Source organism: Amborella trichopoda, chromosome 2, assembly GCF_054954075.1.
Source record: "Amborella trichopoda isolate Santa Cruz 75 chromosome 2, AtrichopodaSantaCruz75HAP2 v2.0, whole genome shotgun sequence".
NCBI classification, from domain to species: domain Eukaryota; kingdom Viridiplantae; phylum Streptophyta; class Magnoliopsida; order Amborellales; family Amborellaceae; genus Amborella; species Amborella trichopoda.
Window position 1 is genome coordinate 4,029,518 of NC_142337.1, and position 70,672 is coordinate 4,100,189.

Here is a 70,672-nt window from a genome sequence, read left to right on the forward strand (position 1 = left end):
CCGGCACTAGAATTGCATTTCCAATAGGGTTTTGAGGTTCAACTTTACTAAATATTGTAAAAAATTGCGGCCATCACAAATAACCATGCTCATTATTAATATACTAAGTTCCATTATAGTAAAGGATTGGAGATCTAACTGGTAGGTTCTTGTCTGGATGAATTATGCAACATATGGGGATGATACATGGCATAGAAGCATGCACAAGCATACCAGGCTTGGACGACCCATCATCAAATCCTACAGTTTTACAAGATTCTTGAGGACATGAAAATTGTCAAACATATTTGATCATAAGAACGGAATTTAAAATATATATATATTGAAATTTCAATAGGAAAGGGAAGTTCCTCATGATTGATAAATATTGGAGACTTGCTAGTATACCTGGCCCCTCAAACACCACTCATGATTCTGATTTCAACTCAGTACGAAGAAATTTAATATTTCATTTTGGCCTTACTTTGGATGGGAAATAATGAAGGACCCCAATCCAATGTTCCAAAACTCTACTGTTTTAATACCAAACATCCCTGTTCTTCCTTTTCTAATTGATACACCCTTGGCCTTTTCTATCATCAACCTCTTGATGATTTCTGTCAGTGTCCCTGTTCCATGAGCCTTCTCTGAAATACAATGTTCCTTTCTTTCTAGACTCTTCAAATGATTCATCAAAGAAACATGATTACCATAATGCCGACCTTCACTACAGTCATCCCAAATCGATCCAACTTCTAATATTCTGTATATCCATCTATGAATCAGTGGATTCAAAAACATAGAAAAAATGTTGTGCATTAAGGAAGAATGACGCTTGTTGCTATTTATTTCATATAGGACCATACCGCTGAATTTTTGCATCTAATATAGCGTCCTGCCAACCATTTGCATAAAAAGTAAGATATATGATATAACAATTAATGAAGCACATTTAATGTTGTACATCAAGGGACTCTCACAATCTATCAATCTTGACGAGCAAGCTACAAAGAGATAATTGTAAAGGCACTTCAAATAGGAACAAAGTAGAGGTGATAAATGTACAAACAGAACCACTAGATAACACAAACCAAAGAAGACGATCAGCAGAAGGCTTAGTAGGGGGTACTCGTAGGAAAGAGGAGTTCCCAGGAGCAATATAAGGAACATTTTGTACTCCCTAGACTGCTCCATTATACAAACAGATGACTAGGGTTACATTCTAAATCTGAATAATGTGAAGCTAAAAGCTTAAACCCACTCACAACGCAAACTCATCAACAGATGAACTTAGAAAAAAATGCTTAAATTTCATTTCTCGATGACTACCTCAAGACAAATAATAAACCCATGAAAGCCTTCTAGTTCCATATCTCTCTAATATCACCAAATTCTGATCCCACATAAGATTAAATATCAATCACCCTTATAAAAATTCAACACTGCCTCTTTAATAAATTAAATAGATATGAAACAAATATGACATGGTGCACAAATGTATGCATGTGTATAAGAAACTATGCCACAGAAATGGATGTGTAAAAGGAATAAAGAAGGCGAACTGGCCAAGAAATAATCTTATAACAAGAATATAAAACACATCTAATTCTTGTCTTAATTTCTTCATGAGAACCGAAAAACACAGCAAACTAAGTCAACTCCCAATTTACTTAAGAAAAAGAAAAAATATAAAACAAAAGATCACTTCCAAGTTCCTTCTTACAAACAATTGTGGGCTAAATTTGAGATTTGCCACCAGTTGTGGTACCACCAGAGAACCCTTCCTCGAGATTCCACAGGCCCCAACGTGCAGTCAGTAGATGTAAGGCAGTTTTATTGGGTATCAAAACGAACTTATGCAATGTTACATATGTCAAAGCCTACGATCATGTACATGTTATCTCCATGAATTCCCTTTTTGGGAACTATGGATCTCCCATGTTGTGTAATCCTAAGACCACCTAACACTAAAAATGTGGATGGGTCTATATTCTCTTCATTCCACTTAAACAGAATTTTCATACAGCTTAGCTCCAGCAGTTAAGCTTCTGTCCTCACTTTGGCAAGTGAAGCATCATCTCTCTTCCATATTCAAATATCATAGAATCTTATATCATGTTGCTCGTCTGGTTTTGTGAGTCTGTTCTCTTTATTCCCTTTATTCAGTTAATAGTGCATGCAACCCAGCTATCTGCCATTCTATTCTTACTCCTTTTTCAAACATTATTGTGTCTTCATCTATCAAAACCCATAAAAGATCATTTATGTGTCTACTACATCCTCATGCTATATTTCTTGTTATGCTGATACGGAAACTAACTCATAGCATTAGTGCTTGTGTAACTGCTAACGAGGGGGTATGTGCCAGTGTCAAAGGATAGATGTTGTGGATTCTCATACCTGGTGACCAACACAAAAATGAAGGTTTTGAACTAGACTTAATATCCAGTCAACTTATTGTAGCATCCCAATTTTGTCAGAGTCAATCATTTATTGTATGATAACAAAAAACAATTTAATTCACTTTAAATCCCTTTTGGGCCAATTGGATAACTGGACAATCAGAAAGACATGACACACCTAGCTTTTGAGTTCCTACGTCCCATATGGCAACATGACTTGCTTACATCCATACATGTCACTCCCAGTTTGATCATGTCAGTAAATCTTCTCGCCCAATTCAACCGGCCTAACAGCTCTCAGACCTTAACAAGAATCTTACAAGTTTATAATAGAAAACATCAGAATTTACAAAGAATCAAAAACATCAAACTTCAATTGATGCAGGTCGGGAATGTGAGGTGTTACCGAGAACCACTCAACCAACTAGGTGGAGTGGAATCACTCAGGCCCAACAGATGGAATCACTCAAACAAAGGAGAATTGCTTGCAACAAATAAATTTTTTCATCTAAAATTAATCACTACTATTTCCAGTCACCTTACAAGACTCTTATAAACTCAAAACCTAAGTTTAGATGCTTTTGAAGACCCTATAGCAAGTCCACATGCATTGAAAGAATAAAATCCAACTTGAAACTCTCGATATTGACTACAAGCAAAACTAATCTACCAACCCTACAGCAGATATTCCAATGCAAAGTACATCGACTTGTATACATTCTCTATGCAAGACTCGTATTTCCCACACACACTCTTTCAAAACAAAACATTGTGACTTATTGTCTGACTGAGGTATGGCCCTTAATAGAGAGCATAATGGTAGAACATGATTCATGTAGCTGACCCCAGATAGTTGGGGTAAGGATCGGACGATATGATAACTCTTCCAAAGCAAAATCAAGTCTCATGCACATGCATCATACAACAAGTATTCCAAGGAAACAACAAAGCTCCTTGGCCCTGACTGGGAGTACCAACCACGCTCTGCATCATTCAATTCGTTGTTGCACTTGGAGTTGAATTTTCCTACTAGGAGTTGAGAGATTACTTTATTTGGTGTGAGTTATTTCACCTCACCTTCCTGGTTCATTGATTCCCAGCAACACTTACCAGGACCCCGCCGCATCAAGTTGGTATCAGAGCAAGTTGAACCCAAAAAAATTCCACCCCTTTGAAGCTGCTCCCCTACAATGCCTCCATAAAGACAGACCCACAGACAAATGTTAGGGCTGAACTAGAGGGACCTTCGGTGGTCCAACTAAGGGCTTTAACAAATGTTAAGTAAACTCTTGCAATAAGCACCTCTTCCCGAAGCACCATTAGTATGTTTACTGGTTCAGATGGTGTAAAGTCCAATGACTCCAGCCCTACTGAATGAGCCACAGGAAGCAAGCCATGGGACAGTCATTGGACTTAGGAGCACTTGGGCAGAACTCTAGAAGGTGAGGACAAAAGCATCCTAGTAAATGTTCTGGACTTTGAAGGTGGCCTCAATCCCCGATGAACATTTTGATTGGATAGCAACTGAAAAACCTTCTTCCAATGGAAAGATCTCTCAGACGAACTAAAGTCTTGATTTGTCTCCACAAAATTCAAAAGGTACGCTCTTGTTTGGTGGCAACAATACCTCGAGAGAGAAGAGGTGCCACTATGATTAGTACAAGAGCAAAATAAAACTCAAACTAGATTATAAGTTCCTGCCATTAAGCTATTCTCAGACCCCCAATCGAAAGTTCCATCAATTGCGCCAAGTTGAATAGTTTGTTGCCAATTATAAGACGTAAATTTACGAGTTGCTAACCACTTAAGTCTGCATGAGTGATGATCAGTTAGGCCCCAATAATTAAATGCGCTGGAATAATATCCATGGAGAGCTCATGATGCACTCTCTCCAGACCCTTGAAGAGGCATATCAAACGGCACTTAAGACGGAAGAGAAATCCAAATGAAGCACATTTAAAAAGAGTGATAAGGGCAACCATTCCAAGGGTTTGACAGAAAGGCCATATGACAGGGGTCTTGCACAACCCTTTGATAGTCCAAACCCAAATGACAGGGACGGAATCAAGGAGCATGGAAAACCTGCCATGTGGTTGAACTCATCCTATTATTGGTGAGGTGAAAAAGGCCACAGAGTGTATGAGTGCCCAAAAAAGAACGTTGAACTTCCAATGTACATGGTAAAGGAATTGAGTAGGAAGAAAAAAGAACCCGTATATGATCAATCTGAAAAAGGTAGAAAGTATATTGAGACCCAAACGTGATGACGCAAGCCTCGTCATCTGGATCATGTTCTTCATTCAAGAGGATCACAAATGGCTTCAGCACAACATTTTCCAGAACTATTGCACATCCTATGGGGAAAAGTGAGTAGTCATGACAGATTTTAGGAGATGTGAAAATATGGTTGTCAAAATCCATGGTCCATATGCTGAAACTCAAAAGTGAATGCCACGCTAAAGTTTCATGGTTTAAAAAGGGAGGTGAGATCATGGTCATGGAAAGATGTAGGATCAAGCTTTCCATTTTGGTTTGACATCTTTCGAAAGGATGCTTGCCACCTCTTACTTGGAGACAGTGGCAGTTTGAGAGAAGTGTTCATCGTGACAGTAGAAGGAATCTTCACCCCGTTGTGAAAGATGGAGCGAACGTTTTTCTCAGCCCCTTAAAAGACATGACTACCAACATGCGCACATTTACAGAGGGGTCAATTTGCTCTCCTTTAAGTCCTTTAAGCAGTATTGTAAGGAGGAGAGCACTCTCTATGCCCTCATAGTTGTGGATGGGAATCAAAAGATTCAAAACAGTAAGAAGTAAGTTCAATCTAGCATTTCCAGCTTCGTAGATGAGTTTGAGAACCTAACTCCGGAAGAATTGCTGGATGACTTGCAACCGCTTCAAGATATCCACCACCATATTTATTTCATTCTGGGAGCCACCCTTCCTAATTACAAAATGAGGCATGTGGAGTACACAGAACACCAAAGGCAAGTAGAAGAATTGATGAGGAAGGACTCCTGAGAGAGTCAGATTTTCTGTGGTCCCAACTCTTCTTACACCAAAGAAGGATGACACATGGAAGAAGTGTATCAATAGGCGAGTTGTGAACAAGATAACGGTGAAACACCGTTTTCCAAGTCCCAGCCCTGATGACATGATAGATATGCTTATGTGTGTAAAGGGGTTTATTAAGAATGATTTGCAAAGCAGTTACCACCAAATACAAATATAGCAGGGTGATGAATGGCAGAGTAGCTTGTCATGCCATTTGGACACATCAAGCACGTTCTTGAGATTTATGACCTAAGTCTTGAGGGAGTTCATAGGTAGATTTATCATATCGTAATTTACAACAAAGATGAATCATAACGTCTTGAGCACGTGACCAGTGTATTCAAGGTTCTTCAGAATAACAAACCGGTATTCATCTCAAAAAGAGTGTTGTTTCATGACTGACCGCATTTTGTTTCAAGGTTATGTCACAATTACACATGGTATTCAAATGGATGAAGAAAAAGTCCAAGACATTCTCGATTGGCCTACCTGAGGAGCACCACTGATGTGTGTAGTTTCCATGGGATGGAATCATGTTATCGGTGGTTTATGAATATTTCAGCTGGCCAGTTGCACTCATGACTAATGTATTTAAGAATAAAGACATTTGATGGAACTAAGGCAGTTGAAAAGAGCTTCCCATTGCTGAGCTTCCAATTGTTGAAAACAAAGCTCATGGAGGCACCGTTATTAACAAATAAAAACTCCAAGCAGGTCCAATAAAATTTACAATATGTTGCTCAACACATAAGGAAAATGTTGATATGTATACGCACCATGAAGGAGATCTTGTTATGGTCTATCTTCACGAAAAATTCCCAACCGGCACCTATAAAAAGCTAAAGCAAAGAAAGTTTGGTTCTTGCCGCATTCTAAGAAACTAAAGCCAGTGCCTATTGCCTGGAGTTAGTACCAAACTTATCTATTAGCTCCACCTTCAACATTTGTAATCTCTAGCCATAACATGTTTACCTAGATCCAGCACCTTTGGAATTAGCCAATTTCTCCACCTTATCCAATCCTTCACATCGAGAAACTATTGATGTTTTGGGCATGTGCTCTATCACTACTACTCGTGGGTCATATACACAATACCTTGTTTGATAGAAAGGGAAGCCAAGTTTTGAGGATGCTTGGGTCTCAAAAGAATACTCGACTAGCACCTTGAGGTCGAGTTCTTGTCAAGAAGGAGGGAATTGGAGCGCCTAGTAAGCATTCTGGTTAGCACCCAAGGTGGACATCTAGTTACCTTAGTTGTTGCCTTCGTAATGGTTTTTGCGTGATGCATGTGCATGAGACTTTATTTTGCCTTGGACAAGTGTATGTAGCAAATAAGAGTCCTGCATTGCATAAAGTTAATGCATTTCCCATTGGAATATCTGTTGCACTGGTGAGAGGTTAGTTTTGCATGCAGTCAATGTTATGAGGGCTTCAAGGTGGATTTTGGTCTTCTAATAAAGGTTGGTACACGGTATTTAGGAGCATTTAGACTTAGGTTTCGAGCGTATAAAAGCCTTATAAGATGGCTATTATCGTAGTGACTAGTTTTTTAATAAAAACTTTATTCATTGCAAGTAATTTTCTGCTACATTTGGAGTTGAGTAAGTCCACCTACTCTGACTTTATTGATTCCTCCTACCTGGAGTGAGTGATTATGCCTTGTTGGTTGAGTGACTCCTGGCAACACCTCATAGGCCCTGGCCTGCATTATCAACCTATGTTTTAGATCACCGTATTCTCACAACCATTAATTTTGAAGAGCAAATATTCAAGCTACACAGAAAAATTTGTAAAGGCAATACAAAGAGGATAGACAGAGAAGATAAATATACAAATAGAACCAATCAACAACATAAACAGTTCTAAAAAATAGTAGTAAATAACATAAACCTAAGAAAACTATAATAAAAGCTGGGTACTCTCATGAAAGAGTTCCCAAGTGCAATATATCATATGCATTGGACTCCCGGGACTCATGCAAGAATATACTCTGGCCCTTTTTCCAAATAGATGCAGGCCCCGTTTTCCAAATAGACGCCAGGGTAACACTGTTAATCTGACGTTATGAAATCAAAAGTCTAAAAAAAATTCTCAAAAAACTAAAAAATAAAAGACTAGACCCACACAACACCGACACATCAATAAATGAACTGGGAAATTAATGTTGACTTTATTCACCTTTTAAAAGAATAAATGTTCAATTCCCATTCTTAGTAACTCCCTCAAACTCAACATGAATGATAAGTCCATGCAAGCTTTCTAGGTTCATTTCTCTCTAATATCACCAAATTCTGATGCCAATTAGCATCAAATATTGATTACTCTTATAAATGGATCCATTTCTTCAAGACTGCACCCTCCTCAAGTAAATTAAATAAATAAGTAACAAATATAAGGTAGTGCATGAACATTTATATGTGCATAAGAAACAGTCCCTTGGAAATGGAAGTCTAAAAATACCGATCTAATAACTAAGAAATAATCTCATGAACAACATGATGCAGAAATAATTTTGTTCTCAATTTCTTCAACACAACCAGAAAACAGTAAATAAGTCAGCTTCCAACTTATTTACCAAAAGAGGAAAAACAAACTACGACTTCCAACTTCCATCAACGAAATTTGAGATCTGCCATTGGTTATGTTACCATCAAAGAACCTTCCCTTGAAATATATAGACCCACTTGCAGTTTATAGATATAATACAGCTTTCTTGGTCATCAAAATGAAATCATGTTCGGTTGTTATCCATGTATGAGCATACAATCTTGATTTTTTATAAGTTACTACAATCTTATACATATTGTCCCTTTGAATTTTGCCTTTAGGTGAATGTTGAATCGCATGTGTTGTAATCTTAGACCTCCGAACACCATAATTGAGGTTGGGCTTATTCTCTTCAACCAGCTTACACAGACAATTCATGTAGCATAGCCTCTGTGGTTAACCTCTGCCCACTCCTTGGCAAGTGAAGCATAATCTCTCTTTGCATCTTATATCCTATTGCTTATTTAATTTTGTGAAATTTTCTATTTGCCCAGCTATTTCAGTTAATAATGCTAGCAACTAGGGTATCAGTCATTCTATTGTTAACCTGAGTTCGAACATTATTGTCTTCTATATACATATGCTGTATTTACTCTTTATGCCAGTATAACGACCAACTTACAGCACTAGCATTTTTGTAAAAACTGACGAGGAGTCAGTGTTAAAGGATGATGTGGTAGATTTTCTTAACTATTGAACAGTACAAAATAAAGGTCTGAACTAGAATAGAAATCCAGTAAATTTATAGTTGCATCCTAGTTTTGCTGAAGTCAGAATCATGGATGGTAAAGAAAAAACGAAAAACAACTAAATATCACTCTAAATCCACTTTGGGCCAATTGGGTAACTAGAAAGCCATACATACCTAGCTTGTGAGTCCACAGGCTGGGTCCATGTAGCAAGATAAATTGCTTCTGTCAGCACATGCTACTCCTGGCTTGAGCTAAGCTCTAATTGAGTAAGTAGATTTGCCCACCCAAGTCAAGCTGGCTTAACTTCTCCCAGACCTGAATATGATAAAATTACAGCAGTCACTCAGCTATCCCGAAAGCATCAAATGTCAATCCTCTGTCTCATTTTCTGGTGAACTGTAGAACATTTCTTCACTACTTCGCCATAAGGTTTTAGAGAAGATTTCTAGGAGATATGAAAAACCCTCCAAGGTGCACACTACCTAAAAGAGAAGAACTTGCTGTAAATTTCAAATTCCAGGTATCTTCTCTAGGCAGAAAGTCAACCTCCTTATCTTAAGATCCATAGAAAGGGCAAGCTGCCAAAGGGAAATTGATCCTCTAAAAGAAACAATCAGTTGATAATTTATGAAAACATAATAATGAGATCATCTTATTTGAGAAACCTACTTCGAACCCTGCATTGGGATTAAGTGCATAAAGATATGCTGAGATGCAAAGGTCATATGGACAATTTATTGTGCAATAACAGAGCATTCGCTATAAATTTGTGAACCAAATATAGTATTAAATTCAACATCCACAATATCACCAAATATGAACCAGTTGCAAATGATATGAGGTGGACTCAAAAGGAAGGTTCAGAATATCAGGACTGGATAAACTTGCAGAAAAAGGGAGTCTATGAGCAAGATTTCTAACTCACAGGATCGAATCATAATTTAAATCTCACTAAAAAAGCTACTTAACTGAGAAATATAGTCTGACCTGCACTATGAAGCTTAGATGCTCAACAAAGTTCTGGTCTGGGTACATAGCCTGCTTCTTTCAGTTCTAAAATAAGAACCCTCGAGATTAGATAGATCTGAGCACACTCCGGGTGAGATCCATCAGCTGCCACAAACATATGGGTGGTGCTGTTCAAATCAATCCAGCTACAACCTGGCAATTTCTGAACTCCTCTCTCTTTCATCAAACTCCTCACTCTTAAAACACTTTCCCATCTTCCAGCCTCTGCATGAATATTCGCCAGTATCACATAGTACCCAGAATTACCAGGATCCAACTCAAACAAATGCTTTGAAGCAAGCTCAGCTAGCTCGACATTGCCATGAACCCGACAAGCTCCAAGCAATGCACCCCATATACCAGCATCTGGTTCAAATGGCATATTTTCTATGACTCCCATTGCCTCTTTGAGGTGGCCTGCTCTCCCAAGTAGATCAACCATGCATGAATAATGCTCCATTCGAGCCATAATACCATAGTCTTTGGTCATGCTATTGAAGTATTGGAGACCTTCTTCCACAAGGCCAGCATGGCCACACGAAGATATTACAGCTAGGAAGGTTATTTGATCAGGAAGAATGCCTGAGTCCACCATTTCCTGAAATAAAAGAAGAGCTTCCTTTACATGGCCATGGATGCCATAAGCCGCTATCATGCTATTCCATGATACCTCGTTCTTCACTCTCATTATATCAAAGACAGATCGAGCAAGACTTAAGGCACCACACTTAGCATACATGTCAATAAGGGCACTCTTGGCAAAGATATCAGAACGAAATGAGCCTTTGATCATGAAGCCATGGATCTCCTTTCCATGTAGCATGGCTGGTAAGCCTGCACATGCTGAGAGGCCAGCCGATATGGTGACACAGTCATAGCCAACTCCTTCTAAACTCATCCTTCGGATAAGTTTTAGGGCCTCTTCGGGCTGCCCATTTTGAGCACAACTAGTGATCATAGAATTCCATGCTACAGAGTCCCTTTCAGGCAATCTATCAAAAACCCTAAAACTGAGATCCACTCTCCCACATTTAGCGTACATATCAGTCAATGCACTTCCAATATAACATCTGGCCTCAAAGCCATTTTTTAGTATGTAGTTATGAAGCTGCTTACCTAGTCTTAAGGATGCTAAAGCTGAACATGCAGGTAAAATACTTGAAAGAGTCACCGAATTGGGCTTGAGCCTAAATTTTTCCAAGCCCCGAAATATCTCCAAAGCATCATAACTCATCCCATTAAGTACATAACCTGAAATCATAGCACTGCATATGACCACATCTAGATAACCAGTCCTATCAAAAACCTTACGAGCTAGCAACGCATCCCTACATTTGCAGTATATATCAATCAGTGCACTCTTCACAAATGCATCCAAATGCACACCATTCCTTATGATATAACTATGCACTGCCTTCCCTTCAATCAGACCAGCCAGGTCTGAAAAGGAAGGAAGAATGCTCGCAAAAGTAACCGAATCAGGTTTCAAGCCGACTGATTGCATCTCATAGAATAAACTCAATGCCTCATCGGCATACCCATTTTGAACATACCCAGCAATCATACCATTATATGACACTAAGTCCTTTTGATTCATGGCCTTGAAAACCTGTCGTGATTCTAGTAGACAATGGCATTTGGAATACATGGCCAATAATGTATTTGAAATGGATACTTGATACTCAAACCCACACCGAATCACATGACCATGAAGCTGAATCCCGTGATCCAAATTCGAACTAGTGGCACACATTGACAAAACACAAGAAAATGTAACTGAATTGGGTTTTATATCCGAACCCATCATCCTTTGAAATATCCTAAACGCCCCATTAACATCACCATGCTTAGCATGACCAGTTATGATCACATTCCATAATACACAGTCTCTTTCCCTCATTTCATTAAACACTTGAACTGCGCCTTCTATACAACCGTTTTCAGCATATAACTTCATCAAAGAACTCCCCACAAATAAATCCAATTCAAACCCAATTGCGACCATAGATTCATGAATCAATCTTCCAATACTTATAGCTGATAAACTACAACAGGCCTTGATAACATAAGTAAAAGTGTAACTATCCGGTTGAATTCCAAAACCCAACATTTTTAAGTAGAATAAAAGACCAAATTCAAAATTATTAGTCAATATAAATCCCCTAATAATCCAATTCCATGGCATGGGGTGCCTTCTATCTATGCTATGAAACAATTTCAAGGCATCAAATAGGGTTCTAGTGAGAACATACATACATAAAACTTTGATATTCATGAAACCCATCCCTTGAGTGAGAATTTGAGCATGAATTTGCCTGCCTTGCTTTAGAAAAGAAGGTTCAGAGCATGATTTAAGCAGCACGGAATACCCATGCTCCAAGTCATGTGGTTCCACGTAACTTTGGGCCAAATGGGTATCACTGTGTTCTATGATACTTTGTGCCACATGGGCCATTCTTCTGCATAACTTAAACGTTAGCGTTTTTGAATTAGTGGAAGAGATAGAAAGGATGTGATTGTAGCGAGAGCATAAAAGTTTCACAGTCATTACAAGAAGCGAGGGAAAGCATTGCTTCTGCACCTTGTAGAGAGAGAATAATTGATCAACAAAAACCACAGAGGTTAAAAGGGAAGAGAGAGAAAGGGATGGAGGGAAGACCCCTCGCTAAGATGTCAAATTCAAATGCCAAAAGATTATATACTCCCGCGGGAGCATGAGGGTGTGAATTTGTTTTTTTTTCTTTTTTTTTCTCCGTATAATTGGGTTTAAATTTTTTCTATTAAAATTTGGGAATCACAACATTAACTTATAATATTTATTTTTGTACCCACCTCCAAGTAGAAAAATAATTTTTTAAAACACAAATGCCTCCCTCCATTCACATGTTTTTGCCCCTCCTTCTCCCTCTAGAAAAAACTCTGGTGTGTTCAACATAATGTGTGTTAGACCGATTTTAATAGGGACTGAAGCGGATCCAACACACATTGTGCATGACTAGCTTTAATAAAGGCAAAAAGCCAACCCTTCACTGCTTAAATGAAGCCACTTCGACAAAAATTGCGTTGGATTGGCTTTAATAGAACAATAAGCCGTGTAGAACTTGCTTTATTTAAAATGACTTAAAGTGGAGTAGGTGCAAAAAAAAGTTGGGTTTAAAGGGGCATTTTTGTTCAAAAAAGTTTATTTTTTTTAACTATTGAGTGGATTGGTGAGTACGACTCAAAAAATAGTATATAAAGAGAGTATTTGTTGTTAATATAAGAAGGTCATAGTCATTATCAAATTTTAAATCGGATCGTCATGAGTGTCATTTACTAAACTCAAAACTTAAAAAAAATAACAAATTGAATTTTGTGACACATCCTAAGCCATCAAATTTGACACCTAATAGTTATGAGTGATTTTGACCTTTTTGTAACTTTAGTATACGGTCTTATAGCATACAATCTTATTATTCAAAAAGTATTCGGGGTGCACAATACAATATTTGTGTGTGTGAAAGAGAAAGCAAGTATATTTAAAAAGCTGGATGAAATGGGATGTCTATCACTTTACCTAAAATATTTACTCCCAATAATTTGAATATTTCCCTTTTTTCTCCCTTTATCATTCCGGATTAAACCACTTACCTTTGTCATTGTGAATCAAACCACTTATTTGTGTGTGAGAGAGAGATGTGAGCGCTGGCTTTTGTGAAAGTAGTAGTCAATAAGGATTGTATATAATCAAACCATTTACCTTGGTATAATGAGGTCATAAATTATTATAACCATCCAATGTAAAATCTAATAACTTAGGTGTGCCGCAAAGTTCGAGATAATTTCTTTTGAACTTTGAATATGGCCAATAAAATAAATGTAGCCATTCACCTTCACACCAAATGGACAAAATTAGTTGTGATGACCTTGTACCAAAGGTAAATAGTCTCATTGTATACTTTTCCTAATCCATAACATTGACATAAAAACCAACTTGCTTGGCTCAAAATGGAGGGTGTGAATTGGGTTATAGCTCGACTGGGTGATACTTGGGTCAGGTCAGTGGATGGAGGTTGCGAATCGGATTAGCTCAAACCAGGTAATCCTTGAGCTGGCTCAATGCAGTAACCCCACCATTCCCACCTCTAGACTAGACGTGAGTCTACACCCACCACCTTGCCTCGTTGAGGCAGGACCCTTCACAGTGTTAGTCTAGCTTTAAGTGAACTAGGTCATTTATCTATGGAAAAGTCTAAGGTTGCAACCTTAAAATGTAAAATTAAATATCACTTTAAAAATCCATCATAAAAGGTTGTGTGAACGTTGGAAAACCCTCTAATTGATCATCTTGACACCTAGATGTATGAATATGTAAAGAAAAAAGATTTTGAGTCCTTTATTTAGTACATTTCAACACATTATCTAGACCGTCCATTTTTAAAATTTTCATATGTTTATAGATCTACATGATTTTAACCATTTATAGAGCTTAAATTATATAATTAGATATGACTCTATATCAATTTTTTTATGATAAAATTTAGTGGTGGGGCTTAATTGGATTGTTTAAGGTTACAACATTGTGCAAACCATAACTTTTATCTATTGACCCTACTAGAAATGCGACCAATTATTTTTGTAAGATAGATATTTGAGCTCGGTTCGACCCTGACCTTTTTTTTTTTTTTTTGGGTGATTCAATGGGGAGAAGGCCCCTACCATTGGTAAAATTTGAACTTAGGACGTAGCATTGCAAATTGTCTAGTGCTAACCAATTAAGCTAAAGTTATTTTTCTAAAGTAGCAAGCCAATGGGATTTGGGCCTCTACCTTTTGGTGAGAATGAAATAGTCCGAGCCGATCCCGTCATCCAAGGGGAGTTAGTGAACATTATGCTTTTGCAGGAGTACAAATTCACCAGGCATTTTTCTATGGGTGTCGTTTGCATAAAGTTGCAATCCTAGACAATCCAATTATGGCACATCTCTAAATTTTATTATAAATATAACTTTGATGTAAAAAATTCTCAAGATGACTTGAGAAATTATTTTCATTCATGGTTATAAATATTTGAATTTTAAAAATAATTAAAATTAAATAGATTTATAAACACATGAAAATCTTGAAAATGTACTATCCGCACGATACACTATTTTGCATACTCGAAATCCTTTTTCCTTTTAATATTCATACATGTCCATATCAAGATCTTCATACATGTAGATTTTGAGGTGCACCTTTAATTCTACATTTTTAAGGTTGCATGCTCGTTAGATAAGAAGTGTCTTCCTGAAATTGGAAGGGAACTTGACGATACTGTTCATCTTGTAAAAAAAAGTTCGGACCAAAAGGTCGTAACTTAAAATTGGAACTTCGTTTTAGAACTTCAACCTGAGCCCTAGTTTTTCTTCTTCTCCTCTTCTCTTCTCTTCGTTCCAATCTTCCCGCTGAGCACCCCTCTCTTCGCAGCACGACCCCTCTCTTCTGTTCTTCGTGTTCAGCCGCTGAGCCACCCCTCTCTTCGTAGCACGCCACTATCTCAGGCAGACTCCTCTCTTCACTGCCTTCGCTAGGGTTTACTCAGCTGTTATTGAGCTCTGATCCTTGCTATTGATCTTGAGGTATGCTATTGAATCTTATTCTCTCTGTATTATTTATCTCTGTGTGTGTTCTTGAGCTCTTGAAGCAAAGAGCTCTTATTCTCTCTGTGTTATTGTGTTTGCTCTTGAGCTCTTGAAGCAAAGAAGTCTTATTTTATTGATCTTGAGGCATGCTATTGACTCTGATTTTCTTCATCTTTCTCTCTCTATCTCTTCTTTGAGCTCTGATCCTTCCTATTGAGTTCTGATCTGTGTTCTTCATCTTTCTCGAGGTATTTGCCCCCGACTTCCCTGACCACAGCGAATAGTATTGATGTGTTTTATTTAATAAAATCAGAGTGAATAGCATACCTCTTATTTATGATTTTACAGATTTTTCGCAACAGCCCAATAGATCAGAGCTCAGTTACAAAAAAAAATAGAGCTCAGTTACAAACTGATTATTCAAACGGTTTGTTATAAAATCTGAGTCCTTTCTTTTGTGTTTATTTGGCGATTTTACAGATTTTTGCAACAGCCCAATAGATCAGAGCTCAGTTGCAAAAAAAAATAGAGCTCATTTACAAACTGATTACTCAAACAGTTTGTAATAAAATCTGAGTCCTTTTTTTTTTTGTGTTTATTTGGCGATTTTACAAATTTTCTGCAACTGCCCAATAGATTAGAGCTCAGTTACAAAAAAAATAGAGCTCAGTTACAAACTGATTATTCAAACGGTTTGTAATAAAATCTGAGTCCTTTTTCTTTTGTGTTTATTTGGCGATTTTAGAGATGTTTCGCGACAACCCAATAGATCAGAGCTCAGCTACAAAAAAAAATAGAGCAATATAATCTGAGTCCTTTTTTTTGTGTTTATTGGCATGTTTTTTATTCTTTTGAATTCTACCAAGTAATGCAATCGTGGACAACAAGAAGGATAAATTATATTTAATATATAAATATTAAGATTATGTGGGTGAGAAATTTTAGGGGAAAGATGAACGTAGTGAGAGGTAGTAATACCAAAGATTGAGAATGGAGTTGGGATCGTGGTGGTAGCACCACCTATGCCCCAATTAAGGTCTAGAGTTCAATTTTCACCCTACGCTTTCAAAAACCACTAAAGATTTAAAAAACGGGTAGGGGCACGTCATCCCCACTGAATTACCAAAAAAAAAGAAAAAGAAAAGAAAAAGTAATACCAAAGATTTGGGGCCCTCTTTGTTAAAAGAAAAAACAAGAAAAAAAAAGCATGGTTGAAAGGATGAAAAGAAACAATAAATCAGTTGATATATAGAGAAAAATTGAAGGATAATCCCTAAATAAAATTATATACTTAGATAAATAAGATTTTGAAGCATTAAGAAAAAAAGAGGAAATAACATAAATAAGATTTGGGTGTAGTTTATATAAGGTTGAGGCTCTAAACAATCAAAGTAAGGCACCCCTTCAAATAGTGTCCAACCCTGAAAATTTATCTTTATCTTCAATTATAAAATTTAAGCTTAAAAAATAGTATAGATCAATCAGATCTATGAACACTTAAAAATATTGAAAGTTGACAGTCTAGATAATGTATTACAAGGTACAATATTTTCAAGACTTGAGCTCATTTTTTGACATTCATATATCTCAAGGTTGAGATAATTGGATTTTAGGCTTTTTTGACATGGAAACAACATCTTCTAGAGAATTTTTGAAGTACCTTTTAGTTTGATTGTTCAATGGACACACTCGGGATCTGACGGGTATACCCGAGCTTGGATCCGGGTATAGGTCCAAATTTTGGACTTGAATATTATTTGGGTCTAGGTCCGGGTCCAATTGAACCCGACTCGTAGCCGTAGTCATGGGGTAATATGATGATAATCATGTGTCTTTAAGTGCGCACTAGGTGTTCATATTGTCAGAATATTGACAACATTTACAGTATTATAGGCAAAAAAAAAAATGAAAAGAAAAGAAGAAGAAGCTCATTGTCATGGGAAAGGTTTATATACTTCCCCTATAGGATAGAAGATCTATGCTTCCCTTGCCATCCAGCTGTCCAATTTTCATCAAGTGAACCACTCATCTTTTGATCTTAGATTCGCCTCAGAGTATTTTATTTTTAATTTTTTTATACAAATTGAATGAATATAAAATTTGATATGTGCCATCTTCTCATTGGGGCGCACCTATAAAAAATATTAAAAATAAATTTTTGATAAAATATAATGACCAAAATACCCTTTGAATATATTTTATTGAGAATTTTGTTTTAATATTTTTTACAAGTGTGTGTTTAATAGAGGATTGGACTCCCCAAATTTGGTGTGAAAATAATATATATATATATATATATATATGGAAAAAAGTTCATGTACACCCATGTGCGTACCGCTACAGTAAACACCCAACGGCCCAGATCAAATGTGGGCCGATCTGACGATCACGGTTGTCTGGTAGTATTTGAATTTTAATTTTTTTCCTAGAGCTGCCTTGAGTCAGGTCTAGTCTTAGCCCGAGCAACCCTAGTTTAGGCCTAGCCCTCCTCGGTCTAGGCTTGACCTAGTAAGGTGACGCATGAGCACAATCGAGAGAGATTCCCGCTTCTTGCCCATCGTCCCTTTCTCGTTTTTTTTTTGTTTTCTCTCTCTTTGAATTCTTAAAAGGACAAGGACACGGTTTCTATGCGGCCAGCCCGGGCTTGGCAATAAACATATTTTTTAAATATAATTTGATCTTAATTTTTAAAGAATATATAATCTTTAATATGGAGATCATGAATATGAAAGAAAAAAAAAAAACAAAGAATTTGAAAACTAGAAATAATAATTATATTAAGAAAATATTTGGATTGTTGGTTACACTTTATTTTAGATGGATCACCTACCTATTTGCATCCATCTTTAAGATGGATGCTTTATACCTTTGGACCGCATATTGTACGAATGCGGTCCAGCCTGCATGAAACAATTTTCCTTTTTTCTTAAAATGCAGATGATGTACGAAATTACTTCCACCCTGAACTGCCAGGTTTAAAAATCCCCAACTCTTAATTCATCATGAGATGCATTTAACCCATCAAGAGAGAGAGAGAGAGAGAGAGAGAGAGATGCATTTCATTGACCTAATTGCTGAAACGTACTTGGTTGCAGATCAAAGGATTTCAGTGAAGACTCCTTTGATGAATGGGCAGTTAAAGCTGAGGCACCTGTCTTACCTTATAGCTTAAAGCTGTATAATGAACTCAAGAAACTTGGGTTCTGATTCATCTTGTTAACAGGAAGGGATGAAAGTCAGAGGAACTTGATGCAGAGAATTTGATTGCAGCTGGTTATGATTCATGGGAGAGGCTTATTTTGAGGTATTTGAGCTCAAACTCTATGTATTTTTCATGTTTATTTGCTCCATGTTATGTAGAAAATAGCTGAATTCATTGTTGTATCTTTCATCAGTATCTTTAAGAGAAATCTGGTTAGAATGGTTTATTTTTTAAAAAATAAAAATTCGATATCATGTTTCAGAACTATCTCAAAATTATTGGGGATTAATTTTGGGGAAAGGTTTCTATACTTGCCCTACAACATAGAAGATCTATGCTTCCCCTACTATCCAGCCGGCCAATTTTGATCAAGAGAGCCACTCACCGTTTGATCATATATCAGACGTCTCAAAGTATTTTATTTTTAGTTTTTTTTTTATGCAAATTGTATGAATATGAAATTTGGTACGTGTCATCTTCTCATTGGAGCGCACTTATAAAAATTTTTAAAAATATTTTTTCGATGACCAAAATACCCCTTGAAGGGGTATTTTGGTCATCTTTCAGGGGTATTTTGGTCATTTTTATTTTATTAGAAATATTTGTTTTATATTTTTTTGATAGTGCGAGTTTAATAGAGGATTGGACACAACATAGTTTATAGAAAAAGATTAAAAAATAAAATAATGTACAGACGTGACATTGTGATTGGGACAATCTTAGCGGTTGGATAAGGGGAAGTATATAAGTTTTATGTTGTAGGGGAAGCATTGAAAGCTTGCCCTTAATTTTGGCCATAAGTTTTTGTGATAGCTTTTCTCAAGATGTGCTAGTTAAAAACATAGTTAGAGCTTGTGTATTGTTTTGAACTTTATCATATGAACCTTGTTTAGTTGGTTTCATTGCGAGATTGGATTATGCAAAACATCAGGTCGGTGCACATTGGTTGTTAGGTAATTTGATTTCACTGTATTTATCATAAAATAAGTTCATTGTATTTGGGTCCTCCAGTGTTACTGGACTTGCCCGAGACGGACTTAGGTGAATAACACGGCCTGGTGAGGCGAGTTTCGGGTGAGTTGGGTGTCCAACTCGCCTTACCCAAAAAACCTACCGAAAAAAGTTGGAAAAAAAAAGTTAGAAAACACCAATATCCTCATTAGTAATATGTTTGTATATATTGTTCAAAAAGACGGACCGCCCAGCGCCTAGGCGGTCCAGAAGGCCTGGGCGCATCGCCCCGGCTTAGGCGGCCAAACTGGGCGGTGGTCCCTGCGCGGCCGCCTAGGCGGTACGGAGCCTGCCTAGGCGACCGCTCAGCGCCCAGCCCCGCCCAGAGGCGGAAATGTTTTTTGTTTTGATTTTTTTTAAAGATATAAAAGGTTAGAAGGTGGGGATTTAGGTTCATTTGAAACCTAAACCCACAAGAACCCCTTCTAAAGAGAAAGAAACCTCCAGAAAACTACATTTCATTGGATCGAAGTGTCTCAAAGTTTGGAGTTCGAGCAATCAAAGTAAGTGCAAAAGTTTATTTTTTAGATTGATTGTTTTATTTTGAGATGTCTTCTTTAGGAGTTAGTCGGAGTGGAGATCTGGGTTGCAAATATGGATACAACCCGAATCCAAATGACAAAAATTGCGTTAGATGCAATTTTTGTGAAAAAGATACAAAATGAGGTATAAACCGGTTTAAGAAACATCTTGCCGGTATTAAAGGGGATATTGTCCCCTTGTAAAAATGTTCTTGAAGCTATCAGGGAGGAAATTAAGCAATATATGAGTTTTGGAAAACAAAAACAGGAACAAAATCCTTGTCATAGATCTATTTATGCTACTTCTAGAAGAAGTGATCCGGAAGTATGGGTACAACCCAAAACCAAATGATAAAAATTGTATAAGGTGTACTTTTTGGGAAAAAGATACCAATGGGGGCATTAGCCGATTCAAAAAACACCTTGTTGGTGTTAGAGGTAATGTTGTTTCTTGTACAAAGGTTTTAGAAGCAGTTCGGGATGAGATTAGACATCTTCTGAATTTAAAAGAACCAGAAAAGGTAAAAATAAGCCTTGTTCTATTGAAGTATCTTCTTCAGGTTCTAGTCAGAGTGGTGATCCGGGTTGGAAGTATGGCTATAACCCAAATCCCAGTGATAAAAAATTGTATTAAATGTAATTATTGTGGAAAGGATACTAATGGGGCCATTTATCGGTTTAAAAAACACCTTGTCGGTATTTAGGGGGATGTTGCCCCGTGTAAAAATGTTCCTAAGGCTACTGGGGAGGAAATTATACGATATTTGAGTTCAGAGAAGCACAAAGAAACAAGTAGAGCAGCCAAGACTCCTATGGCCTCATCTGCACAGACTGCACATACTAGTAAGAGGAAAGTAGAGGAAGAAGAGGAGGAAGAGGCAGATTCAGAAGAAACAGAGGAGGACGAGCGTTGTATTGAAGAGGGAGATGACTCTGATGATGATGGCCTCGACTCTGATGCATATGATGAGGCTTGCCCTATTGATATTCTTTTTGATGATGATGATGGTGACGACGACTGAAGACTCTTGCCTCTTGGTTCTGAGTGTTGAGTGTTAATTGTTGTGTTGAGTCATGAGTGTTGACTTTTGTTAGACTATATATTTTCTAAATTTTTGTATATTTATGTTATGTTGAGTGTTGACTTTTATATCCTACACTTGTATGGTTTTACATTACTGTTTTAACAATATGGATTATCAAAATTCTCTTCTCGACATCTATCTTCTTTTTTTTAACTTGGAATATTGTATTTTGGTAATTTAGTATTTTTTTTCAACTGGGCAGCCGCCCAGGTTCTGGGCGCTCGCCTAGGCGGCCTGGGGTCCAGGCTGCCTAGGACCCCCCTAGTGCTTTTTGATACATTGTTTATATATGATTTGATAGGTTTTAAGATGATTTTGAGAACTTTCATATGTTTTTCCTTTTTAAAATGTTTATGAAATAAATCTGGCTTTTCAATAATCAATCATTTATAGTTTTTAATTTTTTATCTAATTTAGCATTTTAATGCACTCAAATACTTTTTTTTAACTTTTCCTTTTTTAATACATCCCTTTTTCAATTTTTTTTTAACTTTTTATTGACCTTTTTTTTTTTTTGTGTACAAGTGGAGTTACTCGCTTTGTAACAATGTTTCAAAACCTGGATCGATAAGGTGGATCGTTCACCCCATTGATCTATGTCTCATTCTTGGATCGGTGATGTGGATCGGTCTTGATCGGTGATCAGAAAAAATATTTAAAATAAATAATTAAAATAAAAATAAAAATAGGGGTTTATGGAATGAGGATTTAGGGGAACCTATAAAAGCATTAGATAAGCTCAAGAAATTTTTTTTTTTTGGAAGAGTAGGTTTTAGAGGGGGGAACTATCGCCCGATCCCGATTAGAGATCCAAATCGAGAACTTTCCTCTTTCAAAAAGCTGCTTGCCGATCCTTGTTTTTGAGAAATATAATTGTAATTTCTAAGCACATTTTTTTTCTTAGACACCAAGGTGTTTTGAATATCACTTTTTCTTTCTGCTTTCAACAAGAACCACTAATGAGAAGCACATTTGATAACCGGAATTTTTAGGTCTCAAAGCTAGAAGTTGGACCTAAAAGTTCCAATTTACTATAGGGCTTTTTTATTTGGTACTAATAGTGGTAAAGTAAATGAGAAAATAGGAAGTTCGAGTTCCTTTAAAATTAAAGGGCTTGCAGCTTATCTTGTTTTTTTGTTTTACAAAGTTTACTTTCGCCTTTTTTTCGCTTTCCCAAGTCGCTTTGTCTTTTATCTCCTTGCCATTGCTCTTTCTTCTCTCTTGTTGAGCTCCCCCTAGTCTTCCCCATGAACTTCGGCCTTCTTCAGGCGTCTCCAACCACAAGCATTACTCTCTCTAATGATGAAACCTTCATTGAATGTTTAAAGAGTCGAAGGTTACACAGGCTTCCATATTTTCTAGAACTTCCAGATTCCAAAACTTCTAGATATCAATGGTTCTAGCTTCCAAGGAACCAGAACTTCCAGATTCTAAAGAATCCTAGCCTTCCCATTCCAAATGTGGCCTTTAGGAACCTCGAAAGAAACTACAGTCTCTGTCCACTTTGTATGGCCCCTCTAGCAATGTCAGTAGAGGTCAGAAGCCAAGGAAGCCTCTCACCGATGAAGTCCTCCTCCTCCAAAACATCCATAACAAACTCAGTTTCGAGCATATAATCACTAGATCTCAAATGCTCATATAATTCTCCAAGGCTCCAATAAGTCTCTTCCCTCTCTTCGTGTCTTTCATCCCCTATAAAAAACCAATCAACCATGTTCTTCACATGAATCCAACTACAACAACCACTCTTTCTCATTGCTCCCAGTTCGTTCATCATTTTTCTCAGCTCTTCAACCATTGTCCACATACCTAAATCCATGTAAATATTCGATAACAAAATTTAAGGTTCCAGGCTTTCAGGTTCAAAACGAAATAACATCTCTGCAACTCTATTACCCAATTGGAGATCAAGGTGAGCTTTACAACCCCAAGCAAAGCCTCCCAGACCTCTAAATCAGGCGCAATGAGCATGTTCCTTATAAACTTTTCAGCCTCAGAGAGCTGCCCAAATTGCCCCAAAAGCCCAACCATGCATGCGTAATGGCCATCATGCGGCATTAGTCTATGGTCTTTGCTCATAGAATCAAAGTAACGGCACCCTTCCTCAATCATACATTCATGGCTACAAGCACATAGCAACCCCATGAATGTGCTTTGGTCAGGGGCCACCCCCTCTGCTATCATTTCCTCATAGGCTCGAACCGCCTCAATGCCGAGTCCGTAACGTGCGCATCCATCCAAGAACATGTTCCATGTGATCAGATCACGACGATGCATCATGTTAAGCAGTCGAAAGGCATTGGCTGTGCTATCACATTTGAAATACGTGGACATCATGGCACTTAAGTCAAACAACATTGTCTAGCCAAAGCCTTATGGCCATGCCATGTATTTGTTTTCCAAGCTCAATTACCACTAAATCTGCACAAATGCATAGAATGCTAGTTACGGTAAATGGGTTTGGTTTGAGGCCTTCATGTGACATGGTGGTAAACAATTCATTGACTTCACATGCATGACCAGCTTGAACGTCTACAGAGATCATGGACGTCCATGAGATGATATCATGATTCCCCATCGTGTCAAAGACGTGGCAGGCTTCTTCAGGAGCCTGGTTCTGAGAGAACTCCGAAACCAAAGAGCTCCATTGAATTTTATCTTTGACCGTAATTGAGCCAAATTGCCATGAAGCATCTTCTATGTGTTTGCACTTTGCATACATGGTGATTAGGCCATTAGAGACAAAGGGATTAAATTGACATCCAGTTTTGATAGAGAGGGAATGTATTTGCTTCCCCAATTCTAATCTTCCACTATTAGCACAAGCATTAATGACAGTGGTATAAGTCCAATACCTGGGCACTATGCGTTCTTTGTGAAGCTCAGAGAACACTATTAAAGCTTGTTCCCATTTCTCATGTTGGGCATAACCAGAAACCATGGCAGTCCAAGTAACACTGTTTTTGTCTGGCATCGTATCAAACAATGCTCTAGCTTCTTCAAGCATACTATTTTGAGCATAACCAGCAAGCATTGCAATCCATGAAACCACATCTGGTTTTGAATACCATTAAAGACTTCTCTAGCTTCAAGAATTCTTCCATTTTGAGCAAATTCAGTGATCATTGCTATATGTGTTGAAAGGGTCTGTTCAGGTGCATTTTCATAAATTTTACAAGCCTCATCTAGCCTTCCATTTTCTGCAAATTTTGAACCAGGTACATGTTGTCCAAACCAAAACTAGCTATTATAGGCATGGCAATCCCAGACTGGCTCACCAAAATCCCAGCTCTTCTCATTTGTAAGAAGACCAACAAAGCCCTTGCAAATTCATCGACCTGTAAATATCCAGAAATCAACACAACCCAAGAAACCCAATTCCTTTTTGGCATCAAATCAAACAATTCCTGGCAAACCCAAGTTACAGTAAGTATTAACTATGGCTTTTCAAGAAACCAAGTTTGTATTAGGCATTCTATCGAACAAACGACGAGCTTCCTCCAACATTTGATTATGAGAATATCTAGTCATCATGGTACTCCATGATACCACGTTTCTTTTGGTCATGGCATCGAAGAGGAGGCCGGCCTGGTCCATAATCCCATTTTGACAGTAGCAGGTGATCATGGAATTCCAAGTTACTGAGTCTCTCTGAGACATTTTGTTGAATAAAAGGCAAGCTTCTTTTGGTTTTCCCGCTCGCCCAAAAGCCGTGATTTTGGAGTTGGCTGAGACAAGTGATAGTAATGAGAGAATGGGTGGCTGGTGAGCTGCGAGAGAAAGGGGAGAGGAAGAGCACAGAGAGAGAGAGTTTGGTGGAGATGTCTAATGCATGGTTTGAAGAGGGGGACGCGAGGGGTCATTGGACATGTCGATGATTGTATATCTAAATACAACCATTAATGGGAGTTGGATCATCACAGTTTAGAGAGAGAGATTTTTGAATAGCGTGTAGAGATTGCTCTTGGTGAAAGATTGAATGCCTCTTGAATCTGGGGTTCTGCTTAACCATCATCAGATTTTGAGTTTTTAAATATAGTAATGATCATGTATTATAGATATTAGTAGATTTGGGTGAGTTGCATATTGATGAGATAGATGTTGTACGATTATCATGGAAAAAGTTGAAGGTTTAGGCTTTCTTTTAAGGGTCGCAACGGGTCGGCTGGACCCGGACCTACACCCATACCCAGACCCGTCGGGTTCTGGGTCTACCCGGTCTCGGGTCTGGTAGGATCCATTGCCACCTATGATTATGAGTTTTTTCTTTTTTCTTTTTTGTCTTTTTTTTTTTTGCCTTTTTTTATCCTCCTATACCCTATGACTATGGAGCAAGCTTTCTATGCTTCCCTTACAACATAGAACTTATATATTTCCCCTTATCCAACCATCTATTTGGAATGGAGGGCTAAGATTGCCCCAATCACAATGTCACGTATCGACACTGTTTTATATAGGGAAAATGTCCTCGTAGCCCCTATTTTTAACTTCCATATCTCATGAGACCCAAGAATTGAAAATATTACTAGTAAGCAAAAGGTCTCCATCTTTTCTATTTTATAACCCCCTGGACCCCTTTGACTATAAAATTTTGACCCAAGGAAACACTAAAATGACACTCTATCCAAACTTTTCTTCTCCCTCTCTCTCTCTCACATCACCGTCTCTCTCTGTCTCAAAACTCCTTCTCTCTATCAAGGTTCAGGATATAAAATCCGTAGGCCTCTGCCTCTCTATTTCCAAAAGGTTTTTCTCTCTCATCCCCATGGTTGAAGATATTTTGATCAAAGTAGACTTTGTAATCACTGATGATGAAGATCCAATAAACCCTAGAACCTGAGGCTTTCTCTCTCATCTCCTCAAACTGGTGATAGGCTCTTTTGGTAAGTCCCTCGAAGCCATTCATAAGCTTGTAATGACCCAAAAGATTAGGGGTTTCAGAAGTCACCCACCATTCTCCAGTTGAGGTTTTGAAGAGCTTCTCAAGCATCAGGACCTTGAAAATCCAACTCCCTAATGGCGAGCTAAGGTTTGGAGATGGGGTTCTCCTCAAATGGAGGGCTGAATTTGGGACCAGTCTGGAGAGCTGCGTAATTTTGGGCCTTCCAGTGTCCTCGAACCATTAGCTGTGAATTTGGGACCAGTTTGGAGAGCTGCGTAAACTTAGGGTGGTTTGGACCATTAGCTCTTTAATTGCTGCTTCAGCTAGGCATTTTGTTATGCGACAAATAATTTCAGAGCACCCAGGCTTAGAGAGACTGACAATAACTTATTGTGATAATCAAGGGGTTCTTTCTATAAATTCAGGGCAATTGAGTGAAATTAGGGTTAAACCCATTTCAGCCTCTGCAAGTGCTAATAGAACCCAAGTCCCAGCTTTGAGCATGAAGCTCCGGTATGCTCCGTATATCGAGCTTCCTAATGGTATGGGTTTTAAAGGAGCAACTCTGGTTTTTATAAGGTTGAGTGATTGACCTTTTGGGGAAAGAGGAGGCTGATCAATTTGTGTCCATGGCTTTTGATGGAGCTTTTCGGGAGGTGGCTAAACTTTTGGTTAAGAGGAAGACTCACATTTTGGAGATGAATTCTTTCTAGAAGTGGCTTTTTAGAGAGAGAAAGATGGGGTCTTAGATACAGAGAACCAAGGTGTTTCTAGAAAGAGAAACAAGGGATTGGATGGTGATTGTACATAGGGTGGTTAGAGTTGGAATGGGGTGTCATTTTTTTTGTTGTGGGCTTGAGTTACGGAGTTCAAAGAGAGAGAGAGAGAGAGAGAGAGAGAGAGAGAGAGGAGAAAGAGAGAGAGAGGAAAAGTAGCGTGGGATTAAATTTTAGGGTGTCATTTTAGAGTTTGTTTAGGTCAAAAATTTATAGTCAAAGAGGTCCAGGGGGTTGTAAAATAGAAAAGATGGAGACCTTTTGCTTACAAGTAATATTTTCAATTCTTGGGTCTCATGAGATATAGAAGTTAAAAATAGGGGATAAGGGGATATTTTCCCTTTTATATATATATATATATATATATATGTGATAATCTAAACTTCACAACCCTTTAAGTTACAAATGTTCAAGATAGAGAGAGTTGTAAAGGGTGAATTTATTAATTTTGTATTCTATTTTTTAAAAAGAGTTACTTTTGTGGGGCAATTTGGTAAATATTACTACAAGACAAATGGTACTTTTGTCGTCTCCATAAGGGGTAAAGTTAAAATTTTAACTAAAGGACAAGGGCACTCTACAAATAAAGTTCCAAGACACTAACTTCTCAAATGCCAATGTACTTTTGTGAAAATTTCAAATTTGCCTTTACTTGATGAAAAAGTTACCTATTTAAATAATTTTTTAATAAAAAAGTAATGATTGTTGCGATAAATACACCCATCATAACCCCTTCTAATTTGAACCTTTTGTATTTTGAGGGGTTGTTAACTCTATCAAACCCTATATATATAGAGCAATGATTTCATGCAACGGTTGCATCATAATATAATGCAACAACCTTCAAAAACCATGTTATGGCCATTTGTTTGATCCAAATTTTGAAATCTACACTTTTTTCATTCTAATGAACAATCACAAAAATAAAAAAAAATTAAAAACACGACCTAGAAAGTATTTTTTAGCCCAATTAACATGAGCCGTTCATTTTGGTGAGATGCTTAGATCTAAGCCTTGAAAGGATTTTTTCATTTCCAATCTTTTTGGATGACTTTATTATCATCAGATGAACAATGTTAAAAACGAAAAAAATGATTTTGAGTTTATAACAGAGTGGTCTAGATTCGTTTTTGGGGGGTACTCATTTTTTGGGATTGATAATTGAGATCAAGAGAGTGCGTGTGCCAAATTTTGGGTCATACAAATAACATAAACATGGTTTTCTAGAAGTGTCATTGCATTATACTATGATGCAACCGTTGCATGAAATCATTGCTCTCTCTCTCTCTCTTTCTATATATATATATATATATATATATATATAGGTCATTGATTTCATGCAACGGTTGCGTAGTAATATGATGCAACAACCTTCAAAAACCATGCTATGGCCATTTCTTTGATCCAAAATTTGAAATATACACTATTTTCATTCTAATGATCAATCACAAAAAAGAAAAAATTGAAAACGCTACCTAAAGTATTTTTTTAGCCCAATTTACATAGGACGTTCATTTTGATGAGATACTTAGATCTAGGTCTTAGAAGGATTTTTTCATTTCCAATTTTTTTGAATGGTTTTATTATCATTTGTTTGATCCAAATTTTGAAATATACACTTTTTTCATTCTAATGAAGAATTACAAAAATAAAAAAACACAACCTAGAAAGTATTTTTTTAGCCCAATTAACATAGGCCGTTCATTTTGGTGAGATGCTTAGATCTAGGCCTTAGAAGGATTTTTTCATTTCCAATTTTTTTGAATGGTTTTATTATCATCAGATGAACAACCGTTGCATGAAATCATTGCTCATATATATATGAGTAATGATCTAATGCAACAGTTCTATCATAGCATAATGCAACGACACTTCTAAAAAACCATGTTTTTAGTATTTGTATGACCCAAAATTTTGCACACACTCTCTTCATCTCAATAATCAATCTCAAAAAAAAAAAAAAATCAATCTCAAAAAAAAAAAATTCAATTTGAGCCCTAGATACGATCAAAATGAGTCCCCTCCAAAAACAAACCTAGTCCATTCATTTATTGAATTTCAAGATCTTAGGTTTTATAAACTCAAAAACTTTTTTTTCGTTTTAACATTGTTCATCTAATGATAATAAAGTCATCCAAAAAGATTGAAAATGAAAAAATCTTTCTAAGACCTAGATCTAAGCATCGTTCCAAAATGAATGGCCTATGTTAATTAGGTTAAAAAAATACTTTCTAGGTTGTGTTTTTAATTTTTTTTTATTTTTGTGATTGTTCATTAGAATGAAAAAAGTGCATATTTCAAAATTTGGATCAAACAAATGGCCATAACATGGTTTTTGAAGGTTGTTGCATTATATTATGATGCAACCGTTGCATGAAATCATTGCTCATATAGGGCATTGATTTCATGTAACGGTTGCGTTGTAATATGATGCAACAACCTTCAAAAACCATGTTATGGCCATTTCTTTGATCCAAATTTTGAAATATACACTATTTTCATTCTAATGAACAATCACAAAAAAGAAAAAAAATTGAAAACACTACCTAAAAAGTATTTTTTTAGCCCAATTTGCACAGGCCGTTCATTTTGATGAGATGCTTAGATCTAGGTCTTAGAAGGATTTTTTCATTTCCAATTTTTTGAATGGTTTTATTATCATTAGATGAACAATGTTAAAAAATAAAAAAATGATTTTGAGTTTATAAAAGCCAAGATCTTGAAATTCACCAAATGAGTGGTCTAGATTTGATTTTGGAGGGGACTCATTATGATCATATCTAGGGCTCAAATTGAACTTTTTCTTTTTTGGGATTGATAATTGAGATGAAGAGAGTGTGTGTGCTAAATTTTGAGCCATAAAAATAACACAAACATGGTTTTCTAGAAGTGTCGTTGCATGATACTATGATGCAACCGTTGCATGAAATCATTGCTCATATATATATGAGTAATGATCTAATGCAACAGTTGTGTCATAGTCTAATGCAACGACACTTCTAAAAAACCATGTTTGTGGTATTTGTATGACCCAAAATTTTGCACACACACTCTCTTCATCTCAATTATCAATCCCAAAAAAGAAAAAGTTCAATTTGAACCCTAGATATGGTCAAAATGAGTTCCCTCCAAAAAAGAATCTAGACCATTCATTTGGTGAATTTCAAGATCTTAGCTTTTATAAACTGAAAATCATTTTTTTCTTTTTTAACATTGTTCATCTAATGATAATAAAGCCATCCAAAAAGATTGGAAATGAAAAATTCCTTCTAAGGCCTAGATCTAAGCATCTCACCAAAATGAAAGGCCTATATTAATTGGGATAAAAAAATACTTTCTAGGTTGTGTTTTCAATTTTTTTTTTTTTTTGTGATTGTTCATTAGAATGAAAAGAGTGTATATTTCAAAATTTGGATCAAACAAATGGCCATAACATGGTTTTTGAAGGTTGTTGCATTATATTATGATGATGCGATCGTTGCATGAAATCATTGCTCTCTCTCTCTCTCTCTCTATATATATATATATATATATATATATATATATATATATATATATATATATATATATATATATATATATATATAACAATGTAGAGATGTGACATTGTGATTGGGGCAATCCTAGCCCTCCATTCAGAATAGATGGTTGGATAAGGGAAAATATTTAAGTTTTATGTTGTAAGGGAAGCATAGAAGGCTTGCTCCATAGTCATAGGGTATGTGAGGTTAAAAAAAGGCAAAAAAAAAAAAGAAAAAAAAAAAAAAAGAAAAAAAAAAGAAAAGAAAAAGCTCATAATCATATGTGGCAATGGGTGCAGGTCCTGGTCTAGCCGACCCGTTGCCACCCCTAAATGAAAGCCTAAACCTTCAACTTTTTCCATGATAATCGTACAACATTGATCTCATCAATATGCAACTCACTCGACTTTGCCAATATCTATAATACATGATCATTACTATATTTAAAAACTCAAAATCTAAGTTTTTTCAATTAATTGTTTGGTGATGGTTAAGCAGGACCCCATATTCGAGAGGCATTCAATCTTTCACCCGGAGGAACAAAGAGGAGAGCATATTGTCGCAGGAGCAATCTCTACTTGCTATTCTGACCCCAACTCCTGTTAATTGACATATCCAATGACCCTTTGCCTCCCCCTCTTCAAACCATGCATCCGACTTCTCCACCAAACCCTCTCTCTCTCTGCTCTTCCTCTCCCCTTTCTCTCTCATCTCACCAAAGACCATCCCACCCATTCTCTCTCTACTATCACTTGGCTTAGCCAAGAACACACCACCCATATTTCCAGCTGCAACTCCAAAATCAAGGCTTTTGGGCGAGCAGGAAAACCAGAAGAAGCTCGCCTTTTATTCGACAAAATGTCTCAAAGAGACTCAGTAACTTGGAATTCCATGATCACCTGCTACTGTCAAAATGGGATTCTGGACCAAGCCCGTCTCCTCTTCGATGCCATGCCCAAAAGAAATGTGGTATCATGGAATACCATGATGACTGGTTATTCTCAGAATCAGATGTTGGAGGAAGCTCGTCGTTTGTTCGATAAAATGCCTAATAAAAACTTGGTTTCTTGGAATGCCATAGTTACTGCTTACTGTAACTTGGGTTTGATAAAAGAGGCAACAGAATTGTTTGATTTGATGCCAGAAAGGAATTGGGTTTCTTGGGTTGTGTTGATTTCTGGATATTTACAGGTCGATGAATTTGCAAGGGCTTTGTTGGTCTTCTTACGAATGAGAAGAGCTGGGATTTTGGTGAGCCAGTCTGGTATTTCCATGGCTATAACGGCTAGTTCTAGTTTGGACAACATGTACCTGGTTCAAAATTTGCATAATTTGGCAATTAAAACTGGATTTGTGAGAGATGTTAAAGTGGGTACCTCAATTTTGAATGCTTATGCGAAGCTTGGAGAGCTAAACTCTGCAAGTTTGTTCTTCGAAAGCATGCCTGTGATAAATGGGTTTTCTAGGACCACCATGATCAAAGCTTATGCAGGAAATGGAAGGCTAGATGAGGCTTGTAAAATTTATGAAAATGCGTCTGAAAAGACCCTTTCAACACATACAGCCATGATCACTGGATTTGCTCAAAATGGAAGAATTCTTGAAGCTAGAGAAGTCTTTAATGGGATTCTAAAACCAGATGTGGTTTCATGGACTGCAATGGTTGCTGGTTATGCTCAAAATAGTATGCTTGAAGAAGCTAGAGCATTGTTTGATAAGATGCTAGACAAAAACAGTGTTACTTGGGCTACCATGGTTTCTGGTTATGCCCAACATGAGAAATGGGAACAAGCTTTAATGGTGTTTTCTGAGCTTCACAGAGAAGGCATATTGCCCAGGCATTGGACTTATACCACTGCCATTAATGCTTGTGCTAATAGTGGAAGATTAGAATTGGGGAAGCAGATACACTCCCTCTCTATCAAAACTGGATGCCAATTTAATCCCTTTGTCTCTAATGGCCTAATCACCATGTATGCAAAGTGCAAACACATAGAAGATGCTTCATGGCAATTTAGCTCGATTACGATCAAAGATAAACTTCAATGGAGCTCTTTGGTTTCGGAGTTTTCTCAGAACCATGCTCTTGAAGAAGCTCGCCACGTCTTCGACAAGATGGGGATTCATGATATCATCTCATGGACATCCATGATCTCTGTATACATTCAAGCTGGTCATTCATGTGAAGCCATTGAATTGTTTACCACCATGTTAGATGAAGGCCTCAAACCAAACCCATATACCATAACTAGCATTTTATGCATTTGTGCAGATTTAGGGGTAATTGAGCTTGGAAAACAAATACATGGCATGGCCATAAGGCTCTGGCTAGACAATGATGTTTATGTCTCAAGTGCCATGATGTCCATGTATTTCAAATGTGATAGCACAGCCAATGCCTTTCGACTGCTTAACTTGATGCATCACCGTGATCTAATCACATGGAACATGTTATTGGATGGATGCGCACGTCATGGACTCGGCATGGAGGCGGTTCAAGCCTATGAGGAAATGATAGCAGAGGGGGTGGCCCCTGACCATAGCACATTCATGGGGTTGCTATGTGCTTGTAGCCATGAATGTATGATTGAGGAAGGGCGCCGTTACTTTGATTCTATGAGCAAAGACCATGGACTAATGCCGCATGATGGCCATTATGCATGCATGGTTGGGCTTTTGGGGCAATTTGGGCTGCTCTCTGAGGCTGAAAAGTTCATAAGGAACATGCCCATTGAGCCTGATTTAGAGGTCTGGGAGGCTTTGCTTTGGGGTTGTAAAGCTCACCTTGATGTCCAATTGGGCAATAGAGTTGCAGAGCTGTTGTTTCGTTTTGAACCCGATAGGCTAGAACCTTACATTTTGTTGTTGAATATTTACATGGATTTAGGCATGTGGACAGAGGTTGAAGAGCTGAGAAAAATGATGAAGGAACAGGGAGCAATGAGAGAGAGTGGTTGTTGTAGTTGGATTCATGTGAAGAATAGGGTTCATTGGTTTTTTACAGGGGATGAGAGACATGAAGAGAGAGAAGAGACTTATTGGAGGCTTGGAGAATTATATGAGCATTTGAGATCTTGTGATTATATGCTCGAAACTGAGTTTGTTATGGATGGCTTGGAGGAGGAGGACTTCATCGGTGAGAGGCTTCCTTGGCTTCTGGCCACTACTATTGACCTTGCTGGAGGGGCCATACAATGTGGACAGAGACTGTAGTTTCTTTCGAGGTTCCTAAAGGTCACATTTGGCAACGGGAAGGCTAGGATTCTTTAGAATCTTTAAGTTCTGGTTCCTTGGAAGTCAGAATCATTGATATCTAGAAGTTCTGGAACACTTGTTTTATAACCTGGAAGTTCTAGAAAATATGGAAGCCTGTGTAACTTTCGACTCTTTAAACATTCAATGAAGGTTTCACCATTAGAGAGGGTAATGCTTGTGGTTGAAGACGCTTGAAGAAGGCCAAAGTTCATGGGGAAGACTGGGGGGAGCTCAACAAGAGAGAAGAAAGAGCAATGGCGAGGAGATAGACGACAAAGCGTCTTGGGAGAGTGAAAAAAAGGCGAAAGTAAACTTTGTAAAACAAAAAAAGAAGATAAGCTGCAGGTCCTTCAATTTTAAAGGTAACTCGAACTCCCTATTTTCTCATAAACTTTACCACTATTAGTACGAATGCCCTATTTTCTCATTTACTTTACCACTATTAGTACCAAATAAAAGATCCCCGTAGTAAATTGGAACTTCTAGGTCCAACTTCCAACTTTGAGACCTAAAAGTTCCGGTTATCAAATGTGCTTCCCATTAGTGGTTCTTGTTGAAAGCAGAAAGACAAAGTGGTATTCAAACCACCTTGGTGTTTGAGAAAAAAATTGTGTTTAGAAATTACAATTATATTTCTTAAAAACAAGGATAAGGCAATACTACAAAGCAGCTTTTTGAAACAGGGAAGTTCTCGATTTGGATCACTAATCGGGATCGGGCGAGGGTTCCCCCCTCTAAAACCTACTCTTCCATATATTTTTTTTCTTGAGCTTCTCTAATGCTTTTATAGGTTCCCCTAAATCCTCATTCCATAGACCCCTATTTTAATTATTATTTTTAATATTTTTTCTGATCACCGATCAAGACCGATCCACATCACAGATCCAAGAATGCGACATAGATCAATGGGGTGAACGATCCACCCTATTGATCCAGGTTTTGAAAGATTGTTGCAATGCATAGATGTGTTGAAATGTGTCCTTATATTACCCACCAAGTTGACAATATACGTAACCCGAATGAAACTACCGATGAAACTAATGAAGTGGCCATGGATCTTTTGAAAGGGGATCCACGAAGTCTTTTTGTTTTTGATACATGTCAAGTTTGACAGCAACCAAATACCAAATATAACTTTCCAAAACGCCTCTGTAGTAGTAAACCTAATAATAATTTTGCAGTCGGTTTATAGTTCATGAACTTGCTTCCAGTTATCAAACAGGCCCTATATAAACTTTGTCTTTTTTCTATTTCTCCAAACCTAGATCTCAGTTCCTTTCTTCACCCTTGACTTAATGGTTCGTTTGGGACCTCATCATCAGTTAGCATTCCTACATTTTTATGGGACTAGTCGAATCCTATTTTCTTGGGATGAAGTACGAGCACCATTATTTTTTTTAATGCTTTTAGGTTTTTCAGTGGTGATATTGCAGGTTGGAGAAAGAAGAGAGAGCTTTCCATTTTAGAGGGAGAAAGGGATTTTCTCCCACTTCAATTTCAGGGGAGGAGAGAGTTTTCATTTTCAGGAGAGCGAACCAAGGGGTTTTCGATTTTAGTGAGAGTAGGAGATTGTCTCCCAATTCAATTTCAAGGACCCAGGACAGGGGGATTTCCATTTTAGAGAGAAAGGGATCAAGAGATGAATGTGCTTGTTGAGTGGTTGCTTATGGAATTCAATAGGGAAATGTGCTTGTTGTGGTTTATATTTTTGCTTTCATTTTTATTTTTCTGAGTTATTAGGTGATTGTTGACGATATTCTAATTGCAATAGTTTTAGTCTAGCTAAGACTGTGTACACTTGGTCTTTAGAGTCAAAGAAGCTTGGCTTGGTCATGGATTATGCATTGATATAAGTACTGTATTAATCTTGGAGATTACTTCTGATTATTCTCTTATTAGGCTTGTAATTTTAGTTTTTATGTTGAATTGAGCTTCTTTTCGTATTTTCACTGATTTTATGCTTTACTTTTATGAAATATACTTGCTCTTTGAAATTCAATGTCCTGATGCAGTCCATTTGTCGCCATTCGCCATTTGCATATGATTTTTATGTATCACAAATCCGTAATCTGTGATATCATTTTATAGATGTATTTAACCGAAATTTAGCATATTCGAGGTTGTGAAAGTTTTCAGATTTACTGCCATAAAGCCTATTAGTCCAATTTTATTGTGATAATAAAATTGCGTATCACCATACCTTAATAAGTTTGTCTCTAAGAACATGAAATATGCTATGTTTTGATATCTCTTCTTTAATTTTGTCATGAGAAAGCACTTTGAATTTTTTTCATGAGAAAGCAAGTCGAATTTTTTAATAATTTATTAATAATCATGCGACAGAAAGGGATTCCTGGATAATATCCCTCCAAAATACCTCACTGATAATAAGGCACGGATGGCAATTGTGACTGTGGTTTTATGTTGCTCACAAGTCTTCTTGTAATACCCTTTATTTTTTTTGTCATAAAAGTTTATTCTTTAGGTTGATGGAAATAAAAATAACATGTGAAATTATGTACTCAAGGAATTGGAGTGTTTTCTACTCTTGGCTTTAGGCAGAGATTTGCCTCTTGTTCTTGGGTCAGTGCTTGCTCAGGTTATTTTGTACCTCAACCTCGTATATTCCCGATGATACTCCACATACAAGTGTGCTAACACACGCATATAAGCACATGCACAGATGCGAGCAAACACACGTATGTTTCAATTTGGATTTGTTCATGGTTGTTTGTATTGAGATTCCACAATTCTTGTTAGCCAGTCACTTGTCATCAATATTTCACTAAGAGTAGATCCTGTACTATTGACAGAGTCCTCTATGAAAATGTTACATAGAGCATAGTACTCTAAGATTTGTTAACTTTTTGCTCATTAAAAATAAAAAACAGCAATAAATTTTGTGAGATTCATGTCAGTGAGCGTCTAAGACCCTTTTACATGTAATGAGCCAGGGGTCCCTGGTTATCTGTTGCATTATCTATGACTAGTGAGAGCTCTTTCACGGTAAAATGCCCTTTTCCAATGAAAAACTCCAGTTTAGTCCTCTCTCTCTCTCTCTCTCTCTCTCTCTCTCTCTCTATATATATATATATATATATATATATATATATATATATATATATATATCTCAGTTAACAAACACTTGGCAGTTATAATGAATGGTAATGTAGGTAGAATTCCAGCCGTTAGATCTTCATCGGGTGGTTCAAAATACATATCACTTTCTAAATTTTAATATTTTTGGATCATGATGAAATTTTGGGCATGTGTACTGAAAAATAAGGCGCATAAGAAAAAATGCAAAACAAATATTTTGCAAAATTTAAAATGGCCAAAATATCCCTGAAAAATGATGGAGATAATTTAGTCATTTTAAGTTATTGAAAGTATTTTATATATATTTTTATATGATGCGCAATAGTATTAAGTATATGCACCCAAAATTTCTTCTTAATCTAATTTATCAAAAAAAGATTAAAATTCAAATAGGGATTTGTATTTTGAACCACCCGATGAAGATCTGATGGCAGGAATTCCGCATATATTACTATTCATTATAGCTGCCAGTGTTTGGAGCTTTATTCTCTCTCTCTCTCTCTCTCTCTCTCTCTCTCTCTCTTTATATAGGTTGCAACCTTGAACAATCCAATTAAGGTGCACCTCCAAATTTTATCATAATATGTAATTTTGGTGTAAAAAATTCTTAAGATTATCTAAATATTTATTTTCATATCTAATCATAAGATTTTAAAGTAAAAAAATAGTTAAAATCAAGTAGATCTATAAACATATGAAAATGTTGAAAATGGACGATTTAGATAATGTGTTGCAAGATGCACTATTTTTTAGATTCAAAATCTTTGTCTTCTTCATATTCATACATATTGATGTCGAGATGATCAATTTGAGGTTTTCCAACATTAAAACAACATTTTTGGATGGATTTTTTAGTCGCATCTTTAGTTCTACATTTAAGGCTGCAACCTTATATAAACTTTTTCCATATATATAAATGGAAAAGGTTTAGCAACGCCTATAGGCGAAAATGAATAGTGATTTCGCCTACCTTCATCACCAACCAAACTTCGTCGCACAATCACGATTGTCCGATAGTGTTTCAATTTTCATTTTTTTCTACAAATCGGATTGATCTGAAGTTTGGAGCGTGTGTTCATGAAAAATTGATCAAAATACCGTTGAAATTTTACGGGAGATCAATTTAAATTTTGCGAATTATTTTTTTCATATTTTTATTAGGTGTACCTCACTAAGATGTACACACACTCCAAATTTCAGATCATTACGATTTGTAGAAAAAAAAATGAAAATTGAAACACTATTGGATAACCATGACCGTACGATGAAGTTTGATTGGCGATAAGGGTAGGCGAAATCACTATTTATTTTCACCTATAGGCGTCGCTAATATATATATATAATTTCACTCCTGTATGAGCGATTGTGTATCTGGCTCTTGAACTCTATTAATGTGGTGTTAAAACATGAGCCACCTGTTGTTTGATGATCTATACGAGAACGTTATTTGCGCAATGGTGCAAAAAGGTCATTGTGTCATGTTTTGCATTTCGTCTTGCCTTTTGCTTGTGAATGTTTGATTTCTTTTCTATTCCTAGAAATGCTTGTTTCCTGCATATTAGTTCAAGCTCCATCAAGTTTTGACCTGTAGTTTGTTATACTAGACAAGAATCGTGAACAAGCAGATGCTCAGACTGAGATTAAGGATTTAAAGCTGACAAATTGGCTGAAAGAAAAGGCTCTAGATGAGGTATGTTGCTCCATGGATGCTTTAATTTTGTCAATTACATTAGCTTTGTTATTCTTTTTATTCTCTTTCTCTCATTCTTATCTATATTTGGTGACGAGTGAGAATTTATGCATGTATCTGTCAAAAATAAGGATCTTGAATAGAGCTACTGATTACGTCGCGATCTGTATTTTGTGAGGATTGAATATTGGTAATCTTTGAAGAGGATGAAGATAGGAAAGTCTTTAGGACCATATGGTATTGTGATAGAGGTTAGGAAGTGCATGGGGGAGATTGACATTGATTGGCTGACCAAGCTGTTCAACAAGGTGCTAAGAACAAAGAATATGCTTGACGAATAGTGGAAAAGTATTGTGGTACCTATTTGCAAGAAGAAACGAGATACAAAATTGTGTGAATTATCGAGGGATCAAACTTATGAGCCACACTATGAAGCCATGGGAGAGAGTGATTGAGCAACGATTAATGCATGAAACGAGTGTATCAGAAAACCCATTCGATTTTATGCTAATGAGGTCAACAACTAAGGCTATTTTCCTACTTAGACAACTAATTGAGAAGTTCAAAGCGACAGGAAATGACCTCCACATGGTCTTTATCGATCTAGAAAAAACTTATGACAGAGTACCTTGAGATTTGATTTAGTGGGTGTTGGAAAAGAACGGAGTCTCCAGACACTATATTGACTTGGTGAGAGATATGTATGAGGGAGCGCTAACTAATTTATGAACAACTAGTGGAGAGATGAGTGGTTTTTCAATGACAATAGGTCTACATCATGAGTCAGCATTGAGCCCATACCTCTTTGTCTTAGTTATGAACAACTTAATTAGGCATCTACATGACGAGGTAACGTGGTGCATGTTGTTCGCAGGCGACATAGTTTTGATCGATGACTTAACTAGGCATCAACACAAAGTTAGAACTTTGGAGGGATGCTTTAGAATCTAAAGGTTTTAAAATTAGCTGGACCAAGACAAAATATATGAAATGCAAATTTAGTAATAATGAAAATAGAGACGAGGTAGTAGTTAAGATTGACAACCAAGAAATACCAAAAAGAGTGCACTTTCGATATCTTGGATCGATAATCCAGGAAAATGAAGAGATTGAGAAAGATGTCGCACATAGAATTAGAATTGGGTGGGCGAAGTGGAGATGTTTAACCAAAGTTTTATGTAAGCTGAAGGGCAAGTTCTATAGGACATCTGTGAGACCAATTTTGTTTTATTGGACGGAATGTTGAGCCGTCGAAAAACAATATACCTGAGATGAGGATGTTGAGATGGATGAGCGGCAAGACAAGAAGGGATAGAATTCGAAATGAATACATTCGGGAGCATTTGGGTGTGGCACCAATAGGTGATAAGATGAGAGAAAGTAGACTTGCGTGGACTAGCCATGTGTGACGCAGATCCAATACAACACCTGTTAGGAGGTGTAAGTTAGTCCAAGCAGAAGACTCAAGTAGGCCCAAAAGGGCAAGGTTGGAAGTAGTAAGAAAGGACATGGGAATTTATTGCCTCGCTGAGGGTATGGCCCTTAATAGAGTAGAATGGTAGACCAAGATTTAGAGGCTCAGATGATAAATGTGATAAAGGGATTTGGCAATAGTATTATGGTTCAATTTCTGAACTAGAATAATGATGAAAAATAAAATTTGTTCCATAATGTTCAATTGTGTGGTTCTTGGTTTATATCATCATAATTTTCTCAAGAAAAATATTTTTCATACATAAGGATTAAGGAATTTTATTCTATTTTTTGCGGTACTCTTTTGTAGCTGCAAATTTGATCTCGCATTTTGAGTGATGTTGCATTTCTGGTTCCCGGTTTTGAAAAACATGCTTTGGAGCAATTATGGATCATAATAAAAAAAATAAGGTTAAGAGTAAATCTCACGTTTTCGTAAACTTTATGGGATTGGGGAGTGCACTCTTATCCATCGGATGATCTTTAAAGGATTACCCCTTGGAATGTATGGCCTAATGAGATTGCCTCTCAAGAGTCGATATAAGAAATTGTACTAGGGCCCTTTTGGCCTGGCCCAAATTAAATTTGTACCTCCATGTCAACCTTCAGAGTACTTAAATTATTCCATGTTTCAGCAAGGTTTAACTCTCAAAACCTACTATTCCTCTTTTTCCAAAGTCTGCAGATAATGGCCATGAAAGTGGATCACCGATGTACTCACCCCTTCTATTCCATCTTGTCTTCTTGCCCAGTCATCGCTTAATTAAACAATCACAGGATAAGTCTCTATTATAAAACTGAATATGAGTGCATTGAAGAGACAGTTGTTGCTGTATCCGTCCATTTATACATTTGTCAATATAAAACCTATGCACTTGAGCATGGGTCAGCTGCGTTATCATTTTGTCCTTTGGTGTGTGCAGAGCCTTGATCTTTTTTTATGGTTAAGAGATAATCCCTTTTTTCGAGAACTGTACAGGAGTACCCAACCTGTGGGTGACCTACACTTCATTTTGCAACTTCCTTCTTTGTGTGATTTCATCTTATAATACGTAATACAAAAGAGCGAACCTTCTTTCACAAAAAATAACAAAACAACTATGCACTTGAGCAGAAAGAAGCTTGCCATTAGTCCTAGACAAATTTGATTTCGTCAGGAATGAGCTATACATTTGATGAGTTTCTCTCTCCGATCGCTCTGTGACAATGTTCTGATTAGATCCTGTGGCAAATGTTCATCATTGATGGAGTTCTTTGATATATATATTTTTACTTAAAAGTAAGGCCTATTCTGAAGAAGGTAGGAATCTGCAATTGGATTCTGTTCATCAACTGAACTTGAAAAAATGTAGTAAGTGTAACAACATAAGCATTTAACAACAATGCAACAAAGTTGGTCCTTAAATGTTTGGAAATGCAATGTAGCTCATAACTTGTTCATTGCATGATACCTGCTGTTCATTACCCTGGTAGCAATGAGCTTTGCCCCACCCATAGATTTAATTTGACGTGCTGCCTATGCATTTGTATGGAGTACATTTTGATAACATTTCATCATGCATGCCATGCTTTCCACATATCTACCTTTCTCCGAGATTTTCCCCCAATATATTGCCATACAGTTTATGGAGTCTCCTTGCATTTTCTGAGCCTTTCCCTTGACTTCTTCAGGCATTTATGGGCAACAAGTTCCCTTGCATTTTCTCTGCACATCATCATTTTGTTTTGACAAAAAATATTCCTTTAAATTTTTTGATAGACTACTGAGCTACTATGGGTTCAAACTACTATGTGTGATATCATAGGACGTCTAATAGTCACTCTGCATCACCACATGAGTTTGAATTTATTTTTAATAAGGTTCTCATAGATCTTTTACTTCTATCATTAATCCAAGTAACAAATGTAGTCACATCTTACAGTTAACAGAGGCTTTTGTCAAAGTATGTGAATTTTGTTGGTTATCTTACAAGAACTTTGAGATTTTCAACGACAACCACTTGCCTTGCATTAGTTCTCTCTCATACACACATGCGCATGCGTGTGTTATGTATTTCATAAGTAACTCTTCATTTCATTGTTTCTGCTGAATTGAAGGAAAAGGATAAACAAAAGATGCCTTCTATCAACTCTTTGATTGGTATGCTCTCTCTCTCTCACACACACACACACACCACACACACACATTGTAACTGTGCATGCACAAACATTAACATCCAAACTGAGTACTTTAAAATCTCATTATCTTGTGTTGGTTGCTGCAGACCCCACAGCCGCCCCTAACTTACATGTGCAATCAGGCTTCCTCAACTTATTACCCTAACAATTAGGGGCTTCTGAGTGTCTTGGACCCTCACCACTTGGAGATCTCTTTTGACTTGGTGATTCTCACTTTTGCTGCAGCGATGACTTCAATGTCCATGTGCTTTCTGATGGGTTCATCTGCTCTGGTTAGGCTTTTTCTCATACTCTACGGGCAATGGCAGGATACCCATATGGAAGTTCGATATACAGACATTGATTATATAGTTTTCTCCGATGCTGCTTCTCTAATGGCTTCAAATTCTTCACCTTTTGGGCGAACAACATATCGTTATTCACCTTTACTGGCCTTTCTCTTAATACCCAATTCTTTTCTCCATCCTTTATGGGGCAAGTTCATCTTCTCTGTTGCAGGTATGATTTTTCACTCTCTAGGATCTCACTTTTTCTTTGTAGCTTTGAGGAATACCCATTCTCTCTCTCTCTCTCTCTCTCTCTCTCTCTGTTATGTGCCCCTTAATATTCTACTATATTAGAAGTACCCCTTTTAGATGTCTCTCCTCACAGTTATGAATAATTCCCATTTGATCTCCCTCATAGTTCTAAATAATGCCCCTTCAGTCTCTCTCTCTCTCTCTCTCTCTATAGGTAAACGTAACCATTTTTTTTGCCTGTATTTGAAGAATACCTTTTCAATCTATCTCTTGGTAGTTCTGAATAGTACCTATTAGATCTGACATTTCATAGTTCTGAATATTACCCATTTAATTTCTCTTCATGTTTCTATTACATGATAGAACAGGATTGTTACATATGTTTACATACTCAGGTAGAAAAAAGATCATATTATCACTAACACGAAAGATTTGAACATCCAGACTGTCTTTAGAGATTCCAATATGGTAATTTAATAAAATGTAAATTCGTCCTTATGGATATCACAAATTCTGGGACTGCAAGCCTGAAAAGGTCCTAGTATTGGCTAAATGTGCATGATGATTATATTTCTTGTGCCATATGCATTTGTGATATCATTGTCTCTCTTTACTCAATTATCTATTCTAATAGAAACCAGAAAAGTCATCATTGCTGTCGTAATATATTTTTTTAATTGTAGAATATGCCGTCAATATAATTTTTCAAGCTAGTATTATCTACCTCTCAAACCAGTTTTCAATCGACATTTTGCAGATTTGCTTGTAGGTTATCTCCTGTATTCTATTCTGAAGATGAGGGCGGTGCCGGAGAGGCTTTGCCTGTATTCAGTAGTGGCCTGGCTATTCAATCCTTTCACCTTTACTATTGGCACCAGGGGAAACTGTGAACCAATTGTATGTGCGATGATTCTATGGATCATAATGTGTCTTATGAACGGTGTAAGTTTTGCTTCCCATTGCACAGTTACAAATGTTGGGGCCTGCTTGTATGTGCTCATTGTTACTGATAATTCACTGTTTCAATAAAGTTAATCCTGATAACAAGTTATCTATTGTTTGGCTGTGCCCTTATGAAGTTATATGAGATATTAACTTCTGGGCAGTTTTTTATATAAGTTTGTCTATGAAAATCTATTTTTATTCTATTGAAAGTAAGTTCTTTAACGTCACATATTCTTGGCCATATATAGCGAAAAGTAGTTGGAAATCACTGAAAACTTATATATTTAAATAATATTAAGGGAAATTATCGCTAATATACCTATATTTTATTGTAAACGGAAAAAAACCTCCAATTTTTCAAAACCTTGTCTACATCCTTTCTCACAATTTTTGATTTTTTTGGACCAAAATGACCTTCACGGTATTCTTTTTACCGTAAAGAACATTACGGTAATTTAAATACCGTAATGTGTAGAAAATTTTATGCGGTAATTTATATACCGTAATACTTTTGACATTTTATATACCATAATACTTTCAATATATTCGGCAACTGTTTCCATCCCTTCTCCTTCCTCTTGTTTCCAGTTTCTCTCACTACCTCTGTAATTTCTCCCGTTCCCTCACCTTCTTCCCTCTTCTTTGTCTTGCTGCTACTACCTGCTTCATCCGCTCCCTCTTCTTCCATGTGCCACATGAGGTTCGTCATCAAGGCATGATAGTAAGCAGGCAGATGCTTGCGCAAAGACTCTTCTTGTGCACGTGCTGCCTCCTCTCAGGTAGTGAAGGTCTTTAGCACAAGTTTCTCTTGTAATGAAGGGGTGTTTTCATCGTACACGACTGCTGCAAACTTACCATCCACCATTCCAGAAGAGAGAGAAGAGAGAGGGGGAGAGAGAGTAATCTTCCTTGCCAAAAGAACGGGGTCCTTGTTTTTGTTCGACATTCTAGAGAGAGGAAAATAGTGATTGTCTTTCCAAGGGAACCGAAATACAGAATCCCCACCTTTGGCTGGTAATTATAGAGAGAGAGTAGCATTCTTGGGCAAGGAAAGAAGTGGCAGAGGTCATCCACATTGAGATCTCTCTCTGTTGAAATATGTAGAGAGAGAAAGTGAAAAGAGTTGCATAAAAAGCCGTATCAGAGTAGTTTCACCATCTAGGGTTCTTTCCTAGGGGATTCTTGGGAGTTTGGATCGTCCTTTCTTGGAGATCTCTAAAAGGCGCACATCCCCTCTGGTTCTTAGCTCGCCCAAACCGAAGTACCCTGATTACTGAGCCATTACAATACTTTTCACCTTCTGGATTTCCTCCTCTGCTGAGTTTAGAGAGAGAAAGCACACCCCATCGGATTAATCTCTCACCCCCACCAACAGACCAGCTTTAAGCGACCAAGCAAATTTTGATGCTCTTGAGTATTCATCTTCTTTGAAATTCTAGAGAGAGAAAGCGAAAGAGAAATACAGGCATCCATCCATCGCCAAAGAACCCATCTGAGATAGAATGGCTTTTGAAGCAGGCAGTAGCAGTGAGACAAAGGAGGGGGAAGAAACACATTACGGTATTTAAATTACTATAGTGTTCTTTACGGTAAAAAGACTACCGTGAAGGTCATTTTCGTCCAAAAAAAGCCGAAAATTGTGAGAAAGGGTGTAGGCGAGGTTTTGAAAAATTGGGGATTTTTTTTTAATTATTGTAAAATATAGGTATATTAGCAATAATTTCCATTGTATTAAACATAATGCATGATACGTACCAAACAGCTAACAAGATACAATTATCTAGAGTATTCTAGATAGTCCTGAATACATTGGTAACTACATAAATGATTTTCTTAATTATGAATCAGTTAGTACTTCTTAAATGAGAAGAAAATGATTTTCTTAATTATGAATCAGTTAGTACTTCTTAAATGAGAAGAAAATGGTGAATCTACATGCTTGTGACCGTGGATTGACAAACCGACTTGGGTCAGTTTTCCGCTTTAAATTATAAAGATTAGTGCTTTAAAATGACATTTGGCTGACTTCTGATTTGCATCCTAAATTTCAAGCCATAGTTGAAACCATTTTCTTTTGCTAGTATTGATATTACTTTTGTGTTCTCAGGTAACTTAAAGCAAGCGGCATTTTGGTACGGGCTTGTTGTCCATTTTAGAATCTACCCAATTATATATTCTCTGTCTATAGTTCTGACTCTTGACGCACATAACTTCCGAGCAAATCAAAAGCCCCTTCTTCATAGCTGGAGCTATGATAACAAGCCAAATATATCAGAGAAAAGCCCTACTAGAGAAACAATCTCTCTGTGGAATGCATACAGGAATTTGGTAACTGATCGATGCGTTCGGATTAGACAGATGATAACCAAGGAGAGGATAATCTTTGGGTTATTCTCATGCACTGTCTTTTGCTTTTGGACTGGTCTTTTTTACTACCTTTATGGGTGGGAGTTCTTGAATGAGGCTTTATTATATCACCTCACTCGTACTGATCCAAGGCATAATTTCTCGATCTACTTTTATGACATCTATCTTCGCCATGAGCATGGGTTTTCATTGGTCGAGAGGCTCCTTTCCTTCTTGCCTCAGCTCATGGTGCAGCCGTTTCTTGTTTTCTCTTTTGCTGGAGACCTCCCTTTTTGTCTTTTTCTGCAGACTGTGGCATTTGTTGCATTTAACAAGGTCCGAAACTTCACTCAACTTTCTTTCCTTTCATAAAGTAATGATTGTTTTTCTTTCACATTATTCAAATTCTCTCTCTCTCTCTCTCTCTCTCTCTCTCTCTCTCTCCCTTCCCCTCTCTCTCTCTCTCTCTCTCTCTCTCTCTCTCCCTTCCCCTCTCTCTCTCTCTCTCTCTGTGCTGCGTGCGCGAGCTCAGGCGCGCGCATGTGTGTGTTCGTGTGTCTGTGGATGATGATGGGTTGCCTATGTTCATTGGCAGGTTATCACTGCTCAGTACTTTGTGTGGTTCTTCTGCCTATTGCCTTTGATATTGCCATGGACCACCATGAAGCTGAGATGGACAGGGTTATTGTGCATTTGCTTGTGGGTGGCGGCTCAAATTCACTGGTTGATGTGGGGTTATCTATTGGAATTTAAAGGGATGAATGTCTTTATTGAGCTCTGGTTGGCAAGCATATTTTTCTTGGCTGCTAACACTTGGGTCATGGTCGTGATCATGAAACACCACAAGTTTTTACCTCTCTTTGTCGATTCTAAATCAACTGCTGAAAAAAAGATTGATTGAAGAGACTGTTGGAGTAGAAGCCAGATTTTTTAAGGTTAAAATGGTGAAACTTTTCCTCTTCTCGCTTAAATTTTGCTTTGATATCTTTTCTGGTTTTGATTGAAATAGATGGTCGTGATTCAGAAAGGAATCTGCTGATTGCGCACCTCCTGCCTTTCTTGTTGAACCAGTGTTCTGCAGGGTGACTTGGGACTCACCTGGGTCAGTCAGGATCAGGTGCCAGGTGATTCATGTCTGAAAACCCCAAAATCACCTGAGTCTCCCAATTTTTCCATGACTTTTAAAGTTTTCTTATTAGAAATTGCCTGGTTCATCTTGGGCCTTGGCGACTCAGAGCCTGATATCCAAACTGCTTAAACACTGATTTAACGGGATCTCCCCCTTCATTACTCTCTCTCTTTCTCTCTCTCCTCCATTTCTTAGGCTTGTTTGTTGGTCTTCACTCCCATCATGTATAAGTGGGATGTACCCTTTGTGTCTATGTAATTTACTATTGAGATATCTACTATTTCTCTATAATTGGTTTGCTCTCTCGCTTCCTCCCTCTCTCTCTCTCCATTTCTAAGGCTTGTTTGTTGGTCTTCACTCCCATCATGTATAAGTGGGATGAACCCTATGTGTCTCTGTAATTTACTATGGGGATATCTACTATTTCTCTGTATTTTACTATGGGGATATCTACTATTTCTCTATAATTGGTTTACTCTCTCTTTCTCCCTCCCTCTTCCTCTCTCGCTTTCTCTCTCTCTCTCCACATAAGTGAAAGTGGCCCTTAAGTAGTGGTTTTAATTTTGAAATTTTATTCAAAGCTGATTGCTTCTTGCAACAATGTTTCGAATGCAGCTTTGGGGCTTGAAGTATGAGATGCATGTTGTTATCTCGATTAATTATGTGCTCTATCATTCTATGTTTTAATGTTGGTTGAGGTTTGTATAAGTTGCCCTCCTTTAGAAGTAAGGCGCACCTCTGAATTCACTCACATGGTCACAATTAATCTTGACCTTACTTCTACATATGATGTATTTTTTAATTTTCTAAGATGGCCGCAATTAATTTTGACTACTGGATATGAAATTGGGTGAATGTATTTATTTTATTGATCATACTCGAAGTTCAAACAAAATTTTTTCGAATTTTATGACACATTCAAGCTATTAAATTACACATTGAATGGTTATAGATAATTGTGAATTTTTTGTATTAAAAGTAGAGAGTTTTTGTCTACAATCTTTTTTTTATTTTTGGACTCTTTTAAGTGTTAAGGAGCACAAAAAACAATTAAAAAAAATCCAGTCATTGTAAATTGGTTTTCAAAAATTTCAAATCAAGACTGCAGCCATGTGAATCTCTCGATCATTTTCCGTTAAGGGAGATATAATCCGTACTCTAGAATCTAGATTTCGTGGATTTCTTTTAACTAGCATTTGGATTGTATTTTATGGCTTCTAATACTAATGACCTGTCATGTTTTGGTTTAGAAATGCTTGTAGTTGAAACTTGATATCAGGGTTGTCAAACTCATTTTGCTTTGGCTGAAGCCTTCGGATTTTAGGCCTAGACCAAAGTGAAGCGATGTGTGGTACTGCCGCTTAGATCAGGCTTGGGCTGCTTTGGGTAGATTCGGCCAAAGCGAAAAAATATCAATATAAAAAAAAATTACTTTTTTTTTGAAATTTTTAATTTTTACTATTTTTATAGATATCTATTAAATTAAAAAAAAAAAAAAAGTTTGAAATCTTACCCCAAATTGGCTGAAGCACTAAATTGTTTAATTTTTTTCACCAAATCGAAGAACGTTTCGAAGCGAATCTGACAACATTGCTTGATATGCATTTTTTTATTATTATGAGATTTCAGGATGAAAAAATTGTGATATTGGAAACTTGCACTTTTCTATATTTATGAGATTTCGAGATGGCAAAAAAAATGGGATATTGGAGACCTGGACTAGAAATCAGCCTGTTTTAGCTGTCTATTTTTCATTGATAAGAAGGTGGTTTTTGTTAAATGAATGGGGTTTCAGATTCATTGCTAAGTGGTTAGAACAAATTAGATAATCTTGATCGCATAGAAAATAAAAAGTTCATGTAGTTATAGAGGGCACAATACACAGTTGGGAGCATGTTTAAGTATTTCAATTTCATTTTTCTCAATATATTGGATTGAGCTAAATTTTTGGTAGCATACCTCTCAACCTCGTGTACTTTTAAAACTATAAAAAGGCATGTTAAAAAATAAAATAGATGAAATAACTAGGCGTGCTAACTGGATCGGGCCTACCCTTTAGCCAAACTCGAGTTCAGTTCTTTACCCAAATATTTGACCTAGTGAATCAGGGTCTAGGCCCAAATGCCCTAGACCAGATCTAGGCTGATCTTGGACCTTATAGGGTTGGGTTGGGATTTGAGACAAGGTTGTCACAGTTTGACTCTATATTGTTAGATATTTATAAATAAAATTTATTTATATTTCATCTAGATCCAGACCCTACATGACCCAATACTTGGATCCGAATCCAATGACCTTGACCCAACACGGGTTCGGGTCAGATTTGGGTCCAACTAGGACAATACCACAAACGTAGACTCGACCTGACCCAGCCCGACGCATCAACACCTTAAAATATGGGAGGTATTTTAGTCATTTATCTATGGGTGGAATTTGCATAGATCCCAGGCTCTAAACAATTAAATTAGATCCTACCTTCAAATAGCTTCGGCTCTATATAAACTTTTCTAAACAATTAAATTAGATCCTACCTTCAAATAGCTTCGGCTCTATATAAACTTTTCTATCTATTTGAATATTCTAGGACACGTTTGTAGTGAGTTAACTGACTCAATTATTATTGTTGGTCTTATTGTGCATCAATGTCCGCCTTTTGAAGGGTGTTTTATACAAAAGGGTCAGTCGGCTGTCTCACTAAATACTTTTCCTTCTGCAATGGAATGAGGTGTGGGCATGCTCCATCTGCATCTCTATTGATAAAAATAAATAAAATAGGAAAATTTTTATAATGAGGCTATTTATCTTTGATACAAGGTGGTCACAATTAATCGTAACTATTTGATGTGAAATTACATTATTGCATTTATCTCATTGACTAAGGTCAAACTTCAAAAAAAAAAATTTCAAACTTTGTGACACACCCAAACTATTAGATTTCATATCGGATGGTTGAACATAATTGTGATCTCGTTGTATAAAAGATAAATGGTCTCGTATACAATCCCATAAAATAGATGAAGATGTGGAGGGTTTTTTCTTGTAAAATTTTTAACCAATATATACTCTTAAAAGGAAAAATTCATACAAGGTGTCCACCTTATACTATAGAAAAAAAAATACACTTGAAAAATCCACCTAAACGTTTTGTTTCAATAATGAAAATCCCTACCATTGATCATCTCGACATTGAGATATGTGTATATTAAAAAAAAGAATTTCAAGTCCTATAAATAATACATCTTGTTGCAACAGTATTCATATATATATATGTGGAAAAAGTTTATATAAGGTTGCAACCTTAAAATGTAGAATCACATATGCACCTCAAAAATCTATTGGAAATGTTGTTTTAATGTTGAAAAAACCCTCTAATAGATGATATCGACATCGAGATGTATGAATATGAAAAAAAAAAGGTTTTTGAGTCCCCGAAATGGTGCATCTTGCAACATATTATCTAAACAGTCAATTTTCCAAATTTTCATATGTTTATATATCTACTTGATTTTAACCATTTTTGAATTCTAAAATTATGGTGTTTGTGTGTATGTAAATCTTGGACCATTCATTTCAATAAATACACAATCTTATAGTACATTATTTAGATGGATAGTATTTGCGTGTATGTAATAAACTTTCAAATTTTATCGTGCCGACCCCGTAACAAAAAAAGTGTGAAAATAGGTTTTAACGGATATAACGTTCCGACACCCGAACAACAAGATTTCGAGATTTTCCTTGCTTTAATTGATTAAAGTTGGCGCCGCGCCTTGTGCAAACCACTTGCACCTGTAATTCAACATTCATGGCGAAAAGCCCATCAGACTCCTTCTTTCAAACTGTCGAAAACCTTGGGCAGTGTCTTCAATCCCACCTCTCAAACTTCTTACAAAGAATCGATTCCCATAGAAAAAGTGACCCGTCACTGAGCTTTAACCAGGAGAAGCTCTCCTCTTCCTCTTCTGCAACTGTTGCAGATGACCCCATCAATTTGCCTCCACTTCTCGTGAAACAGGTGATCATTTGCCTTTCAAAGTTCTGTGTTTTGTCGATGAAATCAAAATTATAATGCCTGTCTTGAGTAATTAAGGCTCCTTCGAGAACTCAGCAGTAAAAGATGATGGGTTTATCTATTACCGACCTTGTCGGTATTTCTGCGGGTGTACTTTTGACTTGAATGGATTTGTTTCTAGAATTTATGATGCGGGTATTTTAGAAAATGGGAAATATTAGAGAATTTCCAGTTAATCTACTTCGGGTTTCCATTAGTTATAGGATTTGATGGGTTCTTTTTGGAGGTGTATGGACTGGTTTTTCAAAATTTTAGTTTTCTTTTATTTATTTATTGTTTTTTTTATAATGAGGATGAGAACTTGTAGAGGGTTTCTAGTAATTTTAATTGACCTTTTGTTTGAAGGACCAGTCTGCAAAACCTTCAACAAAAGAGGAGGTGGGAAGGGCCACATGGACTCTGCTTCATACCATTGCAGCCCAGGTGTTTCATTAATCTTTATACTTCCTCTTTTGTATGTTCTGTGATCTCTGATTTCTCTTAATGAACGTTGTAGTAATTAGGAGATGCAAAATGGAAACAAAGAACTGGGAAAGGTCAGGCTTACAATTTAGTTCAATCAAAACAATGAAGTAAATGGAAATGTCAGGCTTACAATTGAACTGGATCATACTTACTACTAACTGGGTCATCAGGAAACACATAAAAATGGAACGAAAGAAGCAATAAAAAAAACAAAATGGGAAATTGGTTTATGATTAACATGATCACCCTGATATTCACGATTTTTTATTGTTATTGATTCTTGGTAATTATACTGGTAGCTATAGAAGTATTTGAGTTCTTCTATGCTTCTATATTTTTGTGTAGTTCAGCGGTAGAAATCAAACTTCTGGCTTAATTTTGCTATTGTCAACACCTAACTTGTAAAGCCCAAGTCTGTTCTAATACGCTTCATTTTTTAGTTATAAAAAGACATGACACCCCTTTTTATTTTACAGTATGTACTTGTTGAACATCGGATTGATTTGCTTCTCACATGTTTGACTTTTGCAGCTTCCTGAGCGTCCAACGAAGCAACAGAAACGAGATGTGAAAGAATTGGTAGGTTGTTTTTCCCCTCTTGCATATAAATATCATGGAAGTTTTTCCTGTCTCTTTGACACTGTATGAATTATGAAATTGGCACTGGTATAATGTCCTATCGTTACTTGAAAGGTGCCCTTACAAATACGAAATAGTGCCCATTGCTTGAGAGCTAGTTTTGCATGAAACGACACATTGATGACCTCAAAAATCAAGCCTCAAGCCATAGTGTTGTATATCTGCCAGATTTCTTTGTAATTTAGTTATTTACCATCTTTCTACATTATCCAGTTCCAATGGGAATGGGTGGTTCCTTCCCAATCTGCCTGCACTCCTCCTAAGCCACATGTAATGAGCAAACCACCTGAGGTTCTGTTGGAATTTTTTTGGCCAATGTATAAAATGACTTTGGATAATCATTTATCATGTGTGAAAATTACTAGAGAGCCCCTACATTGTTGTTATATGGAAAGGGGTTCTCAAGAAGAGCACTCTGATCCTTAAGTAACTTGGATGGATTTCTGTTGGAGTTCATAAATCATAAGTTTATGTTGTCTAACATGTTGAAAAAAAAAATGTGTTGAATAGCATTCCAACCATGTTAGAATGTTGATCATATACTTGGATTGTGACAACGCCATGCATTGTGGTGAGATCCTGAGCTCGCTGGACTTGGCTTGACAACTTGCCACATTCTTAAACAAACAAGCTTGATAGAGACAAGAATCAAGTTTTGACTCGCTTGACTCTAATTTAAGAATCCAGTGTACTCTTGATATTTTGTTGTCTTCATATGACTTGATGTAAGTGTTTTTTTCTTAATCAGTAAGATGTGTTCTAGTTTTTAAAATTATTCTTTTAAATTCATTCTTTCAAGATCCTTTGTTTTGTAACGTTTATTTTAGATACACAGGTTTCAACCACTCTGCGGAGGACTAGAACTGTTCTGAGCTATCTAATTTCTTTGCATGTGAGTTTGCTGTCAGTAACAAGAAACTATTGTAGAGAATCTATGTCCTTCAAGTCAAGTTGAAACGTGACTGAACATTGATAATCATCTGTGGTTATAATATTGTCAAAAACAGTGAAGAATCACTGTTGCCATGTCTTGTAGAGTTTGGTCAATCATTGAGTTGTCTACTTTAGCAATGGCCAGGAGTGATGGGAGCTGCACCAATAACTTAGCCATGGACATTTCCTTCCTGCTCCGTGGTGTGCTGTTGACCCCTTTCTAAGCCTCATCCACCTCAATTGAGTGCACCAACAATTTCTTTTAGAATATAAGTGCACCAAAATTTATTTTTGAAGATTAGAACCAATAATTTTGTTCATAATCTTCCTATGGGTATTTTCTTCTTCTTCTTTTCTTTTTTTTTTCTTTTTTTTTTTTGAGAAGGTCACATGGGAATGGAACTTGAGTCGTTGGGCTATGAAACCTAGCCTCTACCATCTTGACCCAAGCTCGTTTCCTTCCTATGGGTATTTTCATGTTTTATTACTTCTGTATTGACGACAATGAGCAAGGTGCTGATGATATGCTTTCTTTTTTTGGAGAAAAGCTTGACCTTTTGTGGCATCCATATCAACAGGACGGAGCCCTAACGAGCTTATCAGATCCCTCCCTGAGAAGGTAGGTCAGTTGCAATAGTGAGGAGTCCCTTGAATAAACCTACAACGCCCATTGGAAGGTTAAAAGTGTGAAATTAGGGGTCTGTTGTCTCTCCTTTGCACTATGCTGATGGTACTCTCATATTCTGCAATGCAACTCAACAACAAGTAGATGCCCTATGGCATTATCTTTAAGATGTCTTACGGTTGTAACAGGACTCAAGATTGGCTAAATATAAAATCATAGGTATTGCCATAGTTTATCCAGTGACTCAAGCTTCCAAAAGGTTGGGCTGTGGTGTAGAATCTTTATATGCCAAATACCCAGGCCTGCCCCTTTGCATTGGCAAAACTAGGAAACAGCTATGGGATCCATTGCGGAAAGATTTGATTGCAAAGCGAGCGGGAAGGAAGGTTTCAATGGTGGTTTGGATAGCTTTAATCAATGCCAACCTCTCAAATGTTCTTATTATATAAATGTCCTTATTTCAAAGGCCCATGTCCATAATGGTTCAATTAGAGAAACTAATGAGGAATTTTCTTGGGTCCAGTAACAGCGGAGAGTGACGAGAGTCACATATTCCACCTTCTGGCCTGGGAAACTATCTGTTTTTCCATATCGTAGTGTGGTCTTAGCATTCGTAGACTAAGGCAATGCAATGCTTCCTCTTTGGAAAATGGTTGTGGCAGTTTGCCACACAAGAGAATAAATTGTCTCTAGTAGTTAGGCATAAGTTCCAATCTGAACCTTCGGCGTGGCCACCAAATGGCACTTCAAATGCAAGATCCTCGGGCACATGGCGCTTGAAAGTGGCCAGGTTTAATAAATCCAAGGAAAATATATGCTTTATTAGCAGATGTGGTGAACAAATAAGCTTTTGGGCTGACCTTTGGATTGGGGATTCCCACCTCCAAAGTTGGTTGCAATCCATTTTCCTTTGGGTGCCCAAATTTCAGGAGGTTCTTGCAGGATCAGAAGTTCACTGAGTTTGCAGTCAGCCTTTTCCAAACTACTTACATATCTACAGGGGTCTCCGACAGAACCATTTGGATCCCCTCCCCTTCAGGAAAGTTCACATTGTCATCCTTAGCACAGCACATTAGGACACCCACCCCCCAACCTCTCCTCCTTAACTGTTGGCAAAAGAGCATGGCTGAAACCTATTCCCCCCAAAATCTAAACATTCAGCTGGTTTGCTATCTCCAGTAGAGCACTCACGGTTACCCATTACAAAGGAGGGGTATCCCTTCCCCAACCGATGTGTCTTGTGCAAAGTAGCCAAAGAGACAAACTGGCAACCCTTCCTCCATTGTGAAGTGTCTGGGGCTTTATGGGCTGACCTGCTACAAAATTTTCAGTGGCCATGGTCCATCCCACAACTATTTCAGGCCTTCTTATCCCCACCATGCTTGCTAGCGAGCCTTTTCATTTGGCGTGCTGCAATAGCAGCAGCTATTTGGGTGTTGTGGATTGAAAGGAATGCTAGAATCTTTAAAGTTAAGGAATGCAAAACCAATGCCCTTATAGATCACATCAAAGCAATGGTTATAACTCTGGCACAAAATACAAAGATTTCAAAATTCGTGCCATCGCAAACTTCCTGAACAATTGGCAGCCTCTGCTAACTAGAAATTTCCTTATCTCTATGGAGGAGGACGCCAGAAAATGGTCAAATCAAGCTAAAATTTTGATGGTTGCTCACTCAACAACCCTGGTTAATGGGTTATGGGGGTTTATTTAGAGAACATAATCGAAATGCTCTCACTCCCTACTCAGGATTTATTGGTTTGACTGTTTCCACAATGGCCGAAACCTTGGCCCTACTTGAAGGTCTCAAAAGAATTAATGGGGAATCGGGCAGCTCTTTAGTTTTATAGAGGGTGACTCCAAAAATATGATATCTTGGGCATCCGTTTTCTCCCTTGCCCATGGCGACTTGGGCACATATCTGACCAAATATTTGATTGACGCATGCACATCCACACATTCTCTTAGCATACATGGCGGGAGGCCAGTTAAGCTGCTGATTCTCGGGCCAAAGAAGGAGCTACTTCCAGAAGTGATATGACCATTTTGGCAACTTTTTGAGATCAGTTCCATCTACATTTTTTGGTTTCTTTTCAGTGTTAATCAACGTACAGGGTGCCTGCACCTCATTTGTGTGGTGTATAGAGCACCAAACTTGTGGGCTGCTGTCTTTTTCTTTACCATACTTCTTTATTTATATAGAACAGTTAACATTACACAAAAAAATTTTAAGGCATGACCAAAGGATGAACTCATCTCATTCACAATTTACTTGCTCAAGATTTTGATATTGCTGCCAAGGAAATATATGATTTTTCCGTGAACCACTCGTGCTCAAATTATGTGCTCCAATTTTAATAATGATACATGGTTAATTACTCATTGACTACCATAGCAACATCAATGCACGACTTGTTCAGCTTGGAAATGTCCAGAAACCCTCAAAAAGATGAGATTCTCTATGCCCTTTTGGAATTTTTTGTTACCCTAGATCCTAGCTTGACACCCGACAATTGTGGTGTACATTCCCTGCCCATGTTGAGAATGAGATTTGGACTTCGCTGGCGATCCTGGACGACAGGCCCCCCATCTCTCCATCGTGATCAATGGCTCATGACTTGCTTAGCTTGGAAATGTCTGGAAACCCTCAGAAAGATGAGATTCTCTACGCCCTTTCAGAAGTTTTTGTTACCCTAGTTAAATCCTAGCTTGACACCCGACAATTTTGGTGTACATTCCCTTCCCATGTTGAGAATGAGACTTGGACCTCTCTGGCGATCTTGGATGAAAGGTTGCTACTCCAATCCCCATTTCTTCATCTTGATCAATGGCTCCCCTAAAAGGTTCTTCCCATCATCTAGGGGTCGGAGACCCCCTATCTCCCTTCCTGTTTGCTATCATGGCTGAGATCTTCCATTTCCCACATGTTTCGCTCAGGGTGTCTTAGTGGTTTCAAGAGTGGACCTCAGGGTCCTGTTATCACCCACCGCCAATACGCGGATGACACTGTCGTCTTCTACGGAGCCTCTCACTAGGAATTGGACGCCCTTCTCCTCTTTCTTAAATGCTTTGAATTTGCTACAGGTTTTAAGGTCAACATGGCCAAATCAAAGATGGGCAGGGTGGCCCTAGACTTCCAATCCACCCAAGACCTCGCAGCCAGTTGGGTTTGCCCGGCAGAAACCCTACCAACCAATTACCTTGGCATGCCCCTATGTATTGGAAAACTAAAGAAGAGACAGTGAACCCATGTCATTGAAAAGGTTGACTGGAGACTTGTGGGTTGGAAGGGCCGCTTCCTCTCACCGGCCAGAAGGATCACCCTTATCAAGATGACCCTCTCCAGTATCCCTATGTACCAAATGTCTCTATTCCATATGCCCACAGCTGTGATCAACCGACTCAAGCAACTCATGAGAAACTTCTTATGGTCGGGTGAGGCCAATAGTAGGAAGTTCCACCTCATTTCCTGGGAGAAATTTTGCCAGCCTAGACGCCTTGGAGATCTTGGCAACGTAACTTGAGAAAGCACAACACAGCCCTTCTTGGTAAATGGTGGTGACACTTGGCTCCTCATGCTGACCAACTGTGGATTCAGATTCTTTGGCAAAAGTACCTCTTCGACCCCTCCCAATGGGTCCCAGATTGTAGGGCTAACAACAGGTCCACAGGGACTTGGAAATTCATTCTCACCTCTCTCAGCGTTGTCAAAAACCTCATCAGGTTCCATCCTCGGGAGGGCCGTCGCCTTAGTTTTTGGTGAGACCTCTGGATTGGGCATACACCCTTCAAAGACCTTTTTCCCTCCCTCTTTCTCCTGGCACACAATCAGCTCACTTCTGTGGCAGATGAAATACCCATCTCGGGAGCTTTGCGAGCTTGGAACCCCACTTTTCGGAGACCCCTTACTGATGTAGAGGTCGCTGAAGTTTTAAAACTTTTCTCCTTACTCCATTCCACTTTCATTGCCCCTCAAGGCAGCGACCTGATCATTAGGATAGGGAGTCTTTTCGGTCACCTCCTATCAAAAGCTCTTACAACCGCCCACCTTTCCCCTCTCCCCCATTTCCATAGTTGCCCAGGCCTGGTCCTCCATTGCTCCCCCAAGAATCCAAGTCTTCAACTGGATTGCATTGTCAGAAAGAGCCCTTACGGTCGACCAGCTTCAAAGGAGGGGCCTGCCTATACCTAATAGATATGTGATGGGTAAGACTGATGCAGAAACCAACTCCCACATCTTCATATACTGTCCCCTTGCTCAGGACCTTTGAGGTGCACTACTAAATTGTTCAACTGGCAATGGGTCACACCCCAGTCGATCCCACTCCTTTTCAGGTCCCTTCACCTCTTCTCTTGGCCCAAACCTGGCATTCTCTTGTGGAAAGCATTGGTCGTGGCTACTCTTTGTATCATCTGGACCAAGAGGAACAAAAGGATATTTCATGGTGAGTGGTCCTCGCCATGTTCAACAAAGTTAAGTCCATTTTTGGGCAACCAACCACAAACTCGTCAAGGGCTTCTCCCATTCTGCCTTCATCCAGGATTCGCAAGCATTTCTCTTCTCAAGGCGGACCCGTATTCCTTGTGCCTCCTTGTGGAGACCCCCGAATCCTGGACAGATCAAACCTAACCTCGATGGTTGCTCTCTTGGCAACCCTGGCCCTGCAGGCATAGGTGGCTTATATAGAGACTATACGGACCGGATCCTGGCCTCCTCCTCTAAACACATTGGCCATACTGATTCACAATCAGCTATGGCCCTTGCCCTTCTTGAGCTCCACAAATTGTTCAATCCACAGTGGAGCCCTTTTATATCGTCGAGTAAGATTCAAAGAATGTTATCCGTTGGGCCTCGAATTCTTTTCCACCCCCTTGGACAGTTGCCCACATTTTTTACGAAATTTCTCACATATGCATGCATATGGACATCTCATGGAGGCCTATGGGGCACAAGGCCAACACCGAGGCTGACACTCTCACTAAGAATGGAGCTCACAGTAGCGTATTTTGATTTTGTTGCATCCTCCCCCTTTTCCACTGCACTGTAACTATCTGTGGGGTATTTTTTGGACCTAGCCCTTAGCTTCTTACTTTCTCGGTGATTTTGTACAGGGTCACCTCTTTGTGGGTAGCCTTTATGTTTATGCTTTTTGTATAGAGCTCCCATTCTTTGGGAAGCTTACTTTTTGTATACAGCTCCTGGCATGTGAGAAGCCTATTTTTTGAAACATGTAATCTTCCTCTCCTCAATAGAAGTTAACATATTAGAAAAAAGAACAAGAAAAAAAGGTAATCATGTTATATCTTGGACCAGTAAAATGCAAACCACAGTTACTAGATCCCATGCATAATCAGATTACTGTGCTAAAACCAATTCCGCAGGGTTAATGAATATCAGTTTCCTAGTTTTTTATTCGGGTATCTGTTTTAAGTAGCCATTTGTTATGTTGTAAGCAAAGGATCATTAATATTTTGGGGAATATGGACTTTCATACTCATACGATTATCAGAATTTTATTTTATTTTGGAGAAAGACATGGCCAAAATAATTCATCTGAGTTTGTGTACCCTCTAATCAGGTAGCTTATGCACTAAACTTCCTACTGGCTTCTTGGTGTTTGCTTAAAGCATTTGTTCTACTAGAATCTTAGCTTGCACATCAATAAAATCAGAAATTACACTTAGATAAGTATTGTTTAAATATAAATATGAGATCTGATTTACTGTATGTTGCAATTGTGTGTGTTTGTGTGCACGTGCGTGAGTGTGAGCATCACTTAATGGTATCTGAAGAGACTTAATGGTATCTGGGTATCTGAAGAGATCGCTTGCACTCTTTTCATCTGATTTCATTTTACATATATTGGACCTTGTATCTCATGTGTCGTATGAGGGTTCAAAATTGTGATGTTAAATCCTTTCCTAGTGGTAACTTTTAAGCAATAAAAGAGAAATCATTTTTTTTTAGCTGCTTGCTCCATGGGAATCTTATGACCTCGTATGTTATACGTTGTACTTAACTATTCATAAGTGGAAAGCATGAGAAAGGCCACTCATCACAACTATAGCAGCTTTGTCTTTGATTTTGCAGATGGCCATATTATCCCGAATTTATCCTTGCAAAGAATGTGCGGATCATTTTAAGGAAGTTCTCAAGTATGTATCTATTTGACTTTTTATTTTTTTTATCTGTTTTGTTCTCCACTTCATCGTGCCGATATTTTATTCTCAAAAAATTGTTGCTTGTTGAACTTTACAGAGCAAATCCAGTGCAAGCAGCATCACAAGCAGAGTTCTCGCAATGGCTATGTCACGTGCACAATGTTGTCAATAGAAGGTATGTGCAGCTTTGCCATTGAGAATTTGCTAATATTATTTTGCTTTTGTGGGCTAAGTGCTGATTATTATTGTTTTTGTGGTTTAAATGTTGATCCTATAACTGTCTTGTCCATATGATACCTTGATATGTTTATCTTATTTTCACTCACAATGTTTTTCTTCTGCTTGCAGTCTCGGTAAGCCTGCTTTTCTATGCAACCGAGTAGATGCAAGGTGGGGTAAATTGGATTGCCAGGATCGCGCTTGTGATTTACAGGGAATAGATACATTTTTAGATAAATAATCAAGGCTAAAAATTTATGAAAAGAACGATAGAAATTGGTCTTTATTTTTGTTATGGAAAAAGTTTATATAAGGTATCAACTTTTTACTGTGAAAGTAAAGTGCATCTCAAAAACCCATGGGAAAAGGTTGTTTCGCTGCTAAAAAAGACTTCAAATAGATCATCTCAATCACAATCTCAACCTTAAGATGTATGGATAAGAAAATAAAATAAAATTCCAAGTAATGAAAATAGTGAATCTTGAAATATATTATTTGGACGATTCTATTTTCAAAAAAAATTGCTCTTATTGATCTAGTCAATTCTAAAAAATGACAAAAGATAGATCCAAAAATACATAATTGGAAATAGTGAGAAAAGATATAAAGATTTACAACCTCACTGTAAATGTGAACCTTAATAGAGCAGAATGACAAATTAAAATTCGTGCAACGGACATCAATTAATTGAAAAAAAATTTTAACGATGATGATGATAGATCTAGTAAGTTCACATCTTTTTTAAAGCTTTAAACTTCATAATTAGGGGTAATAATTGATTTTTGTGCCATAATGCTTTCTAGCACTGAAAATGTATCTTTTGGCATTAGTTTTACTTCTATATCATTAGGATGACACCTTATACAAACCTCATGGGGAAGGGGAGAAAAACATGCTCCTATATCCATAGATTGAACCGCCATCGATGGTTTTAATTGATGCCCTCTCTCTCCCCGCATGCATAAACTGCAGTTGGGGCTTTTAACAGAAGCTCTCTCTCTCTCTCACATGCAAATGCCACCAGACGAGCTTTTGAAAAAAGGAGGGTAGAAACGCCATTGTTTGGGCTTGGGCATGTAATATTGTGAATGGTAATTTCACTGTATCAAAACCCTTCAAAAGTTGTAAAAGCTGAATTCAAAGAATATTTCCATCTATTTATTTTATGCAAAATCATTCTTCCCCACTGATCAACACCTTTTTTGGCTCAACTCCAATAAATAATAAAGTATATGCTTGCTAGACTTTACTAAGATCAAAACAATTGCTACAGGGTGTACATAGACTTCCTCTTCCATGAGGGAGGGGAGTGGCATAAGCTCAAAACCTGTCGGCTTCTTTTCATGGAACAGGCCAGAATCAATGGGCTGGGTTCAGGTGAAATATTTGGCAGCTGGGCTTGTATGACTTCTTAATCAAAGCCTGCTCAAACTTCTTGTTAACACTGTCATTCTCCTGAAGTCCTGTTTGCACGAAATAACGGATCCACCAAGACTGGCTCCGCAACTTGGCCTGCCAAAATAGTACAGTTCATACAGTCAATACTGCTAAAAAGGGAAATCTGTCTCTGTCTCTCTCTCTCCACACACACTTGAATGACTGGCTAAATAAATGTGTTCATAAATGAAGGGTAGGTATCCCCAACAATGGAATGAGACAATGGGCTTGCACAAAACGAGTCAATTTAGGCCCTAACACGACTTTAACAGGAAAATGGGCTGATTGGAAATATAGCATGTATGAATTTATGCGCTAGGCATCTCTCATTTTAGAAGAATATTATTCCGGGTTCTTAAAAATCAGAATACAGCCTACCACAATTCCGGCCGTGTTACCTCCCAGTAATGAGGAAGCACATTTCCGTTGTCGCAAAGATCTAAACTTCAGAACCAATCTAGGCTTCATTGTTTGTTGTTAGATAAACAAGTTCAATCCGGCTGCCATAGTCCTCTGTAGTAAACAAACATACAGTTGCAAAAATAAAAATGTCTTTGCAAATGGACTTTGGCATTTATAGAAGGAAAAAGTTTGTATAAAGATGCAACCTTATAATGTAGAGCTACGGTTGCACCTCAAAAATCCATCGGAAAAGGTTGTTTTAATGTTGAAAAACCTTTTCATTGATCATCTCGACATCGAGATGTATGACTATGAAAAATAAAAATATTTTAAGTCTCAAAAATAGTGCATTTTACAACATATTGTCTACACCGTCCGTTTTCAACATTTTCAAATGTTTATATATCTACTCGATTTTAACCATTTTTGAAATTTAAAATTTTATAACTAGAGATAAAAATGGATTTTGAGATAATCCTAAAAACATTTTACATCAAAATTATATACCATGATAAAATTTGAAGGTGCACCTTACCTCTACACCGACGGATGCATCCGTATGCCAACTGCACCCTTTATAGAATCTGTTCCTTAGTTTGAGTATGTGTGTGAACAAATAGTTTTAGACAAGTATCTAACGTCCTAGCTTTGTCGAGTATGTTCGGGCAAAGAAGTCAGAAACGATAAATTCCAGGGTGTAAGCATCTCTATGGTGAATGGATATCGGTGAAGGAGTAGATGACAAGTTCACTTTTAACCAACAATGGCCACATTCCACAGAAACTTGAAGCACAGGCAAAAGGGACTTCTCAAAAAAGTGCAGCACTTACCGGCCTCCCAAACTTTGATAGTTCTGCACCTTTAGCTCTCTGACCAGGATAACCTTCAGAAGAATACTCATCATAGTCAAATTAACGAACTGGTAACTTACATGGGAAAAAAAACGTAATATCCAACTAGAATGGAAAACGTTGAAGTACAATATCAGGAATAGACAAAAGCATTCATCCACAAATAGTGTCGGTATGTCACTAGTAGATATATATAAACATGCAAAAATATGGCATCCATCTAACAAACAAACAAACAGAGCAAAAACACAGGCATTCCCTTCCTTTAAACTAATAATGTGGCCACTGCTGGGTAGACTCCGATACCCCCTTGATCACTATTTTAACAAGAATACTTTTTTCTACATTAACATACTTACGGATATATGAAGTAATAGTCCTCCCCATGGTGCTATACGCTGTTTTCTTGCTTAAGGATAATACTTATCATTGAAGGGAAATAAAGAAATGATAGACCACATAAAACTGGTTAACCACCCAAGATTGCAAAAATCCCCGAATCCCTTTCCCCAACTTGGACTTAGTTAACAAAGCAGTTACTCATAACCCCCCAAAACATGGCACATATTTATAAAAGACGCAAATGCGCTTCTGAATAATCAGATCACTAATTATTTTATAAGGTTTTGTGATGCTGAGCTTTGCAAAATGTGCGAGATAATTACACTCTTGAGAAATTTATCGAAATATTCCTAGCAATTTGGTAATCATATGGTTTCTTACCAGCAAATAGAACAAGCCCATCTTCAGAAACTCTGGCAAGTTCAGGAAGGGTCTTGTTAAGGTACTTTGGCGATAAGTAGTCTAGTGCATCTGACACAATAACAAGGGAAAATGATTTTTCCTTGTAGGGTAGATTAAACTTAATATCAGCTACACGCACAATGCCCTTGCGCACAAGATTCTTGCAGTTATCATTAGCATCCTCAAGATCATATGGTTCTACACCCCAAGCTTCAATATCCTCTTCCTTCAACAAATTTGAGACCACTGCACATGTATCAGGGCCTACATGTAAAACTTTGCGCATACTCTCACCGTACACTTTCCTCAGAAGAGGTATTGCTCGGAGTACTTCTGAGGTGCATGAAGTGTCCCCTGCAATTGGAGAGTTTATTAAGATCTTAAGAATCAAAATATGAGAATTGTCAAAAGAGTTGTCAAGAATTGACGATTTAAATAAATATTACAATACCAAACAGTCAAATAGAATACAAAACATGACAGCCCACCGGCTATCAATGTTACCAATTCACAGAACCACAATTTTGCATAATATTTAATCATTCCAAAAAATAGCACAACTGTGACTTGTCTGAAGGGGTTTGGAATGGTCATCTCTCCAAAATTGCATAGTTTCATCCAGAATCATGCCTCGCTGGGTCATGGTCATCACACCCTTTCCTTAAGCATTGATAATTCCTTTAGAAATGTTGTCCACTGAGGCACTAACAAACTTCTGCGACGTGTGGAGGGAAAAAGTTAAAATATAGAGTAAAACTAAAAAGGAAGATCAACTGGTTTCTTTTCTTAGGGGCAAAGTTCAAGGGCCAAAACCCTTAACCTTCCACAAACTGAAATTGCCTACCACAAGTATAAAGCCTAAGGGACATAAAAAAACAAAATAAAGAAAAACAAATTTTCACAGGTTAACGGGCGAGGAAGACAGGTAGAGAATATATCAGGTTGATAGTGATCAACTAGCCATTAAGGTTGTGGTGGAGCAGTTTAGATGATTCATGTAGAGAATATATTGTGTCTTTTTAATTGTTAGGAATCCAGGGTGCTGACAGAGAGCAATTGCATACAATGGAGTTCTAGAGAGTAGGGAAGGGATATGGGGAAAACCCACCACATGAGATTCTAAAGGCATCTAAATTTTGACATAAGCCAACCAGGAAACCGGTCATGGAAAGTGTAATGGAAAATCAGGGACACATGGGTGAGATTTGTAATGATTTACAGACAAATGGAATAGCGGACAGCATGGAAGCCAAAGCTAAAGCATTCTTCATTTGTATCATGGCTCTTGTGTCATAAAAATCTGGTGCTTTATGTCTTTGTTAGAATTTGTGAAACATGTTTTTTGGGTGAGTAGCGTTTCCCTGCAGATGCAAGCCTATGTGTCAGAAGAATATATGATATCACTATTCCAATTAGATCTCGTTCGAACATGCCCACAGTAAGATAACAAACTTCTGAAAGCAGTGACTAGGAGTTACCAATTCAATAAAAAAAGGACATTGACCTGAAATGGGGCCTCAAGACTGAAAAATAATGTGTTCTATTCATCAGAAAAATGTGTGGCCACTATTTTTTCTAATAAGTAATGTGTAGCTACTCTCTCAAGGTGATGAATAACTGCATTGCAGACTTATAAATAAATGAAAAACTAAAAATTTAATTTCCGACTTGTGCTATTTCTTCGACAATTAAAACTGAGTACAATGAAAAAGTACATCTAGAAACAAAATTCAACAAAAAAGAGATACATATTACCCATATACATACCTCCATCCCTACTTAGTGCCTCTCGATCGCTGTTAGACCCTGTCATGATAAGATCATCACATCAGTCAATGCCCCAAAAAATACACACCCAAAACACACAATTTTCTAAAAAACAAGCTTCTTTCTTTACATAAGTTTTAGAACCCACAAACATTATCCAAAACACACAATTTCCTTAAAGAAAAAAAAAAAATTTATTTTTAACATAAGTTGAAGAACCAACACTTAAAACAACATCAATAGATAGCACAGGGAACAGGATAAACCCAGCAACACAAGTGTTGTTCTATAGAATTAATGATTTCCATGCCCATTTAAGGAAACCTGGATATTTCCTTTCCCTTTTAACTGTGAATCAAAAAGTGCTTGCGTTCCTTTTCCTCCTTTGTATGCTTGTTTGTTTGTTCTGATTTGTTTCTGGTTCAATTTGAACATTTATAGTACAAGTTGAATAGATCTACTTATAGAATCAAATGAAGAAGGGTGAAGATTCAATGCAATTTAGAATGCTGATGCAAACCTGAATTGCTATAAGAGTAGCCAATAAGAAGGAATGCACCCTGAAAATCCAGAAAAAAAAAAATCTTACTTAGCAGGCAAAAAGCCAAGCTTTGGCACCAAGGAAAAAAAAAATGTAATCGTCAATTAAAAGAAGTAGAGAGAGAGAGTACCACGAGTATGAGACCAACTGATAGCAATGGAGATGACCGAGATTTTTGGTGCAGAGAACTAGAAACTGGCAACGAAGAGCTATCTGCAAATCTCCTTGCAATCGGGTTTACTTGCCTCCTCGACATGGCTCCCAATCTCTACAACAACAAACCAAACCTTCACACAAATGACACAAACCAAATTCAACAAAGAAACAAGCAAGAAACCAGATCGAACCAGATCACTTGATCATGAAATAGATCCGGCATTCCAAACCGAAATAACATCCATTTTCTCTCACTATCAAGCATAATCAAAGAGGCAAATGCTTGCATTTTGGTGGATCCAGAGCCAAATCAGCTAAAATTCTTCAAAAATCTCATAAATGTAACAGTTTTAGCTGATCAAGGTCATTGAAGCTCAAAAAAGAAACAGAAAAATTTGCAGAAACCATGGATGAATTCCAGAAACCCTACCTGATAAAGGAAAACAGATATACAGCATATACGAAGGAAGAGAAAATTCAGCTGCCTTCCATGAACCCCAAATGGAAATGGTTAGGGTTTCAGAGAGTAGTGGACCATTTCACTACGACTACGAGCTCATGGCTATGCTTCTCCCTTTTGTTTTGCACGAGCCCAAATGCCAGATTTTCTTCTTGGGTGCGGTTTGTATAAGGTAACCTCCATACTGTAGAAGTATGGCGCACCTCTAAAATTCACTTGGAGATGTAGTTTCAATAGTGAAAACCTTATGATAGCTTAAATTTCTATTTTTTTCGATGGTTATGGAATTTTAAATTTATAAGAACAATTCAAACATATTTATATTGAAAATAGATAATTCGTATAACTTGTTACAATATGCATTATTTCTATGACTTGAATTTATTTTTTTCTTTTATATCAACACATCTCGAGGCTAACTTGATCAATTGGAAATCTAATGGAAGGTACATTCTTATTGTATACTATCCTTAAAAAGAAAAAATTTCATGTATATCTATACATCCTGTAGTTGAGGTGATGAAGTCATAAAAGGCACCCTAACCATGATACTCTTCTCTATAGGATTTTTTAGCTACAAAAGGTTGCAACTGTATACAAACCTTTTTTTAGAAAAATAAACATCTAGTTATCCTTGGTGGACCCCAAAATTTGAGTTCAACTCAAGTAACCCTTTGGAAGGGAGTCAATGTATAGTATGATCATGCGGGAACATGCTATATGGGATGGTGGAAGAAGAAAGGATGAGGTTGATATAAGGTGCTGTATCGTACAAGTGAGGAACAATTTAGATTTTGCCAAAACCTTATTATGGGTTGAAAATCAATGTTCAATCTTAATTATGAAATTTAAATTTTTTAAAATAGTATGTTTAATCTATCGACAGTTAAAAATTTTGAAAATAAACGATCAAAATAACTTGTTACAAGATACACTAGTTTCAATACTTGCAATTCTTGTTTTCTTCATATCTATGCATCTCGAGTTCAAAGTAATCAATTAGAAGGTGTTCTAACTTTAAGACATTATTTTCTACTGGATTTTTTAGATGCACCTTACTTCTAGAGTATAAAATCGTAAGTCTATATAAAAAATTTCCTTTTCTTAAATGAAATATTGAATTTTGAGTTTCTGCATAAAATCATAACTTTATATAAACTTTTTCCTTTTCTAAAAAGACGGATCTAATTTGAGTTTCTAGAGCTAACCGTAAAAAATTTGGACAGTCTGTGTTCAGTCTAATGATAATATTTTTTAGAACGCATACAATGTAACCTCGAAAAAAAAAAAAAAATTTCTGAGGTTGATCTTTGCTAAGTAAGTTACATTCAAAAAAAAAAATTATTGGGTTTTTAGGGAATCAAATAGATAGTAGGCACATACTGTCCATTTACTCACCAGATAAGAACCCAATCTAACAGTAACTTTAGGATCCTAAAATTTCGAAGATGTAACATGAGCATCCTCAATAAATAAAGTTTTAAATTTCACTTCCTATGCACTTAAAAAAAATGGCAAAAAGTTTATATAAGGTTGCAACCGTAGCACTAAAGGTGCACCTAAAAAATCCATCATAAAATGTTGCTTGTATGTTGGAAAGCCCTCTAATTAATCATCTCAACATCGAGATGTATGAATACGTAAAGAAAATAAGATTTTGAGTCCATGAAATAGCATATCTTGCAACAAATTATCTAGACCGTTCATTTTCAAGAATTCCATGTATTTATAGATCTACTTGATTTGAACCGTTTTGACAATTTAAAATATTAGAGATGAAAATAGATTCTCAAGCCATACTGAACATAGATAGTAGGCACATACTGTCCAATTACTCACCTGATAAGAACCCAATCTAACAGTAACTTTAGGATCCTAAAATTTCGGGGATGTAACATGAGCATCCTCAATAAATAAAGTTTTAAATTTCACTCCCTATGCACTTAAAAAAAATGGCAAAAAGTTTGTATAAGGTTGCAACCGTAGCACTAAAGGTGCACCTAAAAAATCCATCATAAAATGTTGCTTGTATGTTGGAAAGCCCTCTAATTAATCATCTCAACATCGAGATGTATGAATACGTAAAGAAAATAAGACTTTGAGTCCATGAAATAGCTTATCTTGCAACATATTATCTAGACCATTCATTTTCAAGATTTCCATGTATTTATAGATCTACTTGATTTGAACCGTTTTTACAATTTAAAATTTTATAATTAGAGATGAAAATAGAATCTCAAGCCATACTGAACATAGATAGTAGGCACATACTGTCCATTTGCTCACCTGCTAAGAACCCAATCTAACAGTAACTTTAGGTTCCTAAAATTTCGGGGATGTAACATGAGCATCCTCAATAAATAAAGTTTTAAATTTCACTCCCTATGCACTTAAAAAAAATGGCAAAAAGTTTATATAAGGTTGCAACCGTAGCACTAAATATGCACTTAAAAAATCCATCATAAAATGTTGCTTGTATGTTGGAAAGCCCTCTAATTAATCATCTCAACATCGAGATGTATGAATACGTAAAGAAAACAAGATTTTAAGTCCATGAAATAGCATATCTTGCAACATACTATCTAGACCATTCATTTTCAAGATTTCCATGTATTTATAGATCTACTTGATTTGAACCGTTTTACAATTTAAAATTTTATAATTAGAAATGAAAATAGATTCTCAAGCATTACTGAACATAGATAGTAGGCACAATCTGTCCATTTACTCACCTGATATAAACCCAATCTAACAGTAACTTTAGGATCCTAAAATTTCGGGGATGTAACATGAGAATCCTCAATAAATAAAGTTTTAAATTTCACTCCCTATGCACTTAAAAAAAATGGCAAAAAGTTTATATAAGGTTGCAACTGTAGCACTAAAGGTGCACCTAAAAAATCCATCATAAAATGTTGCTTGTAGGTTGGAAAGCCCTCTAATTAATCATCTCAACATCGAGATGCATGAATACGTAAAGAAAATAAGATTTTGAGTCCATGAAATAGCATATCTTGCAACATATTATCTAGACCGTTCATTTTCAAGATTTCCATGTATTTATAGATATACTTGATTTCAACTGTTTTTACAATTTAAAGTTTTATAATTAGAGAAGAAAATAGATTCTAGAGCCATACGGAACATAGATAGTAGGCACATACTGTCCATTTACTCACCTGATAAGAACCCAATCTCACAGTAACCTTAGGATCCTAAAATTTCGGAGATGTAACATGAGCATCCTTAATAAATAAAGTTTTAAATTTCACTCCCTATGCACTTAGAAAAAATGGCAAAAAGTTTATATAAGGTTGCAACCGTAGCACTAAAGGTGCACCTAAAAAATCCATCATAAAATGTTGCTTGTATGTTGGAAAGCCCTCTAATTAATCATCTCAACATCGAGATGTATGAATACGTAAAGAAAATAAGACTTTGAGTCCATGAAATAGCTTATCTTGCAACATATTATCTAGACCATTCATTTTCAAGATTTCCATGTATTTATAGATCTACTTGATTTGAACCGTTTTTACAATTTAAAATTTTATAATTAGAGATGAAAATAGAATCTCAAGCCATACTGAACATAGATAGTAGGCACATACTGTCCATTTGCTCACCTGCTAAGAACCCAATCTAACAGTAACTTTAGGTTCCTAAAATTTCGGGGATGTAACATGAGCATCCTCAATAAATAAAGTTTTAAATTTCACTCCCTATGCACTTAAAAAAAATGGCAAAAAGTTTATATAAGGTTGCAACCGTAGCACTAAATATGCACTTAAAAAATCCATCATAAAATGTTGCTTGTATGTTGGAAAGCCCTCTAATTAATCATCTCAACATCGAGATGTATGAATACGTAAGGAAACAAGATTTTAAGTCCATGAAATAGCATATCTTGCAACATACTATCTAGACCATTCATTTTCAAGATTTCCATGTATTTATAGATCTACTTGATTTGAACCGTTTTACAATTTAAAATTTTATAATTAGAAATGAAAATAGATTCTCAAGCATTACTGAACATAGATAGTAGGCACAATCTGTCCATTTACTCACCTGATATAAACCCAATCTAACAGTAACTTTAGGATCCTAAAATTTCGGGGATGTAACATGAGAATCCTCAATAAATAAAGTTTTAAATTTCACTCCCTATGCACTTAAAAAAAATGGCAAAAAGTTTATATAAGGTTGCAACTGTAGCACTAAAGGTGCACCTAAAAAATCCATCATAAAATGTTGCTTGTAGGTTGGAAAGCCCTCTAATTA

At 37.1% G+C, this 70,672-nt stretch overlaps 5 protein-coding genes and 1 pseudogene across 44 annotated transcripts; 3 read left to right on the top strand and 3 right to left on the bottom strand.

The window, feature by feature from the left end:
• Nucleotides 1-294: 294 nt before the first annotated feature.
• Nucleotides 295-12,336, bottom strand: LOC105420771 (Tetratricopeptide repeat (TPR)-like superfamily protein). Of its 10 annotated transcripts, none has more exons than XR_016048877.1 (5): nt 9,662-12,336; nt 8,848-8,989; nt 7,075-7,137; nt 2,560-2,684; nt 295-874 (listed from the first exon to the last, which is right to left on the bottom strand). XR_016048877.1 is itself a non-coding variant. In XM_011625739.3 (2 exons), exon 1 carries the CDS (start codon nt 12,228-12,230, stop codon nt 9,684-9,686), a length of 2,547 nt encoding a protein of 848 aa, XP_011624041.2. In that variant the 5' UTR covers nt 12,231-12,336; the 3' UTR covers nt 295-874; nt 9,662-9,683. The 10 variants fall into 10 exon arrangements, 2 of the variants coding, with proteins under 2 accessions (XP_011624041.2, XP_020523942.1); XR_002281183.2 differs by having other exon boundaries at nt 2,560-2,696; XR_016048876.1 differs by lacking the exon at nt 295-874 and adding an exon at nt 885-2,379 and having other exon boundaries at nt 2,560-2,696.
• A 2,509-nt stretch (nt 12,337-14,845) lies between these two features.
• Nucleotides 14,846-47,379, top strand: PNT1 (mannosyltransferase family protein). 21 transcript variants are annotated; one of them, XM_088857482.1, is made up of 10 exons: nt 14,846-15,281; nt 18,380-18,588; nt 38,241-38,326; nt 41,897-41,939; nt 42,064-42,180; nt 42,286-42,475; nt 43,253-43,437; nt 45,548-46,122; nt 46,382-46,721; nt 46,796-47,379. In XM_088857482.1, the coding sequence occupies exons 7-9, from the start codon at nt 43,395-43,397 to the stop codon at nt 46,685-46,687; spliced, it is 924 nt and encodes a 307-aa protein (XP_088713608.1). In that variant the 5' UTR covers nt 14,846-15,281; nt 18,380-18,588; nt 38,241-38,326; nt 41,897-41,939; nt 42,064-42,180; nt 42,286-42,475; nt 43,253-43,394; the 3' UTR covers nt 46,688-46,721; nt 46,796-47,379. The 21 variants fall into 21 exon arrangements, 20 of the variants coding, with proteins under 20 accessions (XP_088713608.1, XP_088713606.1, XP_088713600.1 ...); XM_088857480.1 differs by having other exon boundaries at nt 43,253-43,435; nt 46,858-47,379; XM_088857474.1 differs by lacking the exon at nt 41,897-41,939 and adding an exon at nt 30,781-33,899 and having other exon boundaries at nt 42,064-42,475; nt 43,253-43,435; nt 46,858-47,379.
• LOC18435877 (pentatricopeptide repeat-containing protein At1g11290, chloroplastic) lies at nt 23,451-24,700 on the bottom strand. Its single transcript, XM_020668250.2, has 3 exons — nt 24,560-24,700; nt 24,294-24,441; nt 23,451-24,157 (listed from the first exon to the last, which is right to left on the bottom strand). Exons 1-3 carry the CDS (start codon nt 24,698-24,700, stop codon nt 23,451-23,453), a joined length of 996 nt encoding a protein of 331 aa, XP_020523909.2.
• On the top strand, nt 26,023-26,880 carry LOC110007400 (F-box protein At4g18380 pseudogene; annotated as a pseudogene).
• Nucleotides 47,380-50,569: 3,190 nt separating the features above from the next.
• On the top strand, nt 50,570-60,366 carry ERV1 (Erv1/Alr family protein). 6 transcript variants are annotated; one of them, XR_016048882.1, is made up of 6 exons: nt 50,570-50,930; nt 51,333-51,410; nt 51,984-52,031; nt 59,718-59,805; nt 59,909-59,986; nt 60,160-60,366. XR_016048882.1 is itself a non-coding variant. In XM_011625736.3 (6 exons), exons 1-6 carry the CDS (start codon nt 50,721-50,723, stop codon nt 60,269-60,271), a joined length of 591 nt encoding a protein of 196 aa, XP_011624038.1. In that variant the 5' UTR covers nt 50,570-50,720; the 3' UTR covers nt 60,272-60,366. The 6 variants fall into 6 exon arrangements, 2 of the variants coding, with proteins under 2 accessions (XP_011624038.1, XP_020523937.1); XR_016048883.1 differs by having other exon boundaries at nt 59,721-59,805; XM_011625736.3 differs by having other exon boundaries at nt 59,741-59,805.
• An 800-nt stretch (nt 60,367-61,166) lies between these two features.
• Nucleotides 61,167-66,480, bottom strand: LOC18435942 (putative pectin methylesterase CGR3). 6 transcript variants are annotated; one of them, XR_016048879.1, is made up of 8 exons: nt 66,359-66,480; nt 65,903-66,040; nt 65,752-65,791; nt 65,232-65,270; nt 63,444-63,818; nt 62,405-62,752; nt 61,866-61,980; nt 61,167-61,542 (listed from the first exon to the last, which is right to left on the bottom strand). XR_016048879.1 is itself a non-coding variant. In XM_020668281.2 (7 exons), exons 2-7 carry the CDS (start codon nt 66,026-66,028, stop codon nt 61,390-61,392), a joined length of 786 nt encoding a protein of 261 aa, XP_020523940.2. In that variant the 5' UTR covers nt 66,029-66,038; nt 66,359-66,480; the 3' UTR covers nt 61,167-61,389. The 6 variants fall into 6 exon arrangements, 2 of the variants coding, with proteins under 2 accessions (XP_020523940.2, XP_011624007.2); XR_016048880.1 differs by having other exon boundaries at nt 65,903-66,059; XR_016048878.1 differs by lacking the exon at nt 61,866-61,980.
• Between the last annotated feature and the right edge of the window lie 4,192 nt (nt 66,481-70,672).

Excerpts from the sequence above, each read along its gene's own strand:
- LOC105420771 (XM_011625739.3), bottom strand. The coding sequence starts at position 12,230 with ATGACTGTGAAACTTTTATGCTCTCGCTACAATCACATCCTTTCTATC.
- LOC18435877 (XM_020668250.2), bottom strand. The coding sequence starts at position 24,700 with ATGGACCAGGCCGGCCTCCTCTTCGATGCCATGACCAAAAGAAACGTG. Across the intron at positions 24,442-24,559 it reads GAATGCCTAATACAAACTTG|GTCGATGAATTTGCAAGGGC; the intron begins GTTTCTTGAAAA and ends GGATATTTACAG. Across the intron at positions 24,158-24,293 it reads AAATTTGCAGAAAATGGAAG|ATGTGGTTTCATGGATTGCA; the intron begins GCTAGATGAGGC and ends ATTCAAAACCAG.
- PNT1 (XM_088857471.1), top strand. The coding sequence starts at position 42,205 with ATGACTTCAATGTCCATGTGCTTTCTGATGGGTTCATCTGCTCTGGTT. Across the intron at positions 42,476-43,252 it reads GTTCATCTTCTCTGTTGCAG|ATTTGCTTGTAGGTTATCTC; the intron begins GTATGATTTTTC and ends GACATTTTGCAG. Across the intron at positions 46,123-46,381 it reads CATTTGTTGCATTTAACAAG|GTTATCACTGCTCAGTACTT; the intron begins GTCCGAAACTTC and ends GTTCATTGGCAG.
- ERV1 (XM_011625736.3), top strand. The coding sequence starts at position 50,721 with ATGGCGAAAAGCCCATCAGACTCCTTCTTTCAAACTGTCGAAAACCTT. Across the intron at positions 50,931-51,332 it reads CTCCACTTCTCGTGAAACAG|GACCAGTCTGCAAAACCTTC; the intron begins GTGATCATTTGC and ends TTTTGTTTGAAG. Across the intron at positions 59,987-60,159 it reads CACAATGTTGTCAATAGAAG|TCTCGGTAAGCCTGCTTTTC; the intron begins GTATGTGCAGCT and ends TTCTGCTTGCAG.
- LOC18435942 (XM_020668281.2), bottom strand. The coding sequence starts at position 66,028 with ATGTCGAGGAGGCAAGTAAACCCGATTGCAAGGAGATTTGCAGATAGC. Across the intron at positions 65,792-65,902 it reads CAGTTGGTCTCATACTCGTG|GGTGCATTCCTTCTTATTGG; the intron begins GTACTCTCTCTC and ends CTGGATTTTCAG. Across the intron at positions 62,753-63,443 it reads TGGGCTTGTTCTATTTGCTG|GTTATCCTGGTCAGAGAGCT; the intron begins GTAAGAAACCAT and ends ATTCTTCTGAAG.